General features: G+C 43.0%; 1 protein-coding gene across 1 annotated transcript; it reads left to right on the plus strand.

Annotated features, from left to right (window-relative positions):
- Positions 1 to 15,897: 15,897 nt before the first annotated feature.
- LOC147959655 (uncharacterized) lies at positions 15,898 to 17,201 on the plus strand. The gene is made up of 3 exons (XM_087532805.1): positions 15,898 to 15,969; positions 16,075 to 16,212; positions 16,905 to 17,201. Exons 1-3 carry the CDS (start codon positions 15,898 to 15,900, stop codon positions 17,199 to 17,201), a joined length of 507 nt encoding a protein of 168 aa, XP_087388931.1.
- Positions 17,202 to 72,089: the final 54,888 nt, after the last annotated feature.

A 72,089-nucleotide genomic window follows, 5' to 3' on the forward strand; every position in this document is an offset into this window, starting at 1 on the left:
ATCCACATATGAAGACAAGGGAAAAGGAGAAGTTTAGGTTGTGTTCAAAAAGTCCTCTCACGTCACTTTTGGGCCAAGAGAAGATAGAGTTCAAGTCTCTCATGTTCTGGATTCAGATTCGGACTGCACAGACATACCTGACTCAAAACGCCAACAACTTTTTCATACGGACTCCGAATTGGGTGATTTATTTTTTGTTGGAAACTAGATTTCGTGCTCTTTCCAACCCAATTGGATTCACCTTCAAATTCATCCGGAGCATTGAGTTACGGACGAAACAATCTGACGTTGCAGCAGAATCCGAGTCAAACTACAAGCCCAAAGGTGTTGCATCACCTCCACTTGGGCCCATTAGCCTTGTACGACCTAGAGTTAGTTTTAGGCTGCCTTGGGACGTCCTCCCACCTCCTTGGCCGCCACCCCTTGCTCCTATATAAGTAGATCCATCTAGTAGCTTTTTCCTTGGGATTTGTTTAGTTAAAAGTTAGCCATTGCAACTTCGTGTACTTCGTTTGTGTCCAACGACCAGACCAAGACCGCTTACGGATCCCCACCATTATCAATACTTCATATATATTTGCGATATTCAGATTGCTTTATCATATTCTTGCTCGTTCTTCGATTGCTTGCAGGAATAGACCTTCGTGGTCAGGCTGACCGTGCTTCCAGCATCGTCAGTAACCTCAGGAGATTGGTTTAGCGGTTGCTAAGGCGCAACGTCGTGCACGTTTGTAGTCGGATCGTCAAAGTCGTCTCCACCAAATCGATAGTTATCATCTCATCGAAAGATCGGGACCCTCGCCTCTATCAAGTGGTATCAGTTTTCAGGTTGCTCGGTGAGAATTTCCAGTTTTCCTAGATTAGATTTATTTTCTTACCTATTGTCCAAGAAAAAGCCACAAAAAAGAGTTAGATCTATTCATCCTTGGTCCAAGCCAGTCTGAGCCTTTGCAATTTTCTTTTCATTGCTTGCATAGTTGAATTATCGGTTGCATCGTCGTGTCGAGTTGCTGGTCTTAGTGTCTAGTTCGTTTAGAGTTTCGAGTTCTGTTCACATTAGTCACGCCACCGCTGCATCATTATCTCTTCCGCTGTCCACCACCCATTCATCAATTTCCACCACGTGCTACCCACCATTTATTGTCATAATAATAGTTGAGATCGTTCACATCTTCACTTGATCCAATCTGCATCTTATCTAGTTTGTTTTGGAAAGAGGGAGAAAAAAAGAGAAAAAAAAACGAGAGAAAAAAAAGAGAAAAAAAAGTCAGAGAAAAAAAGGAGAGAAAGAAAAAAAAGTGTGAGGAAAAAAAAGAGAAAAAAAAATTCGGATCTTTTTAGACTCAATCTCGTAGTTGAATTCGGATTGGAATCTGTTTTGTGCACTGTTCAGTAAAACAGCTTGGCCGTTGTTTCACATCATTATCTTTACTGCCGTTGTGATCTTCACTTATATCTTGCTGTCCAGAGCTACTTAGTATCCTTCATCGATGCTGGTTGTGCTACGACGTGACCTCATTAGTGTTCTAGGCTCGCGTCTCTAGTTCGGTCTAGCCTAGGACCAGCACAGTACCGTCGTTGAGCGTTTATTCAACATTGCATCTCTGAATTGATTATTGCTAATCTTTTGCTACCATATATAGCCAACCCAGCTCCACATATTTCTACACCGTGTATACGCACGTTTCCCTGGCAATCGCTTTACACAATCTTCGGAGTTATTTGACACCGCTGGTTGCCTGTCACCACCTGCCGCATGGTAAGAACTTGTAAGATATTAATATTTGCTTTACTGTGAGCACTTTACAACCACATCCTAGTAGTTCATAGGAACATTATTCTCGAATTTTGGTTCTTGTTTCTACTAATCATGACAGGTTCCAGAGATAGAAGTTCTTGGACGACGGACACATCTTCACCATCACGAGAGTTGGGACAACACACACAAGCATATGGTCAGGTTATCTCTTTACCATCATTTGAGGGTAGATTTAATCCTGCTATTTATCTAGCTTGGGAGCTTGAAGTAGAACAAGTTTTTAGTCACCATGATTTTTCTGAACTTGAGAGAGTACGAGCTACCATTAGAGCATTTACTGGTTTTGCTTCTGTTTGGTGGAGTGTACATTGTAAGAAAAACATTGATAACCAATCCACAACTTGGAAAGTTTTGAAAGCTGTAATGAGACAACAATTTTTTCCTCCTTACTATCGTCGTGAATTGCGTTGCAAATTGGAGCAATTAAAACAAGGCAGTAACAATGTTCATGCTTACTACTAAGAGTTCAAATCTTATATGCATCATTGTGACATAGAAGAATCTGAGGATGATACAATGAATAGATTTTTGGTGGTTTGAACCATGATATTCAGGCAAGATTTCGGTATATTCCTCGTTGCATTACTGGTATGTATGTCCGTGCTTGTACCTTTGAGAGACAGATACAGGAGGATGCATTGGGTGACTACAACAACTACTATTCCAGTTCATGCTCACCATCGCCGGTTGGTTACTCCACTATTGCACCTACTAGAGCAGCCCCACCTCGGATTGTGAGCGCAATATCATCTCAAGAGTATGGTACATTGTCAACGTCCGTACCTACATCAGCTACATCTTTGCGAGGTAACAGTAAAGGTATTGATGATATAACTTCACATGAGAATGAAGCATGCCTAGTTAACTTGAATGCATCATGTGTTGAGTTACCTGTTGATTTGAGCACACTACCTATTTTAGAGACTCTTGTTACTGTCATGAATGCGTCATGTGATCAAACAACTGAAATATCAACAATTTTGAGTGCACCCATTGAATTAACTGTTGATGCAAAAGAACCAATGTTTAATCATTTTGATATGACCTCTAATCTTGATGATGATTCTGTGTCCAATGACTTATTGCATGTTTGCTTATTTAAGCATGTTGTAGCATGTAAATTTGATGCAAGTAAGGTTTATTCATCGAAGTTAGGATGGTTTAATGATGAACATTGCCAATCTTTTGAAGAGAATAAGAGCTTCACTTATATGTGCAAACTGAGTTCCAATATTTTCATGCCTTCTACTTCCTGTGATAATTTTTTGGCTTTAGATTTTATGAATAATGAAAGTTACTCATGTATACATGTGACATATGTGCAAAAATCAAGGGAAGTTAAAATGGATGACATATACATATACAACATGTACACCTTGTCTCTTTTGCTAGCCACATTTCAGATTAAGCAATGCCGAGGACGGCTTTATTTTCAAAAAGGGGAGGATGATGAGGACATGACTACCTTGGATACGACCAAAAATATTGCATACATGCATATTTGTCAGGTGATTTCTAATGCAAACTATTCAATAATCTATTTATGTTATCCAGAACAAAAATACTTCACACACTTTTGTGTTTTGTCTAATTGCAGGTGTATGGGACATTTGTACAATCCACATATGAAGGCAAGGGAAAAGGAGAAGTTTAGGTTGTGTTCAAAAAGTCCTCTCACGTCACTTTTGGGCCAAGAGAAGATAGAGTTCAAGTCTCTCACGTTCTGGATTCAGATTCGGACTGCACAGACATACCTGACTCAAAACGCCAACAACTTTTTCATACGGACTCCGAATTGGGTGATTCTTTTTTTGTTGGAAACTAGATTTCGTGCTCTTTCCAACCCAATTGGATTCACCTTCAAATTCATCCGGAGCGTTGAGTTACGGACGAAACAATCTGACGTTGCAGCAGAATCCGAGTCAAACTACAAGCCCAAAGGTGTTGCATCACCTCCACTTGGGCCCATGAGCCTTGTACGACCTAGGGTTAGTTTTAGGCTGCCTTGGGACGTCCTCCCACCTCCTTGGCCGCCACCCCTTGCTCCTATATAAGTAGATCCATCTAGTAGCTTTTTCCTTGGGATTTGTTTAGTTAAAAGTTAGCCATTGCAACTTCGTGTACTTCGTTTGTGTCCAACTACCAGACCAAGACCGCTTACGGATCCCCACCATTATCAATACTTCATATATATTTGCGATATTCAGATTGCTTTATCATATTCTTTCTCGTTCTTCGATTGCTTGCAGGAATAGACCTTCGTGGTCAGGCTGACCGTGCTTCCAGCATCGTCAGTAACCTCAGGAGATTGGTTTAGCGGTTGCTAAGGCGCAACGTCGTGCACGTTTGTAGTCGGATCGTCAAAGTCGTCTCCACCAAATCGATAGTTATCATCTCATCGAAAGATCGGGACCCTCGCCTCTATCAGTGGTATATGGATACGGATTGGTAGTGGTATATGGATAAGGATTCAGAGCGGTGGCGGATAAGCAAAAGTGGTAGATGGGCGATGATGATGGTGCGGCGGCGGCGTGACAACTTATGACCAGAACTCGAAACTCTAAAAGACTAGACTCTAAGACCAGCAACTTGACACGACGATGCAACCGCAAATTCAACAAAGCAAAAACCCTAAAAAGATTATGCAAAGGCTCAGATTGGTCCGGATATGATGAACTAACCCTAATTTTTTTGTGTGGCTTTTTCGTGGACTGTAGGTATGAAGAACAGACTCGATCTAATCTACGAAAAACTGTAAAATCTCACCGAGCAACCTGGAAATCTGATACCACTTGATAGAGGCAAAGGTGTCCCGATGTTTCGATGAGATGGTGGCTATCATTTTCTGTGGGAGTCGACCTTGACGATCCGACTACGAACGTGCGAGACGTCGCGCCTTAGCAATCATTAAACCAACTTCCGAAGGATTATTGACCACGCCGGAGCACGATCAACCTGACCACGAGGGCCTGTTTCCTGCGAGCAAACGAAGAACAAGCAAGAAACTGAGATTGCAATCTGGATATTGCGAATATAAGATGAAAGCTTTATTGATCAAGGTGGGGTTCTGTGACGTCTTGGTCTGGTCGTTGGACACAAACGAAGTACGAGAAGTTGCAGCTATGGCGAACTTTTAATCTAAACAAAACCCAAAGTCTAAACGATGCCCTAAGGGCTGTATATATGGAGGAAGAGAGGGGAATTTCGTGGCCCTTGAGGGTGGGGTCCGAAACCAACCCTAACTCTTGTTTCCCCACACATACGGACTCTAAAAATAGCCCATACTTAAGTATTTCGAAATTACATGGGCCTGGCCCATTAATAAGGTGACGCAGCACCTAGAATAGCCTATGGACGAATATTATGAAGTGGCATCTTGTATATTTCGTCCATGGCTTCATGCACTCCTTATGGCGGCTTCAAAGTCCTGAAATCATCACTTGTAACTCCGTTCTTGATCCCTTGCGCATGCCATCAACTTCATGCGTGTTCTTGCTCCAATGTTCATCCTTCTCCAACCTAGGCCCTTCATTTGAAAGCAAAACAAATGTATCCAATTTAGGCAGCATCATAATCTCATGAACATTAGAATCATTACCAAGAAACGAAAATACCTGGTAATTTAATTGGCGTGCGCGAGCTCTAGTAATTGGTCCAGTATATGTAACAGTAGGGGTTGTGGGTGTAACAATGGTATTGATGTCCTCATCATATCCAATTTAGGCAGCATCATAATCTCATGAACATTAGAATCATTACCAAGAAACGAAAGTACCTGGTAATTTAATTGGCGTGCGCGAGCTCTAGTAATTGGTCCAGTATATGTAACAGTAGGGGCTGTGGGTGTAACAATGGTATTGATGTCCTCATCATCCTCCCCTTCTTGAAATGAAGTCGTCCTCGATGGAAGCGCATCTTCCTCACCCAAATAAGGCTTCAAATCTGCAATGTTAAAAGTGGGACTAACCCCAAAATCTACAGGTAGCTCAAGTTTATATGCATTATCATTTATTTTCTCTAACACCTTAAAAGGACCATCAGCACGTGGCATTAGCTTTGATTTGCGCAGATTAGGAAATCTATCTTTACGCAAATGTAACCAAACAAGATCTCCAGGCGCAAACACAACATGTTTTCTACCCTTATCTCCAGCAAGTTTATATTTAGCATTCATACGCTCAATGTTTTCCTTAGTTAACTCATGCATTTTTAAAATCAATTCCGAACGTTCTTTAGCATCAAAATTAACCTTCTTTGAAGATGGAAGAGGTAACAAATCAATAGGTGCACGAGGTAGGAAACCATACACAATTTCAAAAGGGCACATCTTAGTAGTAGAATGCAATGAACGATTATAAGCAAATTCAATATGAGGCAAGCATTCTTCCCACATTTTCTTGTTATTCTTCAAAACAGCCCTAAGCATAGTAGACAATGTTCTATTGACTACTTCAGTTTGTCCATCAGTTTGGGGGTGACAAGTAGTACTAAAAAGCAGCTTAGTCCCCAACTTAGCCCATAAACATCTCCAAAAGTGGCTAAGAAATTTAGTATCACGATCTGAAACAATAGTATTTGGCACACCATGTAAGCGAATAATTTCACGAAAGAACAAATCAGCAACATTAACATCATCATCGCTTTTATGACATGGTATAAAGTGTGCCATTTTCGAGAACCTATCCACGACAACAAATATGCTATCCCTCCCCTTCTTTGTTCGAGGTAAACCTAAAACAAAGTCCATAGATATATCCTCCCAAGGAACACTAGGTACAGGCAAAGGCATATATAAACCATGAGGATTGAGTCATGACTTATCTCTTTGACATGTAGTGCAGCGAGCAACAAAACGCTCAACATCCCGTCTCATCTTTGGCCAAAAGAAATGTGTAGCAAGTATATCCTTCGTCTTCTTGACGCCAAAGTGTCCCATTAATCCTCCTCCATGCGCCTCCTGCAACAAGAAAAGACGAACGGAGCTAGCTGGAATGCATAGCTTGTTAGCACGAAACACAAATCCATCGTTAAGAACGAACTTGTTCCAAGTTCTCCCTTCCTTACAATTCTGCAATACATCTTTAAATTCAGCATCATGAACATATTGATCTTTGATGGTCTCCAAACCAAATATTTTAAAGTCAAGTTGTGAAAGCATAGTATAACGACGAGACAAGGCATCAGCAATAACATTTTCTTTACCCTTCTTGTGTTTAATGACATAAGGGAAAGTCTCAATGAATTCAACCCATTTAGCATGTCTACGGTTCAGTTTTGCTTGACTTTTAATGTGTTTCAAAGATTCATGATCAGAATGTATAACAAATTCCTTGGGCCATAAATAATGTTGCCATGTTTCCAAGGTCCGAACAAGAGCATATAATTCTTTATCATAAGTAGAATAGTTCAGACTAGGCCCACTCAATTTTTCAGAAAAGTATGCACCAGGTTTTCCATCTTGTAATAACACACCTCCTAATCCAATTCCACTAGCATCACATTCAAGCTCAAAAGTCTTATTGAAATTAGGAAGTTGGAGTAAAGGAGCATGTGTCAACTTATCTTTCAATACTGTGAAGGCTTCTTCCTGTGCGGTACCCCAAACAAAAGGCACATCATTCTTTGTAAGCTCGTTGAGAGGTGCAGCAATGGTGCTGAAATCTCTCACAAAACGCCTATAGAAACCAGCGAGGCCAAGGAAACTCCTCACTTGTGTGACCGTTTTGGGCTGCGGCCAACTCTCAATAGCTTCAATCTTGGCTTTATCAACTTCAATTCCCTGTGGAGTAACAACATAGCCAAGAAAAGATACTCGGTCGATGCAAAAGGTGCACTTTCCAAGGTTTCCAAACAAACGTGCATCACGTAGAGCAATAAAAACAACACGTAAATGTTCCAAATGTTCCTCCAAAGATTTGCTATAAATCAATATGTCATCAAAGTAAACTACCACAAATCGTCCAATGAAAGCACGTAAAACTTCGTTCATTAACCTCATGAAAGTACTAGGTGCATTAGTTAACCCAAAAGGCATGACTAACCACTCATATAATCCAAACTTAGTTTTAAATGCTGTTTTCCATTCATCACCCAATTTCATACGAATTTGATGGTATCCACTACGCAAATCAACTTTGGAGAATATTGTAGAGCCACTCATTTCATCAAGCATATCATCTAGCCTAGGAATAGGATGACGATAACGAATAGTAATATTATTAATGCCTCTACAATCAACGCACATACGCGACGTACCATCCTTTTTTGGCACTAAAATGATAGGAACAGCACAAGGACTAAGGGATTCGCGTATATAACCTTTGTCGAGCAGTTCTTGTACTTGACGCATAATCTCCTTCGTCTCCTCTGGATTGGTACGGTATGGTGCACGGTTGGGTAGCGAAGCACCGGGAATTAAGTCAATTTGATGCTCAATCCCTCGAATAGGTGCTAATCCCGGTGGCACGTCTTGTGGAAAGACGTCGGCGAACTCCTGCAAAATGTTAGTGACAGCAGGGGGCAAAGAGGAAGGCACGTCCTCGAATGAAAATAATGCCTCTTTGCACACAAAAGCATAGCAAACAGATTTGCTAAAATCTAGCTCATCAATATCAGATTTGGTGGCAAGTAAACATGCACTTTTCAATTTAATTTCAGAAACAACAGTAGATGGTTTATTATTAGGCTTCATTTGGTGCTCAAATTCTTTTGCCACAATCTGATTTTCACTCTTATTTGTCTCCTGTTTTGCTTTATTAGCTCTATTAATATCATCTTTCAAAATGGAATCAGGAGTCATAGGAAGCAAAGTAATATTTTTATCGTTATGAACAAGAGTATACTGATTGTTTCTACCATGGTGTATAGAATTTTTATCAAATTGCCTTGGTCGACCAAGTAATAAGGAACATGCTTGCATAGGTACCACATCACAATCAACATAATCAGCATATGTAGAGATACTAAAATGCACACGAACAGTACGTGTTACCTTAACCTTGCCGCAGTTGTTGAACCATTGGATGTAGTAAGGATGTGGATGTGGTCTTGTGGTGAGAGATAGCTTCTCCACCATCTCCATGCTAGCCAACTTATTGCAGCTCCCTCCATCTATGATCACGCGAACATAACGTTCCTTCACAACTCCCTTTGTATGGAACAAATTATGCCTCTGATTTTGCTCAGCTTGTGTAACCTGCACACTCAACACACGTTGAGCAACTAAACATTCATACCTGTCAGCATCTTCAGGAGCCATGTATTGCGTCTCATGATCAGAATCGTCTCCACCATGTTCTTCACGTGTAATAAGAGCCAAAGTCTCCTCATCATAGTCACTAGCGGACTCATACCCACCATCCTCAGTAACAATCATCACACGCTTAGATGGGCATTCTCTTGCATAATGACCTCCACCCTTGCAACATCGACAAATAATATCATGTGTTTGCCCTGTTGATGCCATGGATGAAGAAGAGCTCTTTGCAGGCCCAGAAGGTGTGCTCTTGGCAGATAGTGGTGATTGTGCCTGCTTTATTGTATCACGGTTGGAGGTGGCAGCCGACGGAGGCGCCGGTGTAGCAGAACGTGTGGAAGTAGATGATGCACGTGGTGTCCATGATGAAGGTCGACCTGCAGAAAAGTTAGTCCGCGCCAATGCCTGTCGATCCTGCACTTCACGTTCAGCTTTACAAGCAAGATGGAATAAACGAGTGATATTAGTATACTCCTTATACTCTAGAATCGTCTGAATCTCTCTATTTAATCCACCCATAAAACGTGCAAGCATAGCTTCATTCTCCTCAACAATACCACATCTAATCATGCCAGTTTGTAATTCCTGATAATATTCTTCTACAGAATTTTTTCCCTGTCTTAAGCGCTGCAATTTTTGAAGTAATTCACGTTGATAATATGGTGGAACCCAACGAGTACGCATAGCAGTTTTCAAAGCAGCCCAAGTAGCCGGAATAGGATATAATCTACAATGCTCAGACCACCAAACACATGCAAAACTAGTGAATGCACAAACAGCAGCAGGAACACGTCTCTCCTCGGGATATTGTAAACATGTAAATCGTTGTTCAGTTTCTAACTCCCAAGTAAGATATATATCAGGAACATATCTACCCTCAAATGGTGGAATATTCAATTTTAGTTTAGGGAGATGGTCATGATCTCGTACCTGAGGGTGAGCCCTACCATTGCCATTATTTGCATGTGGACGACCTGGTGGTTGCTGTGCTGGTGGTGGCACGTAGTTCTGATTTTGATCGACCTCATCCTCATAATCTCCCACATAATCATCCTCCTCCACATCAGCAGTAGGAGCCACAGAAGTATCAACAGCAGCACCAGCAGTTTGGCCCGACTGAAGAGGGACACGGCTCGCTCGACGGAGGGCTGTTCCCCGACGTGGAGGTAGTCGATGTTGTTGCTGTTGTTGCAGAGGTGCGGCACGAGCAGCCGGTGGTGGTGGTGGAAAACGCGAAAGCAATTCAGCAAACTTGTTATCGAGCTTTGTTTCAAACGTCTTCTCCATGCCATCTATCTTCTCCATGGCCTCTTCAAATCTGTTTATCACATCTTGCACCTGTCCACTCATCATTTGCTGAAACGTATCATGAAGCTCCTTGTTCGTCAAGTTCTCCCAGTCAGTCTCGTCGGCTTGTGATCTTGGCATGGTTAGCGGCAATAGAAACACACAAGAATATGATCCTACAGACTACTAACAAGTGGTGGTTGTGGCGGGTGTCACAAATCCGTCAAGCAAATCTCAAATTCTTACCAGTTCTTACCCAGCAGCAGGCGGTGATCGGCAACCGTTGTAGTCAAAACTCTTATAGAGCGATTGCCAGGGAGAGTCAAACGCACAACGTAGATGTATGTGGAGCTGGGAAGGCTTATAGTATGGTAGCAAAAAGGGTCAGCAATAATCAATTCAGAGATGCAAAGTTGAATAAACGCTCAACGACGGTACTGTGCTGGTCCTAGGCTAGACCGTGCTAGAGACGCGAGCCTAGAACACTAACAAAATCATGGCCTGCACATAAATAAGGGAAAAGCACACTCTGGAACTCTTTTTTTTCGCTCTTTTTTTTGCGCTCCTTTTTTTTGTGCTCCTCTTTTTTTTGCGAAAAATCACTATAATGGCGAGTGTCTCAAAACTCTTCCCTTGTCAAACTGATAGGATGGGCACTAAATTTTTTTTCACTTTTTTTCGGAAATCAGGGCAGCGACGACGAAAAAGTGCGACAAAAAATCACTATGATGGCACGTGGCTCAAAAGACTCAGAAAAGCCTAAAAATAGGATAGGGGAAAAAAATTTGCCCGTGAAAATTTTGGCCTAAAAACTGCCCGGGGGTCTCCAGACTCTTTTTTTTCCCGAGACCTACGCAGGCATGGAAACACGGATCGGAATTTAGATTGATCTCAAGAACAAACCTAATATGAGAAGAACTCGGATTGGTGGTGGATATATGGTTGTGGTATATGGCAGCGGTGCTGGTATATGGTAGCGGTGGTGGTATATGGATACAGATTGGTGGTGGTATATGGATACGGATTGGTGGTGGTATATGGATATGGATTCAGAGCGGTGGCGGATAAGCAAAAGTGGTAGATGGGCGATGATGATGGTGCGGCGGCGGCGTGACAACTTATGACCAGAACTCGAAACTCTAAAAGACTAGACTCTAAGACCAACAACTTGACACGACGATGCAACCGCAAATTCAACAAAGCAAAAACCCTAAAAAGATTATGCAAAGGCTCAGATTGGTTCGGATATGATGAACTAACCCTAATTTTTTTTCAGGCTTTTTCGTGGACTGTAGGTATGAAGAACAGACTCGGTCTAATCTACGAAAAACTGTAAAATCTCACCGAGCAACCTGGAAATCTGATACCACTTGATAGAGGCTAAGGTGTCCCGATGTTTCGATGAGATGGTGGCTATCGTTTTCTGTGGGAGTCGACCTTGACGATCCGACTATGAACGTGCGAGACGTCGCGCCTTAGCAACCGCTAAACCAACTTCCGAGGGTTATTGACCACGCCGGAGCACAATCAACCTGACCACGAGGGTCTGTTTCCTGCGAGCAAACGAAGAACAAGCAAGAAACTGAGATTGCAATCGGGATATTGCGAATATAAGATGAAAGCTTTATTGATCGAGGTGGGGTTCTGTGACGTCTTGGTCTGGTCGTTGGACACAAACGAAGTACGCGAAGTTGCAGCTATGGCGAACTTTTAATCTAAACAAAACCCAAAGTCTAAACGACGCCCTAAGGGCTGTATATATGGAGGAAGAGGGGGGAATTTCGTGGCCCTTGAGGGTGGGGTCCGAAACCAACCCTAACTCTTGTTTCCCCACACATACGGACTCTAAAAATAGCCTATACTTAAGTATTTCGAAATTACATGGGCCTGGCCAATTAATAAGGTGACGCAGCACCTAGAATAGCCTATGGACGAATATTATGAAGTGGCATCTTGTATATTTCGTCCAAGGCTTCATGCACTCCTTATGGCGGCTTCAAAGTCCTGAAATCATCACTTATAACTCCGTTCTTGATCTCCTTGCGCATGCCATCAACTCCATGCGTGTTCTTGCTCCAATGTTCATCCTTCTCCAAGCTAGGCCCTTCATTTGTAAGCAAAACAAATGTATCCAATTTAGGCAGCATCATAATCTCATGAACATTAGAATCATTACCAAGAAATGAAAGTACCTGGTAATTTAATTGGCGTGCGCGAGCTCTAGTAATTGGTCCAGTATATGTAACAATAGGGGCTGTGGGTGTAACAATGCTATTGATGTCCTCATCAGTGCTGGTCCTAGGCTAGACCGTGCTAGAGACGCGAGCCTAGAACACTAACAAAATCACGGCGCTGCACGTAAATAAGGGAAAAGCACACTCTGGAACTCTTTTTTTTCGCTCTTTTTTTGCGCTCCTTTTTTTGCGCTCCTCTTTTTTTGCGAAAAATCACTATAATGGCGAGTGTCTCAAAAACTCTTCCCTTGTCAAACTGATAGGATGGGCACGAAATTTTTTTTTCACTTTTTTTTCGGAAATCAGGGCAGCGACAACGAAAAAGTGCGACAAAAAATCACTATGATGGCACGTGGCTCAAAAGACTCAGAAAAGCCTGAAAATAGGATAGGGAAAAAAATTTTGCCCGTGAAAATTTTGGCCTAAAAACTGCCCGGGGGTCTCCGCACTCTTTTTTTCCGAGACCTACGCAGGCAAGGAAACACGAATCAGAATTTAGATTGATCTCAAAAACAAACGTAATATGAGAAGAACTCGGATTGGTGGTGGATATATGGTTGTGGTATATGGCAGCGGTGCTGGTATATGGTAGCGGTGGTGGTATATGGATACAGATTGGTGGTGGTATATGGATACGGATTGGTGGTGGTATATGGATATGGATTCAGAGCGGTGGCGGATAAGCAAAAGTGGTAGATGGGCGATGATGGTGCGGCGGCGGCGTGACAACTTATGACCAGAACTCGAAACTCTAAAAGACTAGACTCTAAGACCAGCAACTTGACACGACGATGCAACCGCAAATTCAACAAAGCAAAAACCCTAAAAAGATTATGCAAAGGCTCAGATTGGTTCGGATATGATGAACTAACCCTAATTTTTTTTTCTGGCTTTTTCGTGGACTGTAGGTATGAAGAACAGGCTCGATCTAATCTACGAAAAACTGTAAAATCACACCGAGCAACCTGGAAATCTGATACCACTTGATAGAGGCTAAGGTATCCCGATGTTTCGATGAGATGGTGGCTATCGTTTTCTGTGGGAGTCGGCCTTGACGATCTGACTACGAACGTGCGAGACGTCGCGCCTTAGCAATCGCTAAACCAACTTCCGAGGGTTATTGACCACGCCGGAGCACGATCAACCTGACCACGAGGGTCCGTTTCCTGCGAACAAACGAAGAACAAGCAAGAAACTGAGATTGCAATCTGGATATTGCGAATATAAGATGAAAGCTTTATTGATCAAGGTGGGGTTCTGTGACGTCTTGGTCTGGTCGTTGGACACAAACGAAGTACGCGAAGTTGCAGCTATGGCGAACTTTTAATCTAAACAAAACCCAAAGTCTAAACGACGCCCTAAGGGCTGTATATATGGAGGAAGAGGGGGGAATTTCGTGGCCCTTGAGGGTGGGGTCCGAAACCAACCCTAACTCTTGTTTCCCCACACATACGGACTCTAAAAATAGCCTATACTTAAGTATTTCGAAATTACATGGGCCTGGCCCATTAATAAGGTGACGCAGCACCTAGAATAGCCTATGGACGAATATTATGAAGTGGCATCTTGTATATTTCGTCCATGGCTTCATGCACTCCTTATGGCGGCTTCAAAGTCCTGAAATCATCACTTGTAACTCCGTTCTTGATCCCCTTGCGCATGCCATCAACTCCATGCGTGTTCTTGCTCCAATGTTCATCCTTCTCCAAGCTAGGCCCTTCATTTGTAAGCAAAACAAATGTATCCAATTTAGGCAGCATCATAATCTCATGAACATTAGAATCATTACCAAGAAATGAAAGTAGCTGGTAATTTAATTGGCGTGCGCGAGCTCTAGTAATTGGTCCAGTATATGTAACAGTAGGGGCTGTGGGTGTAACAATGGTATTGATGTCCTCCGCACTGAGATTATGATGGACCAATTACTAGAGCCCCTACTGTTACATATACTGGACCACTTGTTAGTAGTCTGTAGGATCATCTTCTTGTGTGTTTCTATTGCTGCTAACCATGCCAGGATCACAAGCCGGAGCACGATCAACCTGACCACGAGGGTCTGTTTCCTGCGAGCAAACGAAGAACAAGCAAGAAACTGAGATTGCAATCGGGATATTGCGAATATAAGATGAAAGCTTTATTGATCAAGGTGGGGTTCTGTGACGTCTTGGTCTGGTCGTTGGACACAAACGAAGTACGCGAAGTTGCAGCTATGGCGAACTTTTAATCTAAACAAAACCCAAAGTCTAAACGACGCCCTAAGGGCTGTATATATGGAGGAAGAGGGGGGAATTTCGTGGGCCTTGAGGGTGGGGTCCGAAACCAACCCTAACTCTTGTTTCCCCACACATACGGACTCTAAAAATAGCCTATACTTAAGTATTTTGAAATTACATGGGCCTGGCCCATTAATAAGGTGACGCAGCACCTAGAATAGCCTATGGACGAATATTATGAAGTGGCATCTTGTATATTTCGTCCAAGGCTTCATGCACTCCTTATGGCGGCTTCAAAGTCCTAAAATCATCACTTATAACTCCGTTCTTGATCCCCTTGCGCGTGCCATCAACTCCATGTGTGTTCTTGCTCCAATGTTCATCCTTCTCCAAGCTAGGCCCTTCATTTGTAAGCAAAACAAATGTATCCAATTTAGGCAGCATCATAATCTCATGAACAGTAGAATCATTACCAAGAAACGAAAGTACCTGGTAATTTAATTGGCGTGCGCGAGCTCTAGTAATTGGTCCAGTATATGTAACAATAGGGGCTGTGGGTGTAACAATGGTATTGATGTCCTCATCACCTTCATTCCAAAATATAGTGCGCCCACACTTCCCGAGGTCCAACTTTGACCGTAAATTTAACCGACGAGACTGACTGCGGTGGGAGAAAAAAATTATATAACTGAAAACTTCTTTTGAATACGAATTCACCGGTATAACTTTTGCTCCCGCCACAATAAGTCTCATTGGTTAAATTTATGGTCAAAGTTGAAGCATGGGAATAGATGAAGCACTATATTTTGGAATGGAGGGAGTAATATTTTGCAAAAAAAAACACTAGTTGGCGACTTCGACCATCTTGATGACAATTATGATAGGTGGGTCTCGCTTTTGCCGACATGGCGTACCTGTTCGCAGGTGACGCCGTTAGACAAAGACGGCTCGAGCCGTTTTGGTTAAAAACTGAATGAATCGACACATGGTCAAACCCCTCCTCGCTCTCTTCCTCCCCCCTCTCTCTCCTCTCTCTCTCTCTCTCTCTACCTGTTCTTTGCCACCGCTATCACCACGACCATTGACCCGATGCCCCACCGTGAAACCAATGATAGTTCCATCCAACACGGATCCTCCTCCTCCGACGACGACATCATCAAGGTTAGTTTGCTACAACTAGGGTTAGGGTTTCTGATTTGGGGATTTTTACCAGGAGCTCGATCTGAATTTCTTCTTCCAATCTTTGGTTGTAATTTGCTCGTATAGATCCCTGCTACCGTGCATGATCCGGATTTCAACGACATTGACACAAATATGAGCATTTCGTGTGACCACGACCAACCGTGGAGAGGTGTGCTGCATTTGAAGGGATTCATGACAGGAGATTTTTTCTTGGCTATGAAGGTATGCTTCAGACCTGTGCTATGAGTTCAATTCGATTTCTTAAGTTTGCTTAGAAATTTGCGAAGTGTGGTCATTGTTTAGTGAGTTGGTATCTATATCATACCATGCATATGTGGCATGGTTGCAATCATGTGATAGCTAATTAATAGAGATTTGTACTTTACTAATTATTTAGGTGCTTTGTGCCCACCATCAGTGGTTAGTTCTTTAGATAATATTTAATAAGCTCGCTCGCTGTGAATTGGTCATTGTTAATTGTTTATAGCTAATTGGGATTTCTATGCTAATTGTTTAGTGCTTTGTGCTAACTGTACATTGGTCATAGTATTTTTGTTGAATGTGAGTGTCGATTTACTTAATATAATAAGCTGGCAATGAATAAAGATAATTGCAGTGGTCCTTTGCAGTGTTCTTTTGTCAATTAAACAAATTTAATTCTATTGTGGCCCTTTTCTGTTGTTATTTTTTACCAAGTTTCAAAATAATTTCCATGGCCAGTAGATATCATGTAGGTTTCCAGTGAATATGGAAAATGCCGTGCTCCGTTAGTCATTTAGTATATCAAAATATTTCTTATACCAAGTTTTAAAATAATTGCCATGGTCATTTTTAGAAAATGGTTGTTCTATCCTAGTGTAGTATAAGATATGAAAGTCATTTAGCTTATTGTGTTGTTTTTTATATGTTTGCAGGAAGGAAGAAATTGTGGAGTAGTTCAGTGGATTGATATAGAGTGGCTAGACTCAATGGAGAAGGCATTGCCCCAGTTATGGGATATATATGAGGTGAGCAAGCGAGATGGGACCAAGGACAATCTGGAGAGTTCATTTCTTGTTCACCCTCTGACACAAGAGAAAAGCAAACTAGAAGAGAACCATCAAAAGTTAGTTGCTGATGTCAACTACCTCTTGGATGACCAAGAGCAGAGGGCACCGGAGTTCAATTATCAACATGTTAAGATGGACAATGAAGAGAAGAACATGGCTTAGTTGGATAATTTAGTGGGCAACTGGAAGGGAGAGCTGGCAAAGAAAGAGGAGAACAAGTTGGAGGAAAAGGTTGACATGCTTAAGCATGTTCAATGTGTTCAAGCCAATGTGATGAGGAACTTGAAGTTGAACCATTTGAAAGAGAAGGAAAGGCCGACAGAATAGAGGGGGAAGTTAAAGTTTCACATTGCTAAGCTCCTTAAGGCTGGGGAAAAGAATAACATAAAGCTTAAGGGGTTGAAGGCCATATTAGTTGAACGAGGTGCTTTGAATTGTGACTTGGCATTGCTACCCTTTTGAATGGTGTGGTTTGGCAGTGTTGCAATCTAATTATTTATCCAGTACTTAAGTTAGAATTTGTGAACTATGGTGTTTAAGTGAATCTCTGAACTATGGTGTTGGATACAGTAACTATGTTAGTTTAATTTGAAGTTTTGAAACTTTCTGCATATGTTTATGTAGTTGATGTTCTATGCGATGTGATGTTGCACTATGGCTAATCTGATGATGTATGTAAATGTGATGTTCAACTATGGCTAATTTGACGATATTGTATTGTGAATGTGATGTCACACTATGGCTAATTTGTGGATATTGAATGGTGAATGTGATGAATTACTATGGTGTAAAGGAAAGGGTCACTTCTAGTTATAAGTTGACAATGTTTACTTGTTTAGGATTTAGTGGCTTCGTCTATGTTCAGGCACCCCGAGTCAATGGTTCTAGGGTTTAGTGGTTGGTTCTGTCGACGTCGAGGCACCCTGTCAGTGGTTCTAGGGTTTAGTGGCCCCGTCAACGTCGAGGCAGCCTAAGTCGGTGCTTCTAGGGTTTTGTGGTTCCGTCGACATCGAGGCACCCTGAGTCAGTGATTCTAGGTGTAGAAGTGCATGCTCTAGCCAATGCAACCAAAAGACCGATATGATGGAGGAGACTAGGCAATACATTTATACGACAACACTCCCCTCACGCGTGGCTCCCTCAGGCCTAAATGTGGACCAAAAGTGGGCTGCAATTTAATTGCGCCAGCCGGGTCTTGAACTCAAGACCTCTTGGATCTAATACCATGTAGAAGTGCATGCTCTAGCCAATGCAACCAAAAGACCGACCAGCCGATCTGATGGAAGAGACTAGGCAAAATATGTTTATACGTCAACACTAGGTTATAGAGGCTAAGGTGTCCCGATGTTTCGATGAGATGGTGGCTATCGTTTTCTGTGGGAGTTGACCTTGACGATCCGACTACGAACGTGCGAGACGTCGCGCCTTAGCAATCGCTAAACCAACTTCCGAGGGTTATTGACCACGTCGGAGCACGATCAACCTGTCCACGAGGGTCTGTTTCCTGCGAGCAAACGAAGAACAAGCAAGAAACTGAGATTGCAATCTGGATATTGCGAATATAAGATGAAAGCTTTATTGATCAAGGTGGGGTTCTGTGACGTCTTGGTCTGGTCGTTGGACACAAACGAAGTACGCGAAGTTGCAGCTATGGCGAACTTTTAATCTAAACAAAACCCAAAGTCTAAACGACGCCCTAAGGGTTGTATATATGGAGGAAGAGGGGGGAATTTCGTGGCCCTTGAGGGTGGGGTCCGAAACCAACCCTAACTCTTGTTTCCCCACACATACGGACTCTAAAAATAGCCTATACTTAAGTATTTTGAAATTACATGGGCCTGGCCCATTAATAAGGTGACGCAGCACCTAGAATAGCCTATGGACGAATATTATGAAGTGGCATCTTGTATATTTCGTCCAAGGCTTCATGCACTCCTTATGGCGGCTTCAAAGTCCTGAAATCATCACTTGTAACTCCGTTCTTGATCCCCTTGCGCATGCCATCAACTCCATGCGTGTTCTTGCTCCAATGTTCATCCTTCTCCAAGCTAGGCCCTTCATTTGTAAGCAAAACAAATGTATCCAATTTAGGCAGCATCATAATCTCATGAACATTAGAATCATTACCAAGAAACGAAAGTAGCTGGTAATTTAATTGGCGTGCGCGAGCTCTAGTAATTGGTCCAGTATATGTAACAGTAGGGGCTGTGGGTGTAACAATGGTATTGATGTCCTCATCATCCTCCCCTTCTTGAAATGAAGTCGTCCTCGACGGAAGCGCATCTTCCTCACCCAAATAAGGCTTCAAATCTGCAATGTTAAAAGTGGGACTAACCCCAAAATCTACAGGTAGCTCAAGTTTATATGCATTATCATTTATTTTCTCTAACACCTTAAAAGGACCATCAGCACGTGGCATTAGCTTTGATTTGCGCAGATTAGGAAATCTATCTTTACGCAAATGTAACCAAACAAGATCTCCAGGCGCAAACACAACATGTTTTCTACCCTTATCTCCAGCAAGTTTATATTTGGCATTCATACGCTCAATGTTTTCCTTAGTTAACTCATGCATTTTTAAAATCAATTCAGAACGTTCTTTAGCATCAAAATTAACCTTCTCTGAAGATGGAAGAGGCAACAAATCAATAGGTGCACGAGGTAGGAAACCATACACAATTTCAAAAGGGCACATCTTAGTAGTAGAATGCAATGAGCGATTATAAGCAAATTCAATATGAGGCAAGCATTCTTCCCACATTTTCTTGTTATTCTTCAAAACAGCCCTAAGCATAGTAGACAATGTTCTATTGACTACTTCAGTTTGTCCATCAGTTTGGGGGTGACAAGTAGTACTAAAAAGCAGCTTAGTCCCCAACTTAGCCCATAAACATCTCCAAAAGTGGCTAAGAAATTTAGTATCACGATCTGAAACAATAGTATTTGGCACACCATGTAAGCGAATAATTTCACGAAAGAACAAATCAGCAACATTAACAGCATCATCGCTTTTATGACATGGTATAAAGTGTGCCATTTTCGAGAACCTATCCACGACAACAAATATGCTATCCCTCCCCTTCTTTGTTCGAGGTAAACCTAAAACAAAGTCCATAGATATATCCTCCCAAGGAACACTAGGTATTGGCAAAGGCATATATAAACCATGAGGATTGAGTCGTGACTTAGCTCTTTGACATGTAGTGCAGCGAGCAACAAAACGCTCAACATCCCGTCTCATCTTTGGCCAAAAGAAATGTGTAGCAAGTATATCCTCCGTCTTCTTGACGCCAAAGTGTCCCATTAATCCTCCTCCATGCGCCTCCTGCAACAACAAAAGACGAACGGAGCTAGCTGGAATGCATAGCTTGTTAGCACGAAACACAAATCCATCGTTAAGAACGAACTTGTTCCAAGTTCTCCCTGCCTTACAATTCTGCAATACATCTTTAAATTCAGCATCATGAGCATATTGATCTTTGATGGTCTCCAAACCAAATATTTTAAAGTCAAGTTGTGAATGCATAGTATAACGACGAGACAAGGCATCGGCAATAATATTTTCTTTACCCTTCTTGTGTTTAATGACATAAGGGAAAGTCTCAATGAATTCAACCCATTTAGCATGTCTACGGTTCAGTTTTGCTTGACTTTTAATGTGTTTCAAAGATCCATCACACAATGTATAACAAATTCCTTGGGCCATAAATAATGTTGCCATGTTTCTAAGGTCCGAACAAGAGCATATAATTCTTTATCATAAGTAGAATAGTTCAGACTAGGCCCACTCAATTTTTCAGAAAAGTATGCAACATGTTTTCCATCTTGTAATAACACACCTCCTAATCCAATTCCACTAGCATCACATTCAAGCTCAAAAGTCTTATTGAAATTAGGAAGTTGGAGTAAAGGAGCATGTGTCAACTTATCTTTCAATACCGTGAAGGCTTCTTCCTGTGCGGTACCCCAAACAAAAGGCACATCCTTCTTTGTAAGCTCGTTGAGAGGTGCAGCAATGGTGCTGAAATCTCTCACAAAACGCCTATAGAAACCAGCGAGGCCAAGGAAACTCCTCACTTGTGTGACCGTTTTGGGCTGCGGCCAACTCTCAATAGCTTCAATCTTGGCTTTATCAACTTCAATTCCCTGTGGAGTAACAACATAGCCAAGAAAAGATACTCGGTCGGTGCAAAAGGTGCACTTTCCAAGGTTTCCAAACAAACGTGCATCACGTAGAGCAATAAAAACAGCACGTAAATGTTCCAAATGTTCCTCCAAAGATTTGCTATAAATCAATATGTCATCAAAGTAAACTACCACAAATCGTCCAATGAAAGCACGTAAAACTTCGTTCATTAACCTCATGAAAGTACTAGGTGCATTAGTTAACCCAAAAGGCATGACTAACCACTCATATAATCCAAACTTAGTTTTAAATGCTGTTTTCCATTCATCACCCAATTTCATACGAATTTGATGGTATCCACTACGCAAATCAACTTTGGAGAATATTGTAGAGCCACTCAATTCATCAAGCATATCATCTAGCCTAGGAATAGGATGACGATAACGAATAGTAATATTATTAATGCCTCTACAATCAACGCACATACGCGACGTACCATCCTTTTTCGGCACTAAAATGATAGGAACAGCACAAGGACTAAGGGATTCGCGTATATAACCTTTGTCGAGCAGTTCTTGTACTTGACGCATAATCTCCTTCGTCTCCTCTGGATTGGTACGGTATGGTGCACGGTTGGGTAGCGAAGCACCGGGAATTAAGTCAATTTGATGCTCAATCCCTCGAATAGGTGGTAATCCCGGTGGCACGTCTTGTGGAAAGACGTCAGCGAACTCCTGCAAAATGTTAGTGACAGCAGGGGCAAAGAGGAAGGCACGTCCTCGAATGAAAATAATGCCTCTTTGCACACAAAAGCATAGCAAACAGATTTGCTGAAATCTAGCTCATCAATATCAGATTTGGTGGCAAGTAAACATGCACTTTTCAATTTAATTTCAGAAACAACAGTAGATGGTTTATTATTAGGCTTCATTTGGTGCTCAAATTCTTTTGCCGCAATCTGATTTTCACTCTTATTTGTCTCCTGTTTTGCTTTATTAGCTCTATTAATATCATCTTTCAAAATGGAATCAGGAGTCATAGGAAGCAAAGTAATATTTTTATCGTTATGAACAAGAGTATACTGATTGTTTGTACCATGGTGTACAGAATTTTTATCAAATTGCCATGGTCTACCAAGTAATAAGGAACATGCTTGCATAGGTACCACATCACAATCAACATAATCAGCATATGTAGAGATACTAAAATGCACACGAACAGTACGTGTTACCTTAACCTTGCCGCTGTTGTTGAACCATTGGATGTAGTAAGGATGTGGATGTGGTCTTGTGGTGAGAGATAGCTTCTCCACCATCTCCATGCTAGCCAAGTTATTGCAGCTCCCTCCATCTATGATCACGCGAACAGAACGTTCCTTCACAACTCCCTTTGTATGGAACAAATTATGCCTCTGATTTTGCTCAGCCTGTGTAACCTGCACACTCAAAACACGTTGAGCAACTAAACATTCATACCTGTCAGCATCTTCAGGAGCCATGTATTGCGTCTCATGATCAGAATCGTCTCCACCGTGTTCGTCACGTGTAATAAGAGCCAAAGTCTCCTCATCATAGTCACTAGCGGACTCATACCCACCATCCTCAGTAACAATCATCACACGCTTAGATGGGCATTCTCTCGCATAATGACCTCCACCCTTGCAACGTCGACAAATAATATCATGTGTTTGCCCTGTTGATGCCATGGATGAAGAAGAGCTCTTTGCAGGCCCAGAAGGTGAGCTCTTGGCAGATAGTGGTGATTGTGCCTGCTTTATTGTATCACGGTTGGAGGTGGCAGCCGACGGAGGCGCCGGTGTAGCAGAACGTGTGGAAGTAGACGATGCACGTGGTGTCCATGATGAAGGTCGACCTGCAGAAAAGTTAGTCCGCGCCAATGCCTGTCGATCCTGCACTTCACGTTCAGCTTTACAAGCAAGATGGAATAAACGAGTGATATTAGTATACTCCTTATACTCTAGAATAGTCTGAATCTCTCTATTTAATCCACCCATAAAACGTGCAAGCATAGCTTCATTCTCCTCAACAATACCACATCTAATCATGCCAGTTTGTAATTCCTGATAATATTCTTCTACAGAATTTTTTCCCTGTCTTAAGCGCTGCAATTTTTGAAGTAATTCACGTTGATAATATGGTGGAACCCAACGAGTACGCATAGCCGTTTTCAAAGCAGCCCAAGTAGCCGGAATAGGATATAATCTACATTGCTCAGACCACCAAACACATGCAAAACTAGTGAAAGCACAAACAGCAGCAGGAACATGTCTCTCCTCGGGATATTGTAAACATGTAAATCGTTGTTCAGTTTCTAACTCCCAAGTAAGATATATATCAGGAACATATCTACCCTCAAATCATGGAATATTCAATTTTAGTTTAGGGAGATGGTCATGATCTCGTACCTGAGGGTGAGCCCTACCATTGCCATTATTTGCATGTGGACGACCTGGTGGTTGCTGTGCTGTTGGTGGCACGTAGTTCTGATTTTGATCAACCTCATCCTCATAATCTCCCACATAAGCATCCTCCTCCACATCAGCAGTAGGAGCCACAGAAGTATCAACAGCAGCACCAGCAGTTTGGCCCGACTGAAGAGGGACACGGCTCGCTCGGCGAAGGGTTGTTTCCCGACGTGGAGGTAGTCGGTGTTGTTGCTGTTGTTACAGAGGTGCGGCAGGAGCAGCCGGTGGTGGTGGTGGAAAACGCGACAGCAATTCAGCAAACTTGTTGTCGAGCTTTGTTTCAAACGTCTTCTCCATGCCATCTATCTTCTCCATGGCCTCTTCAAATCTGTTTATCACATCTTGCACCTGTCCATTCATCATTTGCTGAAACGTATCATGAAGCTCCTTGTTCGTCAAGTTCTCCCAGTCAGTCTCGTCGGCTTGTGATCCTGGCATGGTTAGCAGCAATAGAAACACACAAGAATATGATCCTACAGACTACTAACAAGTGGTGGTGGTGGCGGGTGTCACAAATCCGTCAAGCAAATCTCAAATTCTTACCAGTTCTTACCCAGCAGCAGGTGGTGATCGGCAACCGTTGTAGTCAAAAACTCTCAAAAGCTTGGATAGAGCGATTGCCAGGGAGAGTCAAACGCACGACGTAGATGTATGTGGAGCTGGGAAGGCTTATAGTATGGTAGCAAAAAGGGCCAGCAATAATCAATTCAGAGATGCAAAGTTGAATAAACGCTCAACGACGGTACTGTGCTGGTCCTAGGCTAGACCGTGCTAGAGACGCGAGCCTAGAACACTAACAAAATCACGGCGCTGCACGTAAATAAGGGAAAAGCACACTCCGGAACTCTCTCTTTTTTTTTCGCTCTCTTTTTTTGCGCTCCTTTTTTTTGCGCTCCTCTTTTTTTTGCGCTCCTTTTTTTTTGCGAAAAATCACTATAATGGCGAGTGTCTCAAAACTCTTCCCTCGTCAAACTGATAGGATGGGCACGGAATTTTTTTTTCACTTTTTTTTTCGGAAATCAGGCGAGCGACGACGAAAAAGTGCGACAAAAAATCACTATGATGGCACTTGGCTCAAAAGACTCAGAAAAGTCTAAAAATAGGATAGGGAAAAAAAATTTTGCCCGTGAAAATTTTGGCCAAAAAACTGCCCGGGGGTCTGCAGACTTTTTTTTTCCGAGACCTACGCAGGCAAGGAAACACGAATCGGAATTTAGATTGATCTCAAGAACAAACCTAATATGAGAAGAACTCAGATTGGTGGTGGATATATGGTTGTGGTATATGGCAGCGGTGGTGGTATATGGTAGCGGTGGTGGTGATAGAGGCGAGGGTGTCCCGATGTTTCGATGAGATGGTGGCTATCGTTTTCTGTGGGAGTCGACCTTGCCGATCCGACTACGAACGTGCGAGACGTCGCGCCTTAGCAATCGCTAAACCAACTTCCGAGGGGTTATTGACCACGCCGGAGCACGATCAACCTGACCACGAGGGCCTGTTTCCTGCGAGCAAACGAAGAACAAGCAAGAAACTGAGATTGCAATCTGGATATTGCGAATATAAGAAGAAAGCTTTATTGATCAAGGTGGGGTTCTGTGACGTCTTGGTCTGGTCGTTGGACACGAACGAAGTACGAGAAGTTGTAGCTATGGCGAACTTTTAATCTAAACAAAACCCAAAGTCTAAACGACGCCCTAAGGGCTGTATATATGGAGGAAGAGAGGGGAATTTCGTGGCCCTTGAGGGTGGGGTCCGAAACCAACCCTAACTCTTGTTTCCCCACACATACGGACTCTAAAAATAGCCTATACTTAAGTATTTCGAAATTACATGGGCCTGGCCCATTAATAAGGTGACGCAGCACCTAGAATAGCCTATGGACGAATATTATGAAGTGGCATCTTGTATATTTCGTCCATGGCTTCATGCACTCCTTATGGCGGCTTCAAAGTCCTCAAATCATCACTTGTAACTCCGTTCTTGATCCCCTTGCGCATGCCATCAACTCCATGCGTGTTCTTGCTCCAATGTTCATCCTTCTCCAAGCTAGGCCCTTCATTTGAAATCAAAACAAATGTATCCAATTTAGGCAGCATCATAATCTCATGAACATTAGAATCATTACCAAGAAACGAAAGTACCTGGTAATTTAATTGGCGTGCGCGAGCTCTAGTAATTGGTCCAGTATATGTAACAGTAGGGGCTGTGGGTGTAACAATGGTATTGATGTCCTCATCATCCTCCCCTTCTTGAAATGAAGTCGTCCTCGACGGAAGCTCATCTTCCTCACCCAAATAAGGCTTCAAATCTGCAATGTTAAAAGTGGGACTAACCCCAAAATCTGCAGGTAGCTCAAGTTTATATGCATTATCATTTATTTTCTCTAAAACCTTAAAAGGACCATCAGCACGTGGCATTAGCTTTGATTTGCGCAGATTAGGAAATCTATCTTTACGCAAATGTAACCAAACAAGATCTCCAGGTGCAAACACAACATGTTTTCTACCCTTATCTCCAGCAAGTTTATATTTAGCATTCATACGCTCAATGTTTTCCTTAGTTAACTCATGCATTTTTAAAATCAATTCAGAACGTTCTTTAGCATCAAAATTAACCTTCTCCGAAGATGGAAGAGGCAACAAATCAATAGGTGCACGAGGTAGGAAACCATACACAATTTCAAAAGGGCACATCTTAGTAGTAGAATGCAATGAATGATTATAAGCAAATTCAATATGAGGCAAGCATTCTTCCCACATTTTCTTGTTATTCTTCAAAACAGCCCTAAGCATAGTAGACAATGTTCTATTGACTACTTCAGTTTGTCCATCAGTTTGGGGGTGACAAGTAGTACTAAAAAGCAGCTTAGTCCCCAACTTAGCCCATAAACATCTCCAAAAGTGGCTAAGAAATTTAGTATCACGATCTGAAACAATAGTATTTGGCACACCATGTAAGCGAATAATTTCACGAAAGAACAAATCAGCAACATTAACAGCATCATCGCTTTTATGACATGGTATAAAGTGTGCCATTTTCGAGAACCTATCCACGACAACAAATATGCTATCCCTCCCCTTCTTTGTTCTAGGTAAACCTAAAACAAAGTCCATAGATATATCCTCCCAAGGAACACTTGGTACAGGCAAAGGCATATATAAACCATGAGGATTGAGTCGTGACTTAGCTCTTTGACATGTAGTGCAGCGAGCAACAAAACGCTCAACATCCCGTCTCATCTTTGGCCAAAAGAAATGTGTAGCAAGTATATCCTCCGTCTTCTTGACGCCAAAGTGTCCCATTAATCCTCCTCCATGCGCCTCCTGCAACAACAAAAGACAAACGGAGCTAGCTGGAATGCATAGCTTGTTAGCACGAAACACAAATCCATCGTTAAGAACGAACTTGTTCCAAGTTCTCCCTTCCTTACAATTCTGCAATACATCTTTAAATTCAGCATCATTAACATATTGATCCTTGATGGTCTCCAAACCAAATATTTTAAAGTCAAGTTGTGAAAGCATAGTATAACGACGAGACAAGGCATTAGCAATAACATTTTCTTTACCCTTCTTGTGTTTAATCACATAAGGGAAAGTCTCAATGAATTCAACCCATTTAGCATGTCTACGGTTCAGTTTTGCTTGACTTTTAATGTGTTTCAAAGATTCATGATTAGAATGTATAACAAATTCCTTGGGCCATAAATAATGTTGCCATGTTTCTAAGGTCCGAACAAGAGCATATAATTCTTTATCATAAGTAGAATAGTTCAGACTAGGCCCACTCAATTTTTCAGAAAAGTATGTAACAGGTTTTCCATCTTGTAATAACACACCTCCTAATCCAATTCCACTAGCATCACATTCAAGCTCAAAAGTCTTATTGAAATTAGGAAGTTGGAGTAAAGGAGCATGTGTCAACTTATCTTTCAATACCGTGAAGGCTTCTTCCTGTGCGGTACCCCAAAAAAAAAGGTACATCCTTCTTTGTAAGCTCGTTGAGAGGTGCAGCAATGGTGCTGAAATCTCTCACAAAACGCCTATAGAAACCAGCGAGGCCAAGGAAACTCCTCACTTGTGTGACCGTTTTGGGCTGCGGCCAACTCTCAATAGCTTCAATCTTGGCTTTATCAACTTCAATTCCCTGTGGAGTAACAACATAGCCAAGAAAAGATACTCGGTCGGTGCAAAAGGTGCACTTTCCAAGGTTACCAAACAAACGTGCATCACGTAGAGCAATAAAAACAGCACGTAGATGTTTCAAATGTTCCTCCAAAGATTTGCTATAAATCAATATGTCATCAAAGTAAACTACCACAAATCGTCCAATGAAAGCACGTAAAACTTCGTTCATTAACCTCATGAAAGTACTAGGTGCATTAGTTAACCCAAAAGGCATGACTAACCACTCATATAATCCAAACTTAGTTTTAAATGCTGTTTTCCATTCATCTCCCAATTTCATACGAATTTGATGGTAACCACTACGCAAATCAACTTTGGAGAATATTGTAGAGCCACTCAATTCATCAAGCATATCATCTAGCCTAGGAATAGGATGACGATAACGAATAGTAATATTATTAATGCCTCTACAATCAACGCACATACGCGACGTACCATCCTTTTTCGGCACTAAAATGATAGGAACAGCACAAGGACTAAGGGATTCGCGTATATAACCTTTGTCGAGCAGTTCTTGTACTTGACGCATAATCTCCTTCGTCTCCTCTGGATTGGTACGGTATGGTGCACGGTTGGGTAATGACGCACCGGGAATTAAGTCAATTTGATGGTCAATCCCGCGAATAGGTGGTAATCCCGGCGGCACGTCTTGTGGAAAGACGCCGGCGAACTCCTGCAAAATGTTAGTGATAGCAGGAGGCAAAGAGGAAGGCACGTCCTCGAATGAAAATAATGCCTCTTTGCACACAAAAGCATAGCAAACAGAGTTGCTCAAATCTAGATCATCAATATCAGATTTGGTGGCAAGTAAACATGCACTTTTCAATTTAATTTCAGAAGCAACACTAGATTGTTTATTATTATTAGGCTGCATTTGTTGCTCAAATTCTTTTGCCACAATCTGATTTTCACTCTTAGTTTTCTCCTGTTTTGCTTTATTAGCTCTATTAATATCATCTTTCAAAATGGAATCAGGAGTCATAGGAAGCAAAGTAATATTTTTATCCTTATGAACAAGAGTATACTGATTGTTTCTACCATGGTGAATAGAATTTTTATCAAATTGCCATGGTCTACCAAGTAATAAGGAACATGCTTGCATAGGTACCACATCACAATCAACATAATCAGCATATGTAGAGATACTAAAATGCACACGAACAGTACGTGTTACCTTAACCTTGCCGCTGTTGTTGAACCATTGGATGTAGTAAGGATGTGGATGTGGTCTTGTGGTGAGAGATAGCTTCTCCACCATCTCGATGCTAGCCAAGTTGTTGCAGCTCCCTCCATCTATGATCACGCGAACAGAACGTTCCTTCACAACTCCCTTTGTATGGAACAACTTATGCCTCTGATTTTGCTCAGCTTGTGTAACCTGCACACTCAAAACACCTTGAGCAACTAAACATTCATACGTGTCAGCATCTTCAGGAGCCATGTATTGCGTCTCATGATCAGAATCGTCTCCACCGTGTTCGTCACGTGTAATAAGAGCCAAAGTCTCCTCATCATAGTCACTAGCGGACTCATACCCACCATCCTCAGTAACAATCATCACACGCTTAGATGGGCATTCTCTCGCATAATGACCTCCACCCTTGCAACGTCGACAAATAATATCATGTGTTTGCCCTGTTGATGCCATGGATGAAGAAGAGCTCTTGGCAGGCCCAGAAGGTGTGCTCTTGGCAGATAGTGGTGATTGTGCCTGCTTTATTGTATCACGGTTGGAGGTGGCAGCCGACGGAGGTGCCGGTGAAGCAGAACGTGTGGAAGTAGATGATGCACGTGGTGTCCATGAAGAAGGTCGACCTGCAGAAAAGTTAGTCCGCGCCAATGCCTGTCGATCCTGCACTTCACGTTCAGCTTTACAAGCAAGATGGAATAAACGAGTGATATTAGTATACTCCTTATACTCTAGAATCGTCTGAATCTCTCTATTTAATCCACCCATAAAACATGCAAGCATAGCTTCATTCTCCTCAACAATACCACATCTAATCATGCCAGTTTGTAATTCCTGATAATATTCTTCTGCAGAATTTTTTCCCTGTCTTAAGCGCTGCAATTTTTGAAGTAATTCACGTTGATAATATGGTGGAACCCAACGAGTACGCATAGCAGTTTTCAAAGCAGCCCAAGTAGCAGGAATGGGATATAATCTACAATGCTCAGACCACCAAACACATGCAAAACTAGTGAATGCACAAACAGCAGCAGGAACACGTCTCTCCTCGGGATATTGTAAACATGTAAATAGTTGTTCAGTTTCTAACTCCCAAGTAAGATATATATCAGGAACATATCTACCCTCAAATGGTGGAATATTCAATTTTAGTTTAGGGAGATGGTCATGATCTCGTACCTGAGGGTGAGCCCTACCATTGCCATTATTTGCATGTGGACGACCTGATGGTTGCTGTGCTGGTGGTGGCACGTAGTTCTGATTTTGATCAACCTCATCCTCGTAATCGCCAGCAAAATCATCCTCCTCCGCATCAGCAGCAGGAGCCACACAAGTAGCAATAGCAGCACCAACAGTTTGGCCAGGTGCAAGAGGGAGACGGCTCGCTCGGCGGAGGGCTGTTTCACGATGTGTAGGTAGTCGTCGTTGTTGTTGTTGTAGAGGTGCGTTAGGTGCAGCCGGTGGTGGTGGTGGAAGACGCGCGAGCAATTCATTAAACCTGTTATCGAGCTTTGTTTCGAACGTCTTCTCCATGTCATCTATCTTCTCCATGGCCTCTTCAAATCTGTTTAGCACATCCTGCACCTGTCCATTCATCATTTGCTGAAAGTTATCATGCAACTCCTGATTCGTCATGTTCTCCCAGTCAGTCTCGTCGGCTTGTGATCCTGCCATGGTTAGCAACAATAGAAAACACACAAGAATATGATCCTACAGAATACTAACAAGAGGTGGTGGTGGCGGGTGTCACAAATCCGTCAAGCAAATCTCAAATTCTTACCAGTTCTTACCCAGCAGCAGGCGGTGATCGGCAACCGTTGTAGTCAAAACTCTCAAAAGTTTGGATAGAGCGATTGCCAGGGAGAGTCAAACGCACGACGTAGAGGTGTGTGGAGCTGGGAAGGCTTATAGTATGGTAGCAAAAAGGGTCAGCAATAATCAATTCAGAGATGCAAAGTTGAATAAACGCTCAACGACGGTACTGTGCTGGTCCTAGGCTAGACCGTGCTAGAGACGCGAGCCTAGAACACTAACAAAATCACGGCGCTGCACGTAAATAAGGGAAAAGCACACTCTGGAACTTTTTTTTTTCGCTTCAATTTTTTTTGTTTGCGCTCCTCTTTTTTTTTGCGAAAAATTACTATAATGGCGAGTGTCTCAAAACTCTTCCCTCGTCAAACTGATAGGATGGGCACGAAAAAAAAATTTCACTTTTTTTTTCGGAAATCAGGGCAGCGACGACGAAAAAGTGCGACAAAAAATCACTATGATGGCACGTGGCTCAAAAGACTCAGAAAACCCTAAAAATAGGATAGGGAAAAAATATTTTTTGCCCGTGAAAATTTGGCCTAAAAACTGCCCGGGGGTCTCCAGACTCTTTTTTTTTCCGAGACCTACGCAGGCAAGGAAACACGAATCGGAATTGAGATTGATCTCAAGAACAAAGCTAATATGAGAAGAACTCGGATTGGTGGTGGATATATGGTTACAGATTGGTGGTGGTATATGGATACAGATTGGTGGTGGTATATGGATACGGATTGGTGGTGGTATATGGATACGGATTCAGAACGGTGGCGGATAAGCAATGGTGGTAGATGGGCGATGATGATGGTGCGGCGGCGGCGTGACAACTTATGACCAGAACTCGAAACTCTAAAAGACTAGACTCTAAGACCAGCAACTTGACACGACGATGCAACCGCAAATTCAACAAAGCAAAAACCCTAAAAAGATTATGCAAAGGCTTAGATTGGTTCGGATATGATGAACTAACCCTAATTTTTTTTGTGGCTTTTTCGTGGACTGTAGGTATGAAGAGCAGACTCGATCTAATCTACGAAAAACTGTAAAAATCTCACCGAGCAACCTGGAAATCTGATACCACTTGATAGAGGCGAGGGTGTCCCGATGTTTCGATGAGATGGTGGCTATCGTTTTCTGTGGGAGTCGACCTTGACGATCCGACTACGAACGTGCGAGACGTCGCACCTTAGCAATCGCTAAACCAACTTCCGAGGGGTTATTGACCACGCCGGAGCACGATCAACCTGACCACGAGGGCCTGTTTCCTGCGAGCAAACGAAGAACAAGCAAGAAACTGAGATTGCAATCTGGATATTGCGAATATAAGAAGAAAGCTTTATTGATCAAGGTGGGGTTCTGTGACGTCTTGGTCTGGTCGTTGGACACAAACGAAGTACGAGAAGTTGCAGCTATGGCGAACTTTTAATCTAAACAAAACCCAAAGTCTAAACGACGCCCTAAGGGCTGTATATATGGAGGAAGAGAGGGGAATTTCGTGGCCCTTGAGGGTGGGGTCCGAAACCAACCCTAACTCTTGTTTCCCCACACATACGGACTCTAAAAATAGCCTATACTTAAGTATTTCGAAATTACATGGGCCTGGCCCATTAATAAGGTGACGCAGCACCTAGAATAGCCTATGGACGAATATTATGAAGTGGCATCTTGTATATTTCGTCCATGGCTTCATGCACTCCTTATGGCGGCTTCAAAGTCCTGAAATCATCACTTGTAACTCTGTTCTTGATCCCCTTGCGCATGCCATCAACTCCATGTGTGTTCTTGCTCCAATGTTCATCCTTCTCCAAGCTAGGCCCTTCATTTGAAAGCAAAACAAATGTATCCAATTTAGGCAGCATCATAATCTCATGAACATTAGAATCATCACCAAGAAACGAAAGTACCTGGTAATTTAATTGGCGTGCGCGAGCTCTAGTAGTTGGTCCAGTATATGTAACAGTAGGGGCTGTGGGTGTAACAATGGTATTGATGTCCTCATCAGGTGGTATATGGATAGAGATTGATGGTGGTATATGGATACAGATTGGTAGTGGTATATGGATATGGATTCAGAGCAGCGGCGGATAAGCAAAAGTGGTAGATGGGCGACGATGATGGTGCGGCGGCGGCGTGACAACTTATGACCAGAACTCAAAACTCTAAAAGACTAGACTCTAAGACCAGCAACTTGACACGACGATGCAACCGCAAATTCAACAAAGCAAAAACCCTAAAAAGATTATGCAAAGGCTCAGATTGGTTCGAATATGATGAACTAACCCTAATTTTTTTTGTGTGGATTTTTCGTGGACTGTAGGTATGAAGAACAGACTCGATCTAATCTACGAAAAACTGTAAAATCTCACCGAGCAACCTGGAAATCTGATACCACTTGATAGAGGCTAAGGTGTCCCGATGTTTCGATGAGATGGTGGCTATCGTTTTCTGTGGGAGTTGACCTTGACGATCCGACTACGAACGTGCGAGACGTCGCGCCTTAGCAATTGCTAAACCAACTTCCGAGGGTTATTGACCACGCCGGAGCACGATCAACCTGACCACGAGGGTCTGTTTCCTGCGAGCAAACGAAGAACAAGCAAGAAACTGAGATTGTAATCTGGATATTGCGAATATAAGATGAAAGCTTTGTTGATCAAGGTGGGGTTCTGTGACGTCTTGGTCTGGTCGTTGGACACAAACGAAGTACGCGAAGTTGCAGCTATGGCGAACTTTTAATCTAAACAAAACCCAAAGTCTAAACGACGCCCTAAGGGCTGTATATATGGAGGAAGAGGGGGGAATTTCGTGGCCCTTGAGGGTGGGGTCCGAAACCAACCCTAACTCTTGTTTCCCCACACATACGGACTCTAAAAATAGCCTATACTTAAGTATTTCGAAATTACATGGGCCTGGCCCATTAATAAGGTGACGCAGCACGTAGAATAGCCTATGGACGAATATTATGAAGTGGCATCTTGTATATTTCGTCCAAGGCTTCATGCACTCCTTATGGCGGCTTCAAAGTCCTGAAATCATCACTTGTAACTCCGTTCTTGATCCCCTTGCGCATGCCATCAACTCCATGCGTGTTCTTGCTCCAATGTTCATCCTTCTCCAAGCTAGGCCCTTCATTTGTAAGCAAAACAAATCTATCCAATTTAGGCAGCATCATAATCTCATGAACATTAGAATCATTACCAAGAAACGAAAGTACCTGGTAATTTAATTGGCATGCGCGAGCTCTAGTAATTGGTCCAGTATATGTAACAGTAGGGGCTGTGGGTGTAACAATGGTATTGATGTCCTCATCACTAGGGTTTAGTGGCTCCGTAGACGTCGAGGCACCCTGAGTCGGTGATTCTATGGTTTAGTGGATCCTTCAACGTCGAGGCACCCGGAGTTGGTGATCCTAGGGTTTAGTGGTTCCGTCGATGTCGGGCCACCCCGATTTTGTGATCCCAGGGCTTAGTGATTCCATCGATGTTGAGGCACCCTTAGTCGGTGATTCTAGGGTTTAGTGGTTCCGTCAACGTCGAGGCACCCCGAGTCGGTGATTCTAGGGTTCGTTTCATTGATGTCGATGCACCCTGAGTCAATGGTTCTAGGGTTCAGTGGTTTCATCAACGTCGAGGCACCCTGAGTCAGTGGAAGGTGCAATTGTCACTCAATTACGATTTTGGTGAATGACCACAATACCATTTACGAGGACTAATGTCGCTTGTGAAGATTATCTCAGGACATTGGCTTCTCTATTGTGTCTACAGACGTCAGGGAAAAAGATAATGTTCATCGATGCCTCAAAAAGTTCTTGGGTTTCCTTTTTGAGTCTTAGGAACATCTGTACTATTAAGATGGGTTGCTATGATTTCGGAGTTGGGGAACTAAAATCTTTTCATACACTTTTCTCCCAATCCGTGTTACGTTTCATTGGAAGAACACACCGAGAAAACTCCCTAGCTAGAGGTCCGGGTGCCCGAAGGCACCAGAGGGTGGCCACCGGGTTCGGCCGGGTCCGGTTCCCGAGGTTACCTGAAAGTTGGCATAGTGGCTCGGCCACGTCCGGGTGCCCAGGGCCTCCAAGGTCCAGGTTCCCGGGGTCCTCCAGTACCTCTCTTGCACCCCAGGGTGCCCGACCCCTCTCTTGGGCCTCTCTGCCACCCTCGAGTGCTTGTCCCTCCATGCCGCTGGTGCTCTGTTTTGGTCTGGGTGCCCGGGGTTGAGAGGAATTTCTCTTGGGTGTGTCCGGGAGCCTGGACACCTTTTCTCCGGGTGCCCGGGGTCGCGGGCTATGCAACAGCCACATTTCTCAAACCTAATCTTTGCCCAAGATTTTCTCCACCATTCCTCGCCATTAGAAAGCTTGAGATATCCTTCCCCAACCATCCAAATTCCACCATACTATGGGGACAGGAGGAGATTTACCCGATCTACACTTCCACCAAACCATTTTGCATTCCCCGACTTCGACATCATCGTCAACTTGTTACTCTTGGGTGTTTGGGCACCCTAGATGGAAGAAGTCACCGCGGAGCCACAATCCATTGTGGTGAAGCTTTGTGGTGGTGTTGTGAGCCTCCAATTAAGTTGTGGAGAGAGCTCCAACCTTGTTTGTAAAGGCCTCGGTTGCTGCCTTCAAGGGCACCACTAGTGAATTCACGACACCTTGCATCGTGCGAGGGCATGAGGAGAATAAGGTGGTCCTAGTGACACTTGGGGAGCATTGTGCCTCCACACCTCTCCAGCGGAGACATACCTCCCCCAAAGGAGGGAACTTCAGCAACACACCCTCGTCTCCATCGAGTTCACTTTGTGACGCCCGAGACCATTGCGCTAGGTGTCTTCCAGTTTTTCGTTGTTGTTGCCTTGTCATTCGCTTGCATGTTGCATCTTGCCATGTCATGATCCGCTTTGCATCTGCATGTTTTCGAAACTTGCATCCGTCCAGGTTCCCCTAGTTCCGTCCGTTGTCCGTTCCGAGCCCAGACACACTTGCACGCGCTCGCGGCACGTCCGAAATAGTATTTTATAAGTGGCTGAAAAATGTTCTCGGAATGGGTTGAAAGTTGGCATGCGGTGTTGTTATGTTGTTAGTAGGTCGCCTACCAAGTTTCATCGCATTTGGAGTCTGTTTGACGCCCCAACGGTTAACTATAGCGACAGTATAGCCGGTCTATCGTCGGACGTTTTCGGTCTCCGGAAACAGTTGCCGGGCTGCTCTCCTTCTCTTTTCTCCTCTCAGCCCACTCCCACACTAAACCAGCTCACCAACCCCCCCCCCCCTCGCGTGCGCGTCCAAAACTTACCCGAACCCACCCCGGGCAGTCGTCACCGTTGGATTCGGATCATCCCCAAACATTTATAAAACATCTCCGTTTTTTATTTAGACTTCCCTAGCCTATCTATTCTCGACCGTCGTATTTTGAACGGATGATCAAACTCCCTTTTTCCCATATATATAGTCTACCCCTAGTCAATTTGGACCAAACCCTATTTTCTAGGGATGCTCCTCCCCGCCGCCACTCTCTCTGGTTCCCCTCGGGATCACCAGCGAACCAACCAGCGCCTCCCCTAGTCTCCTCCTCGTTTTCCCCATCGACCCAATCCCCTAGCGCCGCCACCTCTCCCTCGGGATCCCTCCCGATCCCCTCGAATCCACCAACCAAATGCCACCACCCACTCCAGATAGAGAGGAGCTCGATCTCAACCTCTCTCCTGACCAGTGCCTCCCCTCGCGTCCGGCCCATGACAGAGCTCGTCGTCGCCGGGCACCCAAACAACTACTGCAATCCTGCCACTGGCTAACCGAACCAGCATCCCGCGCCAAGCCTCCTGCTCCAGGGACGCGAGCTGCCTCCCGAGCTCGTTCTCCTGTGGATCCCCTCGACCCCTGCCTTGCCGCATCTGCCTCCCGCTCCAACCTCGTCCACCAACAGCTCCGAACGCCGCAGATGAGCCATGTGCCGTCCCTTCCCTTCCTTCTCCTGCCTTTCTCTCCCTCTCTCTCTCTCTCAAATCCATCTGTCGTCTCTATTCTCGTCTCGCAGGAAGCCTCGAGGGGTTGCGCTCGTCCCCGCCGGCAAGCTCACAGCCGCCGTGGGTCCTCACCTCCGCGCCCTAGATCCGGCCCCTCCGTCGGATCCCACCATCCTAGTCATGTTCCCCGTCGTCCAAGACCTCCTCCATGCGCCAAGACCCACCGCCGCCGCTGCAAAATGTTAACAGGACGCCATGGACGCCCGCCCTGCAGGAGCTTCGTCCGCTCCTCTGCCTCGCCGCAGTCGCCCTCTGCTGCGACGAGCACCGACACGCCAAGATGTCATCTCCTGCCTTGCGAACAAGTCCCTGCGTCGCCGTCCTTGCACCCGCTGGCCTCCCCGCTTCTGCTCCCTGAGACCGCCACCGCTTCTTCCTGTACGAGAGGAGGACGAGCGCATCGCTCGCAGACCTCCTATGCTCGCACGCACGTGTGAGGAGGACATCAATACCATTGTCACACCCACAACCCCTGCTGCTATACATACTGGACCAATTACTAGAGCTCGCGCACGCCAATTAAATTATCAGGTACTTTCGTTTCTTGGTAACGATTATAATGTTCATGAGAATATGATGCTACCTCAATTGGATACATTTGTTTTGCTTACAAATGAAGGGCCTAGCTTGGACAAGAAAGATGAACCTTGGAGCAAGTTCAAGCATGGAGATGATGGCATGCGCAAGGGGATCGAGAACGGAGTTACAAGTGATGATTTTAGGACTTTGAAGCCACCATAAGGAGTGCATGAAGCCTTGGACGAAATATACAAGACGCCACTTCATAAATTTCGTCCAAAGGCTATTTTAGGTGCTGTGTCACCTTATTATTGGGCCAGGCCCATGTATTTTCGAAATACTTAAGTATACGCTGTTTTTAGAGTCCGTATGTGTGGGGAAACAAGAGTTAGGGTTGGTTTCGGACCCCTCCTCCTAGGGCCACGAAATCCCCCCTCTTCCTCCATATATACAGCCCTTAGGGCGTCGTTTAGACTTTGGTTTTTGTTTAGATTAAAAGTTCTCCATAGCTGCAACTTCGCGTACTTCGTTTGTGTCCAACGACCGGACCAAGACGTCACAGAACCCCACCTTGATCAATAAAGTTTTCATCTTATATTCGCAATATCCAGATTGCAAACTCAGTTTCTTGCTTGTTCTTCGTTTGCTCGCAGGAAACAGGCCCTCATGGTCAGGTTGATCGTGCTCCGGCGTGGTCAATAACCCCTCGGAGTTGGTTTAGCGATTACTAAGGCGCGACGTCCTCGCACGTTCGTAGTCGGATCATCAAAGTCGACTTCCTCTAAAATGATAGCCCTTAGAGTTGCTGGTCTTAGCGTCTAGTCCCTTAGAGTTTTGAGTTCTGTTCACAGGTTGTCACGCCGCCGCCGCACCATCGTCATGATCATTACCATATACCACCACCCCACCATATACATCGCCACTGCCATATACAACCACCAATCGGAGTCCACATATACCATCGCCATATACCGCCACCAATCCGAGTCCAGATATACCATCACCATATACAACCACCAGTCCGAGTTCCACCAGATTCATCTCCGCCACCAGTCCGAGTCCAGTATTTGTTGCTTTGTTTTCGAGTTCGAGATCACGCGATACTTCGAGTCGTGACCAAGTCGGACTTCCCAACTTCCGTGCTATCCGCAGTAGAAAAATAGTTCCAAACTCAAAAAAAAGAGGAAAAAAAAGGAAAAGAAATTCAGAGAGTGCTCCACCCTTGTTTACGTGCCGCGCCGTGATTTTGTTCGTGTTCTAGGCTCGCGTGTCTAGTACGGTCTAGCCTAGGACCAGCACAGTACCGTCGTTGAGCGTTTATTCAACTTTGCATATCTGAATTGATTATTGCTGACATTTTTGCTACCATATCATAAGCCTTCCCAGCTTCACATACATCTACATCGTGCGTTTGACACCACCTAGCAATCGCTCTATCCAATCTTTGAGAGTTTTGACTACGACGGTTGGCGATCACCACCTGCTACTGGGTAAGAACTGGTAAGAATTTGAGATTCTCTTACTGGATTTGTGATACACCACCACCACCACTACCACCACTTCCTAGTAGTCTGTAGGATCATATTCTTATGTGTTTCCATTGCTGCTAACCATGGCAGGATCACAAGCCGATGAGACAGATTGGGAGAACATGACGAACCAAGAGCTACATGATAAATTTCAGCAAATGATGAGTGGACAGGTGCAAGATGTGCTAAATAGATTTGAAGAGGCCATGGAGAAGATAGATGGCATGGAGAAGACGTTTGAAACAAAGCTCGATAACAAGTTTAATGAATTCCTCGCGCGTCTTCCACCACCACCACCAGCTGCACCTAACGCACCTCTACAACAACAACAACACCGCCTTCCAAATCAAGTGGGACGGTCACTGAGCATTCCCCTCGAGCCTTGTCAAAATTCTGGTGCCGCTATTGATGCTTCTGTAGCTCCTGCTGCTACTACAGAGGTGGAGGACCATTACGAGGATGAGGTTGATCAAAATCAGAACTATATGCAACCACCAACACTACCGCCACCAGGTCGTCCTCATGCATATCATCGCAATGGTAGGGCTGCACAACCACCTCAGGTACGTGATCATGACCATCTCCCTAAACTGAAATTGAACATTCCTCCATTTGAGGGTAGATATGTTCCTGATATAAATCTTACTTGGGAGTTAGAAACTGAACAACGATTTACATGTTTACAATATCCTGAGGAGAGACGTGTTCCTGCTGCTGTTTGTGCTTTCACTAGCTTTGCATGTGTTTGGTGGTCTGAACATTGTAGATTATATCCTATTCCAGCTACTTGGGCTGCTTTGAAAACTGCTATGCATATGATGAGAACATGACTACCTTGGATACGACCAAAAATATTGCATACATGCATATTTGTCAGGTGATTTCTAATGCAAACTATTCAATAATCTATTTATGTTATCCAAAACAAAAATACTTCACACACTTTTGTGTTTTGTCTAATTGCAGGTGTATGGGACATTTGTACAATCCACATATGAAGATAAGGGAAAAGGAGAAGTTTATGTTGTGTTCAAAAAGTCCTCTCACGTCACTTTTGGGCCAAGAGAAGATAGAGTCCAAGTCTTTCACGTTCTGGATTCAGATTCGGACTGCACAGACATACCTGACTCAAAACGCCAACAACTTTTTCATACGGACTCCGAATTGGGTGATTCGTTTTTTGTTGGAAACTAGATTTCGTGCTCTTTCCAACCCAATTGGATTCACCTTCAAATTCGTCCGGAGCGTTGAGTTACGGACGAAACAATCTGACGTTGCAGCAGAATCCGAGTCAAACTACAAGCCCAAAGGTGTTGCATCACCTCCACTTGGGCCCATGAGCCTTGTACGACCTAGGGTTAGTTTTAGGCTGCCTTGGGACGTCCTCCCACCTCCTTGGCCGCCACCCCTTGCTCCTATATAAGTAGATCCATCTAGTAGCTTTTTCCTTGGGATTTGTTTAGTTAAAAGTTAGCCATTGCAACTTCGTGTACTTCGTTTGTGTCCAACGACCAGACCAAGACCGCTTACGGATCCCCACCATTATCAATAGCTCATATATATTTGCAATATTCAGATTGCTTTATCATATTCTTGCTCGTTCTTCGATTGCTTGCAGGAATAGACCTTCGTGGTCAGGCTGACCGTGCTTCCGGCATCGTCAGTAACCTCAAGAGATTGGTTTAGCGATTGCTAAGGCGCAACGTCGTGCACGTTTGTAGTCGGATCATCAAAGTCGTCTCCACCAAATCGATAGTTATCATCTCATCGAAAGATCGGGACCCTCGCCTCTATCAGCGTACTCGTTGGGTTCCACCATATTATCAACGTGAATTACTTCAAAAATTGCAGCGTTTAAGACAAGGAAAAAATTCTGCAGAAGAATATTATCAGGAATTACAAACTGGCATGATGTGACGCCCCCGATTTGACCGTACACTAATCATACACGCAAACGTGTACGATCAAGATCAGGGACTCACGGGAAGATATCACAACACAACTCTAACAATAAAATAAGTCAGACAAGCATCATATTACAAGCCAGGGGCCTCGAGGGCTCGAATACAAGAGCTCGATCATAGACGAGTCAGCGGAAGCAACAATATCTGAGTACAGACATAAGTTAAACAAGTTTGCCTTAAGAAGGCTAGCACAAACTGGGATACAGATCGAAAGAGGCGCAGGCCTCCTGCCTGGGATCCTCCTAAACTACTCCTGGTCATTCTCAGCGGGCTGCACGTAGTAGTAGGCACCTCCCGAGTGGTAGTAGTAGTCGTCATCGACAGTGGCGTCTGGCTCCTGGGCTCCATCGTCTGGTCGCAGCAATCGGGTATAGAAGGGGGGGGAGAGGGAGCAAAGCAACCATGAGTACTCATCCAAAGTACTCGCAAGCAAGGGGCTACACTACATATGTATGTATTGGTATCAAATGGAATAAGGGTATCATATGTGGACTGAACTGCAGAATGCCGGGATAAGAGAGGGATAGCTAGTCCTATCGAAGACTATGCTTCTGGCCACCTCCATCTTGCAGCATGTAGAAGAGAGTAGATAGTAAGTTCACCAAGTAGCATCGCATAGCATAATCCTACCCGGCGATCCTCTCCCCGTCGCCCTGTTAGAGAGCGACCACCGGGTTGTATCTGGCACTTGGAAGGGTGTGTTTCATTAAGTATCCGGTTCTAGTTGTCATAAGGTCAAGGTACAACTCCAAGTCATCCTATTACCGAAGATCACGGCTATTCGAATAGATTAACTTCCCTGCAGGGGTGCACCACATTTCCCAACACGCTCGATCCCCTTCGTCCGGACACACTTTTCTAGGTCATGCCGACCTCGGAAGATCAACACGTCGCAACCCTACCTAGGCACAACAGAGAGGTCAGCACGCCGGTCTAAATCCTATGGCACAGGGGTCTGGGCCCATCACCCATTGCACACCTGCATGTTGCGTACGCGGCCGGAGAGCAGACCTAGCAACCTCCATTACAAAGGAAGTTGCGTTACGCGGTCCAACCCGGCGCGTGCCGCTCAGTCGCTGACGTCATGAAGGCTTCGGCTGATACCACGACGTCGAGTGCCCATAACTGTCCCCGCGTAGATGGTTAGTGCGTATAGGCCAGTAGCCAGACTCAGATCAAATACCAAGACCTCTTTAAGCGTGTTATTTTGAAATAACCACGGACGCCGACCAGGGCCAGGCCCACCTCTCCTAGGTGGTCTCAACCTGCCCTATAGCTCCGCCACAAAGTAATAGTCGGGGGCCGTTGGGAACCCAGGCCCACCTCTACCGTGATGGAGCCACCTGCCCCTTCAGACCCCAACTCCGAACCGTATCATAAGTAATGTTCAGTATAAAGTATATAGCATATACCCGTGATCACCTCCCAAAGTGATCACGGCCCAGTAGTATAGCATGGCAGACGGACAAGAGTGTAGGGCCACTGATGGAACACTAGCATCCTATACTAAGCATTAGGATAGCAGGTAAAGGTAACAACAGTAGTATCAAGGACATGCTATGCATCAGAATAGGATTAACGGAAAGCAGTAACATGCTACACTACTCTAATGCAAGCAGTATAGAGAAGAGTAGGTGATATCTGGTGATCAAAGGGGGGGGGCTTGCCTGGTTGCTCTGGCAAAAGAGAGGGGTCATCTTCAATGTAGTCGAACACACGGACATCGGCAGCGGTCTCAGAGTCTACCGGAAATAAGTAACGGAGGGGGAACACAATAAATAACAGAGCAATCAAATGTAACACAAAGTAAGATGCGGCGTTACGTTGTGCTAGGGGTGACCTAACAAAGGGATAGGTGATACCGGCGAAGAGGGGAACATCCGGGAATGATGAGGACATCAATACCATTGTTACACCCACAGCCCCTGCTGTTACATATACTGGACCAATTACTAGAGCTCGCGCACGCCAATTAAATTACCAGGTACTTTCGTTTCTTGGTAATGATTCTAATGTTCATGAGATTATGATGCTGCCTAAATTGGATACATTTGTTTTGCTTTCAAATGAAGGGCCTAGCTTGGAGAAGGATGAACATTGGAGCAAGAACACGCATGGAGTTGATGGCATGCGCAAGGGGATCAAGAACGGAGTTACAAGTGATGATTTCAGGACTTTGAAGCCGCCATAAGGAGTGCATGAAGCCATGGACGAAATATACAAGATGCCACTTCATAATATTCGTCCATAGGCTATTCTAGGTGCTGTGTCACCTTATTAATGGGCCAGGCCCATGTAATTTCGAAATACTTAAGTATAGGCTATTTTTAGAGTCCGTATGTGTGGGGAAACAAGAGTTAGGGTTGGTTTCGGACCCCACCCTCAAGGGCCACGAAATTCCCCTCTCTTCCTCCATATATACAGCCCTTAGGGCGTCGTTTAGACTTTGGGTTTTGCTTAGATTAAAAGTTCGCCATAGCTGCAACTTCGCGTACTTCGTTTGTGTCCAACGACCAGACCAAGACGTCACAGAACCACACCTTGATCAATAAAGCTTTCATCTTATATTCGCAATATCCCGATTGCAATCTCAGTTTCTTGCTTGTTCTTCGTTTGCTCGCAGGAAACAGACCCTCGTGGTCAGGTTGATCGTGCTCCGGCGTGGTCAATAACCCTCGGAAGTTGGTTTAGCGATTGCTAAGGCGCGACGTCTCGCACGTTCGTAGTCGGATCGTCAAGGTCGACTCCCACAGAAAACGATAGCCACCATCTCATCGAAACATCGGGACACCTTTGCCTCTATCAAGTGGTATCAGATTTCCAGGTTGCTCGGTGAGGTTTTTACAGTTTTTCATAGATTAGATCGAGTCTGTTCTTCATACCTACAGTCCACGAAAAAGCCACAAAAAAAATTAGGGTTAGTTCATCATATCCGAACCAATCTGAGCCTTTGCATAATCTTTTTAGGGTTTTTGCTTTGTTGAATTTGCGGTTGCATCGTCGTGTCAAGTTGCTGGTCTTAGAGTCTAGTCTTTTAGAGTTTCGAGTTCTGGTCAAAAGTTGTCACGCCGCCGCACCATCATCATCGCCCATCTACCACTTTTGCTTATCCGCCACCGCTCTAAATCCTTATCCATATACCACTACCAATCCGTATCCATATACCACCATCAATCTCTATCCATATACCACCACCGCTACCATATACCACCACCGCTGCCATATACCACAACCATATATCCACCACCAATCCGAGTTCTTCTCATATTAGGTTTGTTCTTGAGATCAATCTAAATTCCGATTCGTGTTTCCTTGCCTGCGTAGGTCTCGGAAAAAAAAAGAAAAAAAGAAAAAAAAGTCTGGAGACCCCCGGGTAGTTTTTAGGCCAAAATTTTCACGGGCAAAAATATTTTTTCCCTATCCTATTTTTAGGCTTTTCTGAGTCTTTTGAGCCACGTGCCATCATAGTGATTTTTTGTCGCACTTTTTCGTCGTCGCTGCCCTGATTTCCGAAAAAAAAGTGGAAAAAAATTTTTCGTGCCCATCCTATCAGTTTGACGAGGGAAGAGTTTTGAGACACTCGCCATTATAGTAATTTTTCGCAAAAAAAAGAGGAGCGCAAAAAAAAGCGAAAAAAAAGTTCCAGAGTGTGCTTTTCCCTTATTTACGTGCAGCGCCGTGATTTTGTTAGTGTTCTAGGCTCCCGTCTCTAGCACGGTCTAGCCTAGGACCAGCACAGTACCGTCGTTGAGCGTTTATTCAACTTTGCATCTCTGAATTGATTATTGCTGACCCTTTTTGCTACCATACTATAAGCCTTCCCAGCTCCACATACCTCTACGTCGTGTGTTTGACTCTCCCTGGCAATCGCTCTATCCAAGCTTTTGAGAGTTTTGACTACAACGGTTGCCGATCACCGCCTGCTGCTGGGTAAGAACTGGTAAGAATTTGAGATTTGCTTGACGGATTTGTGACACCCGCCACCACCACCTCTTGTTAGTATTCTGTAGGATCATATTCTTGTGTGTTTTCTATTGTTGCTAACCATGGCAGGATCACAAGCCGACGAGACTGACTGGGAGAACATGACGAATCAGGAGTTGCATGATAAATTTCAGCAAATGATGAATGGACAGGTGCAGGATGTGCTAAACAGATTTGAAGAGGCCATGGAGAAGATAGATGACATGGAGAAGACGTTCGAAACAAAGCTCGATGACAGGTTTAATGAATTGCTCGCGCGTCTTCCACCACCACCACCGGCTGCACCTAACGCACCTCTACAACAACAACAACGACGACTACCTACACATCGTGAAACAGCCCTCCGCCGAGCGAGCCGTCTCCCTCTTGCACCTGGCCAAACTGTTGGTGCTGCTGTTGCTACTTCTGTGGCTCCTGCTGCTGATGCGGAGGAGGATGATTTTGCTGGCGATTACGAGGATGAGGTTGATCAAAATCAGAACTACGTGCCACCACCAGCACAGCAACCATCAGGTCGTCCACATGCAAATAATGGCAATGGTAGGGCTCACCCTTAGGTACGAGATCATGACCATCTCCCTAAACTAAAATTGAATATTCCACCATTTGAGGGTAGATATGTTCCTGATATATATCTTACTTGGGAGTTAGAAACTGAACAACTATTTACATCTTTACAATATCCCGAGGAGAGACGTGTTCCTGCTGCTGTTTGTGCATTCACTAGTTTTGCATGTGTTTGGTGGTCTGAGCATTGTAGATTATATCCCATTCCTGCTACTTGGGCTGCTTTGAAAACTGCTATGCGTACTCGTTGGGTTCCACCATATTATCAACGTGAATTACTTCAAAAATTGCAGCGCTTAAGACAGGGAAAAAATTCTGTAGAAGAATATTATCAGGAATTACAAACTGGCATGATTAGATGTGGTATTGTTGAGGAGAATGAAGCTATGCTTGCACGTTTTATGGGTGGATTAAATAGAGAGATTCAGACGATTCTAGAGTATAAGGAGTATACTAATATCACTCGTTTATTCCATCTTGCTTGTAAAGCTGAACGTGAAGTGCAGGATCGACAGGCATTGGCGCGGACTAACTTTTCTGTAGGTCGACCTTCTTCATGGACACCACGTGCATCATCTACTTCCACACGTTCTGCTACACCGGCGCCTCCGTCGGCTGCCACCTCCAACCGTGATACAATAAAGCAGGCACAATCACCACTATTTGCCAAGAGCACACCTTCTGGGCCTGCAAAGAGCTCTTCTTCATCCATGGCATCAACAGGGCAAACACATGATATTATTTGTCGACGTTGCAAGGGTGGAGGTCATTATGTGAGAGAATGCCCATCTAAGCGTGTGATGATTGTTACTGAGGATGGTGGGTATGAGTCCGCTAGTGACTTTGATGAGGAGACTTTGGCTCTTATTACACGTGACGAACACGGTGGAGACGATTCTGATCATGAGACGCAATACATGGCTCCTGAAGATGCTGACAGGTATGACTGTTTAGTTGCTCAACGTGTTTTGAGTGTGCAGGTTACACAAGCTGAGAAAAATCAGAGGCATAATTTGTTCCATACAAAGGGAGTTGTGAAGGAACGTTCTGTTCGCGTGATCATAGATGGAGGGAGTTGCAACAACTTGGCTAGCATCGAGATGGTGGAGAAGCTATCTCTCACCACAAGACCACATCCACATCCTTACTACATCCAATGGTTCAACAACAGCGGCAAGGTTAAGGTAACACGTACTGTTCGTGTGCATTTTAGTATCTCTACATATGCTGATTATGTTGATTGTGATGTGGTACCTATGCAAGCATGTTCCTTATTACTTGGTAGACCATGGCAATTTGATGAAAATTCTATTCACCATGGTAGAAACAATCAGTATACTCTTGTTCATAAGGATAAAAATATTACTTTGCTTCCTATGACTCCTGATTCCATTTTGAAAGATGATATTAATAGAGCTAATAAAGCAAAACAGGAGAAAACTAAGAGTGAAAATCAGATTGTGGCAAAAGAATTTGAGCAACAAATGCAGCCTAATAATAATAAACAATCTAGTGTTGCTTCTGAAATTAAATTGAAAAGTGCATGTTTACTTGCCACCAAATCTGATATTGATGATCTAGATTTTAGCAACTCTGTTTGCTATGCTTTTGTGTGCAAAGAGGCATTATTTTCATTCGAGGACGTGCCTTCCTCTTTGCCTCCTGCTATCACTAACATTTTGCAGGAGTTCGCCGACGTCTTTCCACAAGACGTGCCGCCGGGATTACCACCTATTCGCGGGATTGACCATCAAATTGACTTAATTCCCGGTGCGTCATTACCCAACCGTGCACCATACCGTACCAATCCAGAGGAGACAAAGGAGATTATGCGTCAAGTACAAGAACTGCTCGACAAAGGTTATATACGCGAATCCCTTAGTCCTTGTGGTGTTCCTATCATTTTAGTGCCGAAAAAGGATGGTACGTCGCGTATGTGCGTTGATTGTAGAGGCATTAATAATATTACTATTCGTTATCGTCATCCTATTCCTAGGCTAGATGATATGCTTGATGAATTGAGTGGCTCTACAATATTCTCCAAAGTTGATTTGCGTAGTGGTTACCATCAAATTCGTATGAAATTGGGAAATGAATGGAAAACAGCATTTAAAACTAAGTTTGGATTATATGAGTGGTTAGTCATGCCTTTTGGGTTAACTAATGCACCTAGTACTTTCATGAGGTTAATGAACGAAGTTTCACGTGCTTTCATTGGACGATTTGTGGTAGTTTACTTTGATGACATATTGATTTATAGCAAATCTTTGGAGGAACATTTGGAACATTTACGTGCTGTTTTTATTGCTCTACGTGATGCACGTTTGTTTGGTAACCTTGGAAAGTGCACCTTTTGCACCGACCGAGTATCTTTTCTTGGCTATGTTGTTACTCCACAGGGAATTGAAGTTGATAAAGCCAAGATTGAAGCTATTGAGAGTTGGCCGCAGCCCAAAACGGTCACACAAGTGAGGAGTTTCCTTGGCCTCGCTGGTTTCTATAGGCGTTTTGTGAGAGATTTCAGCACCATTGCTGCACCTCTCAACGAGCTTACAAAGAAGGATGTCCCTTTTGTTCGGGGTACCGCACAGGAAGAAGCCTTCACGGTATTGAAAGATAAGTTGACACATGCTCCTTTACTCCAACTTCCTAATTTCAATAAGACTTTTGAGCTTGAATGTGATGCTAGTGGAATTGGATTAGGAGGTGTGTTATTACAAGAGGGAAAACCTGTTGCATACTTTTCTGAAAAATTGAGTGGGCCTACTCTGAACTATTCTACTTATGATAAAGAATTATATGCTCTTGTTCGGACCTTAGAAACATGGCAACATTATTTATGGCCCAAGGAATTTGTTATACATTCTGATCATGAATCTTTGAAACACATTAAAAGTCAAGCAAAATTGAACCGTCGACATGCTAAATGGGTTGAATTCATTGAGACTTTTCCTTATGTGATTAAACACAAGAAGGGTAAAGAAAATGTTATTGCTGATGCCTTGTCTCGTCGTTATACTATGCTTTCACAACTTGACTTTAAAATATTTGGTTTGGAGACCATCAAGGATCAATATGTTAATGATGCTGAATTTAAAGATGTATTGCAGAATTGTAAGGAAGGGAGAACTTGGAACAAGTTCGTTCTTAACGATGGATTTGTGTTTCGTGCTAACAAGCTATGCATTCCAGCTAGCTCCGTTCGTCTTTTGTTGTTGCAGGAGGCGCATGGAGGAGAATTAATGGGACACTTTGGCGTCAAGAAGACGGAGGATATACTTGCTACACATTTCTTTTGGCCAAAGATGAGACGGGATGTTGAGCGTTTTGTTGCTCGCTGCACTACATGTCAAAGAGCTAAGTCACGACTCAATCCTCATGGTTTATATATGCCTTTGCCTGTACCTAGTGTTCCTTGGGAGGATATATCTATGGACTTTGTTTTAGGTTTACCTAGAACAAATAAGGGGAGGGATAGCATATTTGTTGTCGTGGATAGGTTCTCGAAAATGGCACACTTTATACCATGTCATAAAAGCGATGATGCTGTTAATGTTGTTGATTTGTTCTTTCGTGAAATTATTCGCTTACATGGTGTGCCAAATACTATTGTTTCAGATCGTGATACTAAATTTCTTAGCCACTTTTGGAGATGTTTATGGGCTAAGTTGGGGACTAAGCTGCTTTTTAGTACTACTTGTCACCCCCAAACTGATGGACAAACTGAAGTAGTCAATAGAACATTGTCTACTATGCTTAGGGCTGTTTTGAAGAATAACAAGAAAATGTGGGAAGAATGCTTGCCTCATATTGAATTTGCTTATAATCGTTCATTGCATTCTACTACTAAGATGTGCCCTTTTGAAATTGTGTATGGTTTCCTACCTCGTGCACCTATTGATTTGTTGCCTCTTCCATCTTCGGAGAAGGTTAATTTTGATGCTAAAGAACGTTCTGAATTGATTTTAAAAATGCATGAGTTAACTAAGGAAAACATTGAGCGTATGAATGCTAAATATAAACTTGCTGGAGATAAGGGTAGAAAACATGTTGTGTTTGCACCTGGAGATCTTGTTTGGTTACATTTGCGTAAAGATAGATTTCCTAATCTGCGCAAATCAAAGCTAATGCCACGTGCTGATGGTCCTTTTAAGGTTTTAGAGAAAATAAATGATAATGCATATAAACTTGAGCTACCTGCAGATTTTGGGGTTAGTCCCACTTTTAACATTGCAGATTTGAAGCCTTATTTGGGTGAGGAAGATGAGCTTCCGTCGAGGACGACTTCATTTCAAGAAGGGGAGGATGATGAGGACATCAATACCATTGTTACACCCACAGCCCCTACTGTTACATATACTGGACCAATTACTAGAGCTCGCGCACGCCAATTAAATTACCAGGTACTTTCGTTTCTTGGTAATGATTCTAATGTTCATGAGATTATGATGCTGCCTAAATTGGATACATTTGTTTTGCTTTCAAATGAAGGGCCTAGCTTGGAGAAGGATGAACATTGGAGCAAGAACACGCATGGAGTTGATGGCATGCGCAAGGGGATCAAGAACGGAGTTACAAGTGATGATTTCAGGACTTTGAAGCCGCCATAAGGAATGCATGAAGCCATGGACGAAATATACAAGATGCCACTTCATAATATTCGTCCATAGGCTATTCTAGGTGCTGTGTCACCTTATTAATGGGCCAGGCCCATGTAATTTCGAAATACTTAAGTATAGGCTATTTTTAGAGTCCGTATGTGTGGGGAAACAAGAGTTAGGGTTGGTTTCGGACCCCACCCTCAAGGGCCACGAAATTCCCCTCTCTTCCTCCATATATACAGCCCTTAGGGCGTCATTTAGACTTTGGGTTTTGCTTAGATTAAAAGTTCGCCATAGCTGCAACTTCGCGTACTTGATTTGTGTCCAACGACTAGACCAAGACGTCACAGAACCACACCTTGATCAATAAAGCTTTCATCTTATATTCGCAATATCCCGATTGCAATCTCAGTTTCTTGCTTGTTCTTCGTTTGCTCGCAGGAAACAGACCCTCGTGGTCAGGTTGATCGTGCTCCGGCGTGGTCAATAACCCTCGGAAGTTGGTTTAGCGATTGCTAAGGCGCGACGTCTCGCACGTTCGTAGTCGGATCATCAAGGTCGACTTCCACAGAAAACGATAGCCACCATCTCATCGAAATATCGGGACACCTTTGCCTCTATCAGGGAAAGTATCCCCGGTGTTTTGCATTTTCGGACAGATGAACCGGAGGGGGAAAGTTGCATGTTCACTATGTTAGGTACGTCTGGCGGACAAACGGGCGGTGTATCCGGATTCGTCTCGTCGTTCTGAACAACTTTCATGTATAGAACTTTTTCATCCGAGTTACGGATTATTTTCTAATATTTTTCAAAGTTTAGTTGAATTTCTAAAATTATTATATTTAGTTTAAACCAACTTGACCCAGTCAAATTGACTAGTCAAAAGGGTAGGTGTGGCCCACATGTAAGTGTCATAGGTGCCATTTAATTAGTCCAAACTAAGTTAAATTAGTGAGGGCCACATGCCATCTACACATAGAGTACTAATTGACTACTACTAACCTAAACTAGCACTATCAAGGGCCGGCCACACACGGCCGTGGCCAAGCTGGCCACACACACAGCACGTAGCTAGGAGTTAATTCTATTATCTGAACATAGCATTTTGCGATTTTTATATGATTTAATCTAGGCATCGAAGGGATTTGGTCCAGTGGGATAAAATGGAGTTCGTCATGCAAACTTTCTACTCATATTATTTTTGCTCATGTTAGTAGTTGGTTAACCACCATTTAGAGACAGTTTAGATGATTAGTCATTGTAAAAATAAGAACCCAAATTCTTAAAAGTGCAGCTGTGCTCGTTGGGCGTCTCGAGCGCACACCCTCGCGTGCCGTCCGATCTAAATCGCGACGCGCAGGTGCTGCCTGATCTGATCGGGGGCGCGTCTCAGGTTTCGCCCTGTCGGCCCGGCTCGTTCGACACGCCACGACTAGTCCATCCCCACCCTCGCAGCCACGTCGCGCGTCACCATTCCCACGCCCACCGCCCTCCCCTCACTCCAGCGAAGAGGAACGGCTCCACCCATTTTCGAAACTGCCGTATCTCTGAGTCTTCGCTCTCCTCCCCACGATGAAATCCGGCGGTTCCTTCCTCCCCCCCGTCGATTCGAGCGGTGCACAACGTTTCCGTTCAAGGGGTGAGGCATTTCTGTGCTCTCGGCGATGCTGGCCGTGCTGATTCGTTGACAGGTTGGATCTAGGGAGGAACGACAACCGGCGGCGGTGGTGCTGTGAACGGCAGCCCCAAAACTCCGGTAATCCCCGCCCTAGCTCTCGCTGTACATTTCCGCCCCATCTCTGCTTCCTATCTATGCATCTGGCTGTACATTTGCCCCGTGCTAGGATAGCATCGGATGCGCTCGAATTTGGTTGGGGGTGCGAGACGAGTCGCCCCGTTGCTAGGATAGCCCTGGATGCTTCGATTTTTGGTTGAGGTGCGAGACAAATCGCCCCATTGATGCTTGTGGAAGGGTGGAGGAACTCGATTTTCCCTCGATTTTTAGGGCATGTGTGCGTGCATGTTTTAACCCACCGTGAGAGGTTCTAGATGCGCGAGAAATCGATTTTGGTGAGGAGATTTTGCATTAGTTTTTGGTCAGTGGTTCCTATTGCTCTGTTTGCTTGCTTAATTCGGGTTAGTTGCCTAACAGTTGTATCCCTAGTTGCCTGTCAACTGAATTGTTTTTGCCCAACTGATGTACAACGTAGTTTGCCTAACAGTTGTTTCCCTAGTTGCCTATCAACTGGATGTAGTTTTCCCAACTGATGTACAGCATGGTTGCCCAATAATTGTCTCACAAGTTGCCTGTTAACTAGATGGGGTTTGCCCAACTGATGAACTTCACACTTTGCATAACTGTTTTGTCTCCCTAGTTGCTTGTCAACTCAATGATGTTTTCCCAACCGATACAGCAAATAGTCGTACCTGGTGGACAACATTTTTTGTGCATATGACTATTTTTTGAGTCCATTATGCAGCTTCGCGACAATGGTCACCCCTGATATAGTTTTGCTGAGTATGTTCTTTTCTATGTACACATGTTTGCTAAAAAAATCGCCTAATAGTTGTCTATTAGTTGCCTGTTTATTTTTGATGGTGTTTGCCTAACTGAAAGGTCACTAACCTGCATGTGTTTTTCTTGTCACACGTTTTGTAATAGATGTCCTTAATAGATTTTGCCTGTTTTTGTCATTGTTTTTGCCTATTGTAGAGGATGCACTTTGCCTGTGCATTAGTTTTAACTGTTCACATGTGTCCTTGTGCATTAGTTGAAGTGGAATTAGTTTTGTGTAAGATAGTTCAAGTGGAAGCAGCTGTTCATTTTCTGATTATTAACTGTTCAAACTCACGTGTTTATCTATGTATGTATCTTTTTACCCATGGTTTAATAATGGCTTTTTTCTGGCATATACCAGGAACAATGGATGGAAGCAGTAAGGAAATGCAGGAAGACCGCTTTCCAGTCAACCCCGATGCCGATCCTTCTAATGTTAGTGCAGATAATGAAACAGAGGTGCGTGCGGAAAATTCTTCGAAATCATTATTCTTCTTTTTTCGTGATGCATTTAATGGGCGGCATTTTATATATGCTGTTTTTTGTTGGTTCTTTGACCTCTGTAGGCTCGTAGTACTGCCCCCACAACCACAATTGGGTACAAGCATAGAAGAATGTCGAAAGCGGTCATTGCTCGTGGCCCTCGTCCATCAGATATTGATAGCAACGAGGATGTATCTATAGATGCTGACAAGGCCCCTGAATTTGACAAAGATAATGAGCGTGAACCTGGCAAAGATATTGAGGATCATCCAAGAAAAGCAAGCGCCAAAAGTGTTCAGGAAATGAGGTAATGCAGTTTTTTGCTTAGATTTCCTTTTTTGCCCATCTAATGTGTATGATTTGCCAAACTGCATACATGTGTTGCCTCATATCTTTTTTTAACAGGGGGGTTCCCGATGTTTTATGTTTTTGTTTCTGTAGGGTTTTAGGAACAGAGGATCGCCTGCAAGGCTGTATAAACTAAACAAATCTCTTATATCTGACCAAAAGGGTGTCATCATTGACAAAGAGTTCGGGGGTTTGTTGGACCTAGCAGCCACTACAATGGATGCAGATCTCAGCCAATGGATTATGAAGCACTACGACCCCGAGAGGTCCCAAATTGTTATACCAGAGAGGGGGAAGATCCCGGTAGATGCAGCGAGCGTTCATAGAATATGGGGGTTGCCAAACAGCGGCAGAAAGGTCTGTTTTGAGAATCGTCCTGACATCACAAAGGCCATTTATAGCATCTACAACATTACATCCAAGAACTCACCAACCCTCACGGCATGGTGTAAGATGATTGTAGATATGCGCGGAGCTGATGACGATAATTTCCTCCGTGCTTGGCTAGCAGTCGCTTTTTCTTGCTTTCTTGTTGTTGATCAGTTAAAGGCAGCATTCACAGTAGCAGGCGTCAAGAAGAATACTGTATGCTGTTGTGTTTTTCATCTTGTAGTAAGTGCAGACAATCGTAACATTTGGTTCTCTCTTATTCTTTCTTCTTTCTTTTTCTGTTGGAAAATCATCTTTTTTTACTCCCATGCAGCCGTTGTATCTGGACTCATTTGATGTGGATGAACCTATCCCAAGCTTGACACCAAGAGTTTCTGTTTGGAACTCAGATTTGATCACAAAAGTCGTGAAGAAGGATAAGAAGGGCCCGGGTCAATACGGCAAACTACGTGTAAGTTTTTTCTCTTTCCTCTTTTTATGTCACCTTGTGTTTTATTAGGACACATATGTCTCTTTTCTCCGTTGACTACTATTAAAGTACAATGTACAACAATGACAGAAAAATAGGCAATTCATGTATTTAAATCTGGCAAGTCTTATAATTTTGGTAAAGCAATTTCTTTAGTTTTTTTCAGACAAGCATACCATTTTTGTTTTTTTGTGATGAACAGAATATGTTTTCTGAAGGGAAATGCAGTGGGTGTGTGACTCAATTTTTATGCTACTAATTCAGCTTAACTCTTAGGTGGAAAATTTGCCTATTTTTCAGCGTGAAATTATATACTATGTTGTACTATTTTTTCACAAATGTATCTTATGTGCTCACACTTTTTTATTCTTTTTTTCTCTTCCAACAAATGCAATCAGCTTAAGACCGAGTTTTCCCGATGTGCGGACGATAGTTTGTTTGGAAGCATGGATCACATCACAAAGTTTGTTGCAGCAAGATTACCCGAGTCATATAATAAAGAAGTAAGTAAATTATTAGCTTTTGTTTTCTCATTTATTTGTTAGCATCAAGTCATTATGGCCTTCTTTTCCTTGTGTTTGTTTTTCTCAAGCTAATTAGTGTCATGGCAATTCTTAAACATGTCTTTGAGCAACTTGCTTCTTTAGGGTAGGCAACTTCAGTTTTTAAAATCAAATTTTAACATTCCTCCCTAGGCATTTTTATTGTGTGCATTTCTTAACATGTCTTTGAGCAACTTGCTTCTTTAGGGTAGGCAACTTCAGTTTTTAAAATCAAATTTTAACATGTTCCAGATTCCCAATTAAAAGTTGCTTAGAGTATTTTTTTACTAAGCTTTACCTCTCCTTTTTGTTATCTATATGTTCTGACCACTTTTTTATTTTCTTGTTTTATAGAAACAAAAGAAGGTATCAATCATGGTACACGAAATGTGTTCCGAAATATCGCACTCAGTTGGAAAGCTTGTGTACAACATCGGCAGGATCGATGATATTGAAGCTGGGACAAGCACGACTGAACCTAGTAAGATGGGAAGAAGCAGGCAGCGTTCAATGAAAAGAAGTAAACAGTTAGGCAGTGACAGCGAAAGCTTATTAAGTGAAGAAGGCAGCGACACCTCACCTAGTGAAGAAGAGTTATACAAGTCAGACAGCGATGATAATGACAAAGATGGAGACGAATCTGATGAAGCAGATGATAATAACAACGGCAGCGATGGGGACTCGAACGATGATGATGGTGATGAAGTGAGGAGGGAAGATGCTGGGCGTAACCCCAAAGAGCAAGAAGAACAAGGTGAGAGGGAGGAAGCACATATTGCTGAAATGGAACAAGAGGATCAAGCAACCCATGACGGTAGCGCTAGCAAGGATGGGGAAACACAACCAGGTGACACAGTGGCAAGTACAGTAGCGGGCAAGGCACAGCAAATAGTCGAGCAAGAGGGAGATGACGAGGATGAAGAGAACGATAGCGATGAAAATGAAGAAGATGAAGTTAGTATGGAAGATGACGAGGATGAAGAAGAAGATGATGGTGATGTTGGAAAAGGCGGTGACAAGGAAGAAGACAAGGATGGGGATGGGAAGGGGGATGGCAAGGATGATGAGGATAGGAGTGGAGGTAATAGCAGTGGCCACGTTGATGGTGGTGGGAACAGCAGGAATAAGGATGGAGCTACTGGTTACTCGGACGATGATGACGACGAACAATGTACACTGCAGTTTTTGGTTCAAAAGAAGGACAGCAAACCTAAGGAGCTTGATGAATTTGGCACGTTTAATGTCAGAGACATAGTGATGATGGAGCGGGAACATTTTTCCCCATGCATACCATTGTATGAAGCGAAACAATGCATTGATGAGGCACCGGCTGCATGGGAAGCAAAGAGGGTTTTTCAGCATTTGTTGATGAGATTAGAGTTGAAGGAATTCCCCCCAATGGACCTGACGGGAATATGTCCAAAACACATGCGCAAGAGGATGATGAAAGAAATGGGTGCAGAACATAACTTGGGTGGAAAACTAGAAGAAATTGTAGAGAGGGAACTACCACCCATCCCACCGAAGAAGAAAAAGACTGTCAGCTTCATCCTGATAACCACCTATTAGAGGGATTGAGCATCTAATTGACTTAATTCCCGGTGCATCATTACCCAACCGTGCACCATACCGTACCAATCCAGAGGAGACGAAGGAGATTATGCGTCAAGTACAACAACTACTCGACAAAGGTTATATACGCGAATCCCTTAGTCCTTGTGCTATTCCTATCATTTTAGTGCCGAAAAAGGATGGTACGTCGCGTATGTGCATTGACTGTAGAGACATTAATAATATTACTATTCATTATCGCCATCCTATTCCTAGGCTAGATGATATGCTTGATGAATTGAGTGGCTCTACAATATTCTCCAAAGTTGATTTGCGTAGTGGATACCATCAAATTCGTATGAAATTGGGAGATGAATGGAAAACAAAATTTAAAACTAAGTTTGGATTATATGAGTGGTTAGTCATGCCTTTTGGGTTAACTAATGCACCTAGTACTTTCATGAGATTAATGAACGAAGTTTTATGTGCTTTAATTGGACGATTTGTGGTAGTTTACTTTGTTGACATATTGATTTATAGCAAATCTTTGGAGGAACATTTGGAACATTTACGTGCTGTTTTTATTGCTCTACGTGATGCACGTTTGTTTGTAACCTTGGAAAGTGCATATTTTGCACCGACCGAGTATCTTTTCTAGGCTATGTTGTTACTCCACAGGGAATTGAAGTTGATAAAGCCAAGATTGAAGCTATTGAGAGTTGGCCGTAGCCCAAAACGGTCACACAAGTGAGGAGTTTCCTTGGCCTCGCTGGATTCTATAGGCGTTTTGTGAGAGATTTCAGCACCATTGCTGCACCTCTCAACGAGCTTACACAGAAGGATGTGCCTTTTGTTTGGGGTACCGCACAGGAAGAAGCCTTCACGGTATTGAAAGATAAGTTGACACATGCTCCTTTACTCCAACTTCCTGATTTTAATAAGACTTTTGAGCTTGAATGTGATGCTAGTGGAATTGGATTAGGAGGTGTGTTATTACAAGATGGCAAACCTATTGCATACTTTTATAAAAAATTGAGTGGGCCTAATCTGAACTATTCTACTTATGACAAAGAATTATATGCTCTTGTTCAGACCTTAGAAACATGGCAACATTATTTATGGCCCAAGGAATTTGTTATACATTCTGATCATGAATCCTTGAAACACATTAAAAGTCAAGCAAAACTGAACCGTAGACATGCTAAATGGGTTGAATTCATTGAGACTTTCCCTTATGTCATTAAACACAAGAAGGGTAAAGAAAATGTTATTGCTGATGCATTGTCTCGTCGTTATACTATGCTTTCACAACTTGACTTTCAAATATTTGGTTTGGAGACCATCAATGATCAATATGTGCATGATGCTGAATTTAAAGATATATTGCAGAATTGGAAGGAAGGGAGAACTTGGAACAAGTTCGTTCTTAATGATGGATTTGTGTTTCGTGCTAACAAGCTATGTATTCCAGCTAGTTCCGTTCGTCTTTTGTTGTTGCAGGAGGTGCATGGAGGAGGATTAATGGGACACTTTGGCGTCAAGAAGACGAAGGATATACTTGCTACACATTTCTTTTGGCCAAAGATGAGACGAGATGCTAAACGTTTTGTTGCTGGCTGCACTACATGTCAAAAAGCTAAGTCACGAGTCAATCCTCATGGGTTATATATGCCTTTGCCTGTGCCTAGTGTTCCTTGGGAGGATATATCTATGGACTTTGTTTTAGGTTTACCTCGAACAAAGAAGGGGAAGGATAGCATATTTGTTGTCATGGATAGGTTCTCGAAAATGGCACACTTTATACCATGTCATAAAAGCGATGATGCTGTTAATGTTGTTGATTTGTTCTTTCGTGAAATTACTTGCTTGCATGGTGTGCCAAATACTATTGTTTCAGATCGTGATACTAAATTTCTTAGCCACTTTTGGAGATGTTTATGGGCTAAGTTGGGGACTAAAATACTTTTTAGTACTACTTGTCACCCCCAAACTGATGGACAAACTGAAGTAGTCAATAGAACATTGTCTACTATGCTTAGGGCTGGTTTGAAGAATAAGAAGAAAATGTGGGAAGAATGCTTGCCTCATATTGAATTTGCTTATAATCGTTCATTGCATTCTACTACTACGATGTGCCCTTTTGAAATTGTGTATGGTTTCCTACCTCGTGCACCTATTGATTTGTTGCCTCTTCCATCTTCGGAGAAGGTTAATTTTGAAGCTAAAGAACGTGCTGAATTGATTTTAAAAATGCATGAGTTAACTAAGGAAAACATTGAGCGTATGAATGCTAAATATAAACTTGCTGGAGATAAGGGTAGAAAACATGTTGTGTTTGCACCTGGAGATCTTGTTTGGTTACATTTGCGTAAGGATAGATTTCCTAATTTGCGCAAATCAAAGCTAATGCCACGTGCTGATGGTCCTTTTAAGGTGTTAGAGAAAATAAATGATAATGCATATAAACTTTAGCTGCCTGCAGATTTTGGTGTTAGTCCCACTTTTAACATTGTAGATTTGAAGCCTATTTGGGTGAGGACGATGAACTTTCGTCGAGGACGACTTCATTTCAAGAAGGGGAGGATGATTAGGACATCAATACCATTGTTAGACCCACAACCCTTGCTGCTATACATACTGGACCAATTACTAGAGCTCGCGCACGCCAATTAAATTATCAGGTACTTTCGTTTCTTGGTAATGATTCTAATGTTCATGAGAATATGATGCTGCCTAAATTGGATACATTTGTTTTGTTTACAAATGAAGGGCCTAGCTTGGACAAGAAAGATGAACCTTGGAGCAAGTTCAAGCATGGAGATGATGGAATGCGCAAGGGGATCAAGAACGGAGTTACAAGTGATGATTTCAGGACTTTGAAGCCACCATATGGAGTGCATGAAGCCTTGGACGAAATATACAAGATGCCACTTCATAAATTTCGTCCAGAGGCTATTTTAGGTGTTGCGTTACCTTATTATTGGGCCAGGCCCATGTATTTTTGAAATACTTAAGTATAGGCTGTTTTTAGAGTCCCTATGTGTGGGGAAACAAGAGTTAGGGTTGGTTTCGGACCCCTCCTCCAAGGGCCACGAAATCACCCTCATCATCCTCCATATATACAGCCCTTAGGGCGTCATTTAGACTTTGGGTTTTGTTTAGATTAAAAGTTCGCCATAGCTGCAACTTCACATACTTCGTTTGTGTCCAACGACCAGACCAAGACGTCACAGAACCCCACCTTGATCAATAAAGTTTTCATCTTATATTCGCAATATCTAGATTGCAATATCAGTTTCTTGCTTGTTCTTCGTTTGCTCGCAGGAAACAGGCCCTCGTGGTCAGGTTGATCGTGCTCCAGCGTGGTCAATAACCCCTCGGAGTTGGTTTAGCAATTGCTAAGGCGCGACGTCCTCGCACTTTCGTAGTCGGATCGTCAAAGTCGACTTCCTCTAAAACGATAGCCACCATCTCATCGAAAGACTGGACACCTTTGCCTCTATCAAGTGGTATCAGATTTCCAGGTTTCTCGGTGAGATTTTACAGTTTTTCGTAGTTTAGGTCGAGTCTGTTCTATATACCCATAGTCCATGAAAAAGCCAAAAAAAATTTAGGGTTAAGTCATCATATCCAAACCAAGCTGAGCCTTTGCATAGTCTTTTTAGAGTTTTGCTTTGTTGAATTTGCGGTTGCATCGTCGTGTCGAGTTGCTGGTCTTAGCGTCTAGTCGCTTAGAGTTTCGAGTTCTGTTCACAGGTTGTCATGCCGCTGCCGCACCATCGTCATCATCATTACCATATACCACCACCCCAGCATATACATCGCAGCTGCCATATACAACCACCAATCCGAGTCCACATATACCAACGCCATATACCACCACCAATCCGAGTCCAGATATACCATCGCCATATACAACCACCAGTCCGAGTTCCACCAGATTCATCTCCGCCACCAGTCCGAGTCCAGTATTTGTTGCTTTGTTTTCGAGTTCGAGATCACGCGATACTTCGAGTCGTGACCAAGTCGGACTTCCCAACTTCCGTGCTATCCGCGGTAGAAAAATAGTTCCAAACTCAAAAAAGAGGAAAAAAAGAGAGGAAAAAAGTGCAAAAAAGGGAAAAAATTCAGAGAGTGCTCCTCGCTTGTTTACGTGCCATGCCATGATTTTGTTCGTGTTCTAGGCTCGCGTCTCTAGTACGGTCTAGCCTAGGACCAGCATAGTACCGTCGTTGAGCGTTTATTCAACTTTGCATCTCTGAATTGATTATTGCTGACATTTTTGCTACCATATCATAAGCCTTCCCAGCTCCACATACACCTACATCGTGCGTTTGACACCACCTGGCAATCGCTCTATCCAATCTTTGAGAGTTTTGACTCCGACGGTTGCCGATCACCACCTGCTGCTGGGTAAGAACTGGTAAGAATTTGAGATTCGCTTGCCGGATTTGTGATACACCACCACCACCACCACTACCACCACTTCCTACTAGTCTGTAAGATCATATTCTTGTGTGTTTCGATTGCTGCTAACCATGGCAGGATCACAAGCCGATGAGACAGATTGGGAGAACATGACGAACAAAGAGCTACATGATAAATTTCAGCAAATGATAAGTGGACAGGTGCAAGATGTGCTAAACAGATTTGAAGAGGCCATGGAGAAGATAGATGGCATGGAGAAGACGTTTGAAACAAAGCTCGATAACAAGTTTAATGAATTGCTCACGCGTCTTCCACCACCACCACCGGCTGCACCTAACGCATCTCTACAACAACAACAACAGCAGCAACAACAACAACATCGCCTTCCAAATCAAGTGGGACGGGCACTGCGCATTCCCCTTGAGCCTAGTGAAAATTCTAGTGCCGCTGTTGATGCTTCTGTAGCTCCTGCTGCTACCGCAGAGGTGGAGGACCACTACGAGGATGAGGTTGATCAAAATCAGAACTACATGCAACCACCAGCACCGCCGCCACCAGGTCGTCCTCATGCATATCATCGCAATGGTAGGGCTGCACAACCACCTCAGGTACGTGATCATGACCATCTCCCTAAACTAAAATTGAACATTCCTCCATTTGAGGGTAGATATGTTCCTGATATAAATCTTACTTGGGAGTTAGAAACTGAACAACGATTTACATGTTTACAATATCCTGAGGAGAGACGTGTTCCTGCTGCTGTTTGTGCTTTCACTAGCTTTGCATGTGTTTGGTGGTCTGAACATTGTAGATTATATCCTATTCCAGCTACTTGGGCTGCTTTGACAACTGCTATACGTACTCGTTGGGTTCCACCATATTATCAACGTGAATTACTTCAAAAATTGTAGCATTTAAGACAAGGAAAAAATTTCTGTAGAAGAATATTATCAGGAATTACAAACTGGCATGATTAGATGTGGTATTGTTGAGGAGAATGAAGCTATGCTTGCACGTTTTATGGGTGGATTAAATAGAGAGATTCATACCATTCTAGAGTATAAGGAGTATACTAATATCACTCGTTTATTCCATCTTGCTTGTAAAGCTGAACGTGAAGTGCAGGATCGACAGGTATTGGCGCGAACTAACTTTTCTGTAGGTCAATCTTCATCATGGACACCACGTGCATCCTCTATTTCCACTGCACCAACACCTCCATCAGGTGCCACCTCCAGTCGTGATACAAGAAAGAAAGCACAACCACCACTATCTGCCAAGAGCACACCTGCTGGGCCTGCATAGAGTTCTTCTTCTTCCATGACATCAACAGGGCACACAAGTGATATTATTTGTCGTCATTGTAAGGGAAGAGGACATTTTGCGAGAGAATGCAAATCTCAGCGTGTGATGATTGTTACTGAGGATGGTGGGTATGAGTCTGCTAGTGACTATGATGAGGAGACTTTGGCTCTTATTACACACGAAGAACACGGTGGAGAGGATTCTTATCATGAGACGCAATATATGGCCGCTAAAGATGCTGACAAGTATGAATGTTTAGTTGCTCAACATGTTTTGAGTGTGCAGGTTACACATGTTGAGCAAAATCAGAGGCATAATTTGTTCCATACAAAGGGAGTTGTGAAGGAACATTCTGTTCGCTTCATCATAGATGGAGGGAGCTGCAATAACTTGGCTAGCATGGAGATGGTGGAGAAGCTATCTCTCACCACAAGACCACATCCACATCCTTACTACATCCAATGGTTCAACAACAACGGCAAGGTTAAGGTAACACGTACTATTCGTGTGCATTTTAGTATCTCTACATGTGCTGATTATGTTGATTGTGATGTGGTACCTATGCAAGCATGTTCCTTATTACTTGGTAGACCATGGCAATTTGATAAAAATTCTGTACACCATGGTACAAACAATCAGTATACTCTTGTTCATAAGGATAAAAATATTACTTTGCTTCCTATGACTCCTGATTTCATTTTGAAAGATGATATTAATAGAGCTAATAAAGCAAAACAGGAGAAAAATAAGAGTGAAAATCAGATTGTGGCAAAAGAATTTGAGCAACAAATGAAGCCTAATAATAAACCATCTAGTGTTGTTACTGAAATTAAATTGAAAAGTGCATGTTTACTTGCCACCAAATCTGATATTGATGATCTAGATTTTAGCAAATCTGTTTGCTATGCTTTTGTGTGCAAAGAGGCATTATTTTCATTCGAGGACGTGCCTTCCTCTTTGGCTCCTGCTGTCACTCACATTTTGCAGGAGTTCGCTGATGTCTTTCCACAGGACGTGCCACCGGGATTACCACCTATTAGAGGGATTGAGCATCTAATTGACTTAATTCCCGGTGCATCATTACCCAACCGTGCACCATACTGTACCAATCCAGAGGAGACGAAGGAGATTATGCGTCAAGTACAAGAACTACTCGACAAAGGTTATATACGCGAATCCCTTAGTCCTTGTGCTGTTCCTATCATTTTAGTGCCAAAAAAGGATGGTTTGTCGCGTATGTGCGTTGATTGTAGAGGCATTAATAATATTACTATTCATTATCGTCATCCTATTCCTAGGCTAGATGATATGCTCGATGAATTGAGTGGCTCTACAATATTCTCCAAAGTTGATTTGCGTAGTGGATACCATCAAATTCGTATGAAATTGGGAGATGAATGGAAAACAACATTTAAAACTAAGTTTGGATTATATGAGTGGTTAGTCATGCCTTTTGGGTTAACTAATGCACCTAGTACTTTCACGAGATTAATGAACGAAGTATTATGTGCTTTCATTGGACGATTTGTGGTAGTTTACTTTGATGACATATTGATTTATAGCAAATCTTTGGAGGAACATTTGGAACATTTACGTGCTGTTTTTATTGCTCTACGTGATGCACGTTTGTTTGGTAACCTTGGAAAGTGCATCTTTTGCACCGACCGTGTATCTTTTCTTGGCTATGTTGTTACTCCACAGGGAATTGAAGTTGATAAAGCCAAGATTGAAGCTATTGAGAGTTGGCTGCAGCCCAAAACGGTCACACAACTGAGGAGTTTCCTTGGCCTCGCTGGATTCTATAGGCATTTTGTGAGAGATTTCAGCACCATTGCTGCACCTCTCAACGAGCTTACAAAGAAGGATGTGCCTTTTGTTTGGGGTACCGCACAGGAAGAAGCCTTCACGGTATTGAAAGATAAGTTGACACATGCTCCTTTACTCCAAGTTCCTGATTTTAGTAAGACTTTTGAGCTTGAATGTGATGCTAGTGGAATTGGATTAGGAGATGTGTTATTACAAGATGGCAAACCTGTTGCATACTTTTCTAAAAAATTGAGTGGGCCTAGTATGAACTATTCTACTTATGATAAAGAATTATATGCTCTTGTTCAGACCTTAGAAACATGGCAACATTATTTATGGCCCAAGGAATTTGTTATACATTCTGATCATGAATCTTTGAAACACATTAAAATTCAAGCAAAACTGAACCGTAGACATGCTAAATGGGTTGAATTCATTGAGGCTTTCTCTTATGTCATTAAACACAAGAAGGGTAAAGAAAATGTTATTGCTGATGCATTGTCTCGTCGTTATACTATGCTTTCACAACTTGACTTTAAAATATTTGGTTTGGAGACCATCAAAGATCAATATGTGCATGATGCTGAATTTAAAGATGTATTGCAGAATTGTAAGGAAGGGAGAACTTGGAACAAGTTCGTTCTTAATGATGGATTTGTGTTTCGTGCTAACAAGCTATGCATTCCAGCTAGCTCCGTTCGTCTTTTGTTGTTGCAAGAGGCGCATGGAGGAGGATTAATGGGACACTTTGGCGTCAAGAAGACGGAGGATATACTTGCTACACATTTCTTTTGGCCAAAGATGAGACGGGATGTTGAGCGTTTTGTTGCTTGCTTCACTACATGTCAAAAAGCTAAGTCACGACTCAATCCTCATGGTTTATATATGCCTTTGCCTGTACCTAGTGTTCCTTTGGAGGATATATCTATGGACTTTGTTTTAGGTTTACCTCGAACAAAGAAGGGGAGGGATAGCATATTTGTTGTCGTGGATAGGTTCTCAAAAATGGCACACTTTATACCATATCATAAAAGCGATGATGTTGTTAATGTTGCTGATTTGTTCTTTCATGAAATTATTCGCTTGCATGGTGTTCCAAATACTATTGTTTCAGATCATGATACTAAATTTCTTAGTCACTTTTGGAGATGTTTATGGGTTAAGCTGGGAACTAAACTGCTTTTTAGTACTACTTGTCACCCCCAAACTGATGGACAAACTGAAGTAGTCAATGGAACATTGTCTACTATGCTTAGGGCTGGTTTGAAGACTAACAAGAAAATGTGGGAAGGATGGTTGCCTCATATTGAATTTTCTTATAATCGTTCATTGCATTCTACTACTATGATGTGCCCTTTTGAAATTGTGTATGGTTTCCTACCTCGTGCACCGATTGATTGTTGCCTCTTCCATCTTAGGAGAAGGTTAATTTTGATGCTAAAGAACGTGCTGAATTGATTTTAAAAATGCATGAGTTAACTAAGAAAACATTGAGCGTATGAATGCTAAATATAAACTTGCTGGAGATAAGGGTAGAAAACATGTTGTGTTTGCACCTGGAGATCTTGTTTGGTTACATTTGCGTAAGGATACATTTCCTATTTGCACAAATCAAAGATAATGGCACGTGCTGATGGTCCTTTTAAGGTGTTAGAGAAAATAAATGATAATGCATATAAACTTGAGCTGCCTGCAGATTTTGGTGTTAGTCCCACTTTTAACATTGTAGATTTGAAGCCTTATTTGGGTGAGGACGATGAACTTTCGTCGAGGAGGACTTCATTTCAAGAAGGGGAGGATGATGAGGACATCAATACCATTCTTACACCCACAACCCCTGCTGCTATACATACTGGACCAATTACTAGAGCTCGCGCACGCCAATTAAATTATCAGGTACTTTTGTTTCTTGGTAACGATTCTAATGTTCATGAGAATTTGATGCTGCCTAAATTGGATACGTTTGTTTTGCTTACAAATGAAGGGCCTAGCTTGTACAAGAAAGATGAACTTTGGAGCAGGTTCAAACATGGAGATGATGGCATGCGCAAGGGGATCAAGAACGGAGTTACAAGTGATGATTCCAGGACTTTGAAGCCACCATAATGAGTGCATGAAGCATGGGACGAAATATACAAGATGCCACTTCATAAATTTTGTCCAGAGGCTATTTTAGGTGCTGCGTCACCTTATTATTGGGCCAGGCCCATGTATTTTTGAAGTACTTAAGTATAGGCTGTTTTTAGAGTCTGTATGTGTGGGGAAACAAGAGTTAGGGTTGGTTTAGGACCCCTCCTCCAAGGGCCACGAAATCCCCCCTCTTCCTCCATATATACAGCCCTTAGGGCGTCATGTAGACTTTGGGTTTTGTTTAGATTAAAAGTTTGCCATAGCTGCAACTTCGCGTACTTCGTTTGTGTCCAACGACCAGACCAAGATGTCACAGAACCCCACCTTGATCAATAATGTTTCCATATTATATTCGCAATATCCAGATTGCAATCTCAGTTTCTTGCTTGTTCTTCGTTTGCTCGCAGGAAACAGGCCCTCGTGGTCAGGTTGATCATGCTCCGACGTGGTCAATAACCCCTCGGAGTTGGTTTAGCGATTGCTAAGGCGCGACGTCCTCGCACGTTCGTAGTCGGATCGTCAAAGTCGACTTCCTCTAAAACGATAGCCACCACCTCATCGAAAGACGGGACACCTTTGCCTCTATCAACGTGGGCCAGTGCCGCGCCAAGGCCCAGCGCCAGGACAGAGCGCCAGGCCAGCTGGCCTGCCTTGGCCTCTCCACTGAGCTGGGCTTGCCCATGGTGAGGCCATCCCCAGCGCCTCCTTTGTTTTTTTCTTCTTCTCTGTTGGCCCAGCAGTGCACTATTTTGGCCCATTTAGTTTTTTTAGGTTCTGTGAATTTACCCTTTATCTAGTGTTTTACAGTTTTGCAGAATAAACCCTCATGTTTATGCATTTAATAACTCCACAACCGTTCATCGGTTTAAAATGTTATATATATGTAACTTGCTTAGAAGTTTGTCTAGTTCCATAATATCCAACTTTCATGCATGATAAAAATGTTGTTTGTTTAAATTTTTCTCATATGCCATGTTAAAATGATTTATTTGATAACTAAATAACCGTAGCTCCATTTTAAATAAACTTTATATGTAAATGGGTTAGAAAAATGCCTAGTTTAACATGGTGGCTTTGGTTTGCATGTTTAACAACTCTAAAATTATGTTTAGGGCAGAACAGTACCTAATTCGAATTATGCATATGAGGATTTTCCGGACTTGTTGTTTGTTGTTCCGGCCTCATTTAAACTTGCCTAGATAGGTAGTTTTCATATGCTTCATCTCTTGCCATGTTTAACAACATGTAATATTGTTGGGTACATAACCGAGAGAGAACTAAATAAGTCATGTGGTGTTGCGTCAATATGCAACTCATTGCATATTGAGCTCCACTTAACTTGTAGTGTTGTTTGTTGCACTTTGCCATGCCATGCCTCTTTAAACCGGACATGCATCATACTTGGTTGTGCATCATGCCATGATTATATGATGGTTGTTTACCATGTTGTTTGCTTCTTTCCGGTGTTGCTTCTTCGGGTTAGTTCCGATAACCTCGCGTTTGTGAGGATCCGTTCGACTACGTCCGTTTGTCTTCTTCATGGACTCGTTCTCTTCCTTGCGGGATTTCAGGCAAGATGACCATACCCTCGAAATCACTTCTATCTTTGCTTCGCTAGTTGTTCGCTCTATTTCTATGCCGCGCTACCTACCACTTGCTATATCATGCCTCCCTTATTGCCATGTCAAGCCTCTAACCCACCTTCCTAGCAAACCGTTGTTTGGCTATGTTACCGCTTTTGCTCAGCCCCTCTTATAGCGTTGCTAGTTGTAGGTGAAGTTGAAGTTTGTTCCATGTTGGAACATGGATATGTTGGGAAATCACAATATCTCTTATTTAATTAATGCATCTATATACTTGGTAAAGGGTGGAAGGCTCGACCTTATGCCTGGTGTTTTGTTCCACTCTTGTCGCCCTAGTTTCCGTCATACCGGTGTTATGTTCCTTGATTTTGCGTTCCTTACGCGGTTGGGTGTTATGGGAACCCCTTGACAGTTCGCTTTGAATAAAACTCCTCCAGCAAAGCCCAACCTTGGTTTTACATTTGCCTAACAACCTATAACCTTCCCTTGGGTTTTCGTGAGCCCGAGGGTCATCTTTATTTTAACCCCCTGGGCCAGTGCTTCTCTAAGTGTTGGCCTGAACTAGAGCCCCTTGTAGTGCCACCTCGGGGAAACTTGAGGGATGGTTTTAGTTGTACGGATTGCTCATCCAGTGTGCCCTGAGAACGAGATATGTGCAGCTCCTATCGGGATTTGTCGGCACATTCGGGCGGCTTTGCTGGTCTTGTTTTACCATTGTCGAAATGTCTTGTAACCGGGATTCCGAGACTGATTGGGTCTTCCTAGGAGAAGCAATATCCTTCGTTGACCGTGAGAGCTTGTGATGGGCTAAGTTGGGACACCCCTGCAGGGTATAAACTTTCGAGAGCCGTGCCCGCGGTTATGTGGCAGATGGGAATTTGTTAATATCCGGTTGTAGAGAACTTGACACTTAACTTATCTAAAATACATCAAACGCGTGTGTAGCCGTGATGGTCTCTTTCCGGCAGAGTCCGGGAAGTGAACACGGTTCCTATGTTATGGTTGTGCGTAAGTAGTTTCAGGATCACTTCTTGATCACTTCTAGTTCACGACCGCTGCGTTGCTTCTCTTGTCGCTCTTATTTGCGTATGTTAGCCATCATATATGCTTAGTGCTTGCTGTAGCTCCACCTCACTACCCTATCCTACCCATAAGCTTAAATAGTCTTGATCTCGCGGGTGTGAGATTGTTGAGTCCTCGTGACTCACAGATACTTCCAAACAGTTGCAGGTTCCGATGATACCAGTGCAGGTGACGCAACCAAGCTCAAGTGGGAGCTCGATGAAGATCTTGATCATTGTGTTGTGTCTTTTCTGGTTGATCAGTAGTGGAGCCCAGTTGGGACAATCGGGGATCTAGCATTTGGGGTTGTCTTCCGTTATTTTGGTTCCGTAGTCGGACCTTGATTGTATTCTGGATGATGTATGTTTAACTTGTATTTGTGTGAAGTGGCGATTGTAAGCCAACTCTTTATCCCTTCTTATTCAGTACATGGGATGTGTGAAGATTTCCCCACTTGCGACTAAACCACCATGCGGTTATACCTCTAAGTTGTGCCTCGACACGTGGGAGATATAGCCGCATCGTGGGTGTTACAAGTTGGTAATCAGAGCCATCCCCGACTTAGGAGCCCCCTGCTTGATCGAATCGCTGACGTTGTTGAGTCTAGAACAAAATGTTTTGAGTCTTAGGATTATATATATATATCAGAGAGTAGGATTCTTTTTACTCCTCAGTCCCTTCGTCGCTCTGGTGAGGCCTCCTGACGTAGAAGTTTTGACTTTTCTCTTCTCAAATTTCACGAAATTTTTTTAGGATCATGCGGGTATCTTGGAATCGTTCCGATAGTCTTGTGACGAGAACATTTTCTTGGTGCCTCCTGACATTTAGGGGTTGTGGCAGTGTCCCGGGAAGTTGAGCTCTGAGGTGTTGTCGTCACAATTTTATTGTTGCAGTTCTGGAATACCTGAGTTCGCCGACATCGAAAATCTCTTTTATGCAGTTGTTGGTGAGATAACCTGGACGCCACCCAGTACTGGGGCGGGAGTTCGGGAGTATTGCCATAACTTGTATAACATATGTTTTTCGAAGGTTGAGGTACATGATTTTCGAAGGTTTCTTGGTTATGTGTTGAAGGATGGATACAACTGGATGTAGGGATTGTTAGTTTGGGTGAGATATTATGCTTCCCCTGTATCCCCAACACCTAATTGCATAACCAGAAAGTTTCGGGAATTTATAAGTGGGAATTCAAGTATCACGTAGGATATCCTTCCAACAGACACATGATACGATATGTGGTCTATCATATGTTTGTTTCCGTCTTATTCTACAAGCCAATCCTTTGTTTTGTTTTTCAGTTGTGGTATTCGAGTTGCTTCGAAGTCAAGTGTTGATTCCATACCTTTCCTAAGCGGTGTTCTCATATTTCTATGTGGATGCTAATCCTTCTTGATCATCAAGGTTGTCTTTTCAATTCTTCCCAACCGGTGTGCTTCTCTGCAAGTTAATTCTATCCTTTCAATGTTTGCTAGATCAATTCTCAGTTCTTTGTAATGGTGTTTGTTTCATCCGTCCCAAGTTGCATTTGTTTTACCCACCCTCCCACCCCTTGTTTCTTCGAGGACTCAGATTTGTTAATCAACTATCCATTTTAGTCATGATAAGTCTCTTCATTATTTTTCTTCAATGTTCTTATCCGGTGATTATCATGATGATGGTCAGGAGCTTCGAGTTTATAATTCTTCATTCTTTTTCTTCTCCGGTGGTTTCAATTCAAGCTTTGTTGATCATACTCCTTTCCTCGTTTCAAATGTTTTCTCATGCCGGTGCACTTCTTAATCATCCACCTCTTGCTATTCATGTTTATCTAGAGTGCTAAAGATATATCAGAAGATTTGTGTTTCCAATCTGCATTCGTTCAAGCTATTTCGAGGATGTTATCTCATTCAAGCCATTTAATTCAACCGTCGCAATCTCTCTTTTAAATTGTTCAACGGTGTATCTTTTGAGTGGGCCCTAACCCACAGGTCTTTTCCCAGGATCTTACCTGACTCTTCTAATTTTCTCAGTGCTATTGTCAAATTCATTTCAAAGTTTGACGTAAGAATGAGTTATCATCAGTCAAATGTCTTTCACCAAGATTTTTCAAATTCTTTTCATCATTGGTTCAACCTTTCTAATTTTCATCCCGGAGTATCTCAACAATTCATGGTGCTCTTTCTCATCGTCATTCTCTGCATTTGAAGACTGAAGAAGAGTTTCTCTTCAATCTTATCCGTTCTCTCGAAGATTCGTGGTTCTAGCTTCATGATATCCTCTCATAATTGTATTCGGTTGTGAGAATTCTTTTCACCCTTCCGGAGAAATTCAGGAGTCTTTTCAGTTTGATTCTCTGAAGGCCATCATTTCGGGTTTATTCATTCTCAGCTTTCAGCTCTCGTTCTCCAATCTTACCGATGCATCGTTCAAGTATTCTCTAGTCCGCTCGTGATATCTTCGTTCTCATGGATCTAAATTCACTCAAGTATCTTCGTCTCATTTTCTAATTCTTTCTGGTGAATTGTGCTTGCTACTTTCATTTTCAATTCTTATGGTGGTTTGTTCAAGATTTCTCTTCCTCCGTTATCATATCAATTCATTAGTTGTTTCCGAATCCCACCGGTGGTTCGTTGAAGACCTTCCCAAGTTTAAGCAATATTTGTCTTAATCCTTTCTATGAGAATAAGTAGTATGCCAAATCTGTTAGTTGTCATCGATTTAAATTGATGAATGATATGCATGACATAATTCTTATTCCTATTTCACCCAAATGATTATTTCCTTATTCCGCAGGTTCATCAAAAATCTTGATTTCAGTTCTTCTTCTTTCTTTCCTGAGTTCCAAGTTTTCTCAGTTATATCATTTCAAAGCTTCATCTAGTCATTGCAAGGCTTCTCCCGGAGTTCTTTTCAACTTTCCCTTTTGGTTTGATCATTCTTTTATTACTGGAGTTCTTCATGGAGGCTCTATATTGTGGTTCGTCAAGGATTCTTTTCATTCTTCAATCGTTCTTCAAGATTTCTTCTCGAAGTCATGTTACGCCAAGCTATACTCTAAAATAAACATGGTGTTCAACACATGTCTTGTTTTTGAGGAGTTCAAGCATTCTTCATCTTGCATTCCGAAGTGCAATTCTTCCTACATTATCTTTTGAGGTGGTGTTATGTCACTCTTAACAATTTTCTTCATGTTTCATGATTCACAAGTTGTCAGGAATGAGATATTTAAATCCATCATTTTCTCTTCGTTCACGAGATCTTTTCAATCCATCAATCTCTTCATTGGAGTATATTGGTTTATATTTCACCTAAAGTTTTCCCTAAGGATTGTTGCTATTTATGGTGCTTATAAATGACCCAAGTTTTTCATTTATCCTCCCGGTGGAATAAGTTTCTCGTCTCCTTGTTGATATCAATCCAATCTATT

The sequence above is a fragment of the Triticum urartu genome, chromosome 7A, assembly GCF_056163025.1.
Source record: "Triticum urartu cultivar PI428250 chromosome 7A, HENAU_Tu73, whole genome shotgun sequence".
NCBI classification, from domain to species: domain Eukaryota; kingdom Viridiplantae; phylum Streptophyta; class Magnoliopsida; order Poales; family Poaceae; genus Triticum; species Triticum urartu.

Coding starts and splice junctions, on each gene's coding strand:
- LOC147959655 (XM_087532805.1), top strand. CDS start 15,898: ATGCCCCACCGTGAAACCAATGATAGTTCCATCCAACACGGATCCTCC. Junction 15,970..16,074: donor CCGACGACGACATCATCAAG/GTTAGTTTGCTA, acceptor TTGCTCGTATAG/ATCCCTGCTACCGTGCATGA. Junction 16,213..16,904: donor ATTTTTTCTTGGCTATGAAG/GTATGCTTCAGA, acceptor ATATGTTTGCAG/GAAGGAAGAAATTGTGGAGT.